The sequence below is a fragment of the Ochotona curzoniae genome, unplaced genomic scaffold (assembly GCF_017591425.1).
Source record: "Ochotona curzoniae isolate NIBS_2020 unplaced genomic scaffold, NIBS_Ocur_1.0 contig_3303, whole genome shotgun sequence".
Lineage (NCBI taxonomy): Eukaryota > Metazoa > Chordata > Mammalia > Lagomorpha > Ochotonidae > Ochotona > Ochotona curzoniae.
The window spans coordinates 72905-134901 of record NW_024465800.1 but is presented as its reverse complement, the minus strand read 5'-3'; the positions used below and the strand labels follow the sequence as shown (position 1 = coordinate 134901).

At 45.8% G+C, this 61997-nt stretch overlaps 6 protein-coding genes and 6 pseudogenes across 6 annotated transcripts; all 12 read left to right on the top strand.

Annotated features, from left to right (window-relative positions):
* Window positions 1–1683: 1683 nt before the first annotated feature.
* Window positions 1684–2653, top strand: LOC121156208 (annotated as a pseudogene).
* Window positions 2654–3410: 757 nt separating this feature from the next.
* On the top strand, window positions 3411–5006 carry LOC121156207 (parafibromin-like). Its single transcript, XM_040979784.1, has one exon. The coding sequence runs from the start codon at window positions 3411–3413 to the stop codon at window positions 5004–5006; it is 1596 nt and encodes a 531-aa protein (XP_040835718.1).
* A 2015-nt stretch (window positions 5007–7021) lies between these two features.
* LOC121156206 lies at window positions 7022–7991 on the top strand (annotated as a pseudogene).
* A 757-nt stretch (window positions 7992–8748) lies between these two features.
* Window positions 8749–10344, top strand: LOC121156205 (parafibromin-like). The gene has a single exon (XM_040979782.1). The coding sequence runs from the start codon at window positions 8749–8751 to the stop codon at window positions 10342–10344; it is 1596 nt and encodes a 531-aa protein (XP_040835716.1).
* A 2014-nt stretch (window positions 10345–12358) lies between these two features.
* On the top strand, window positions 12359–13328 carry LOC121156204 (annotated as a pseudogene).
* A 756-nt stretch (window positions 13329–14084) lies between these two features.
* Window positions 14085–15680, top strand: LOC121156202 (parafibromin-like). The gene has a single exon (XM_040979781.1). The coding sequence runs from the start codon at window positions 14085–14087 to the stop codon at window positions 15678–15680; it is 1596 nt and encodes a 531-aa protein (XP_040835715.1).
* Window positions 15681–17690: 2010 nt separating this feature from the next.
* On the top strand, window positions 17691–18660 carry LOC121156201 (annotated as a pseudogene).
* Window positions 18661–19417: 757 nt separating this feature from the next.
* Window positions 19418–21013, top strand: LOC121156200 (parafibromin-like). The gene has a single exon (XM_040979780.1). It carries the CDS (start codon window positions 19418–19420, stop codon window positions 21011–21013), a length of 1596 nt encoding a protein of 531 aa, XP_040835714.1.
* Window positions 21014–23045: 2032 nt separating this feature from the next.
* Window positions 23046–24015, top strand: LOC121156199 (annotated as a pseudogene).
* Window positions 24016–24772: 757 nt separating this feature from the next.
* Window positions 24773–26368, top strand: LOC121156198 (parafibromin-like). The gene has a single exon (XM_040979779.1). The coding sequence runs from the start codon at window positions 24773–24775 to the stop codon at window positions 26366–26368; it is 1596 nt and encodes a 531-aa protein (XP_040835713.1).
* A 1986-nt stretch (window positions 26369–28354) lies between these two features.
* On the top strand, window positions 28355–29324 carry LOC121156197 (annotated as a pseudogene).
* A 757-nt stretch (window positions 29325–30081) lies between these two features.
* LOC121156196 (parafibromin-like) lies at window positions 30082–31677 on the top strand. The gene has a single exon (XM_040979778.1). The coding sequence runs from the start codon at window positions 30082–30084 to the stop codon at window positions 31675–31677; it is 1596 nt and encodes a 531-aa protein (XP_040835712.1).
* The last annotated feature ends 30320 nt before the right edge of the window (window positions 31678–61997 follow it).

Here is a 61997-nt window from a genome sequence, read left to right as displayed (position 1 = left end):
CTTTCAAAACCATCTTGCTTCTGATGTCTTTTATTCTTCTTCTTCAAAGAGTAGCTATCTCAGTGGAGACAAGTCTCCAATGTGTTCCTCCATTTTTGTTATTTTTTTTTTTTATTGCAAAGGGAGATATGCAGAGAGGTGAAGAGACAGAGAGGAAAATCTTCTGTCCATTGATTCACTCCCCAAGCGGCCCCAATGGCCGGAGCTAAGCTGACCCGAAACCAGGAGACTGGAGCCTCTTCCAGGTCTCCCATGTGGATGCAAGGTCCCAAAGCTTTGAGCCATCCTTGACTGCTTTCCTAGGCCACAGGCAGGGAGCTGGCTGGGAAGCGGCGCTGCTGGGACATGATCCGCTTCCCCCTGGTGGTTCTAGCACATGCAAGGTGAGGTCATTAGCCACTTTTGATTTCTTGTTTTTCTATTAATTTTTTTAAAGATTGATTTATTTATTTACTTTTTATTGGAAAGCCAGATATACAGAGAGGAGAGACAGAGAGGAAGATCTTCTGTCCGATGATTCACTCCCCAAGTGAGCGCAACAGCTGATGCTATCCTGATCCGAAGCCAGGGGAATCTTCCAGTTCTCCAGCACGGGTGCCGGGACCCAAAGTTTTGGGCCATCCTCAACTGCTTTCCCAGGCCACAGGCAGGGAACTGGATGGGAAGCTGGGCCGCCGAGATGACAACCGGCACCCTTATGGGATCCCGGGCATGCAAGGCCAGGACCTTAAACACTGACATCGTGCCGGGCCACTTCCTTCCTTCCTTCCTTCCTTCCTTTCTTTCTTTCTTTCTTTCTTTCTTTCTTTCTTTCTTTCTTTCTTTCTTTCTTTCTTTCTTTCTTTCTTTCTTTCTTTCTTTCTTTCTTTTTCTGAAAATCTTTACATAGTTTCTTAGGGCACAAAGGTCCAAGGGCTACTGGAAAGCGAGTAAGACAGTTATTTCCACTCCATGTGATATTTTCCTGTATCTGGGGAACAGGGGGAGATAAAGTGAGAGGCCCCACCCGGTCTTCCACACATCCCAGGTCCTGCATGCTCCGAGGGTCCTGCATGCTCCGAGGGTCCACACATCCCAGGCCCAGCATGCTCCGTGGGTCCTGCTCAAGTGGTTTTGATAGTTCAAGAGTTAGGAATTGCTGCCAATCTCACCATTCCAAGCAGGATGAGGTCACTGAAGACCCCTCTGATTGATCTAGTCCATCTCAGAGTCTCCGTTTGCCCTGTTTTTCAGGGATCACCTGAAAATTCTCTCCCACCCTCCCTTTCTGTAAGCCTTTATAAGCCTAGAACTTGTGATGAATGGACGGGACATTCCTCACAAACTTGTCTCTGGTGGTTCACGATCCGTGACCATGGAGCCTGTTGGCAGACTTAAACCCCAAGAGGCAGCAACTGTGGAAATCAGCATCCAGCGTTTGACAACTGAACATTGATCTACCACATGACCTGGCTGCCCCACTCCTGGGATTATCTTCCAATGAGGTCAAATTTGCATGCCACAAAGCAACTGATATCCCTGTATTTGTAGTCCAGGGTCTGCTGCTGTTGTTGGCGAAGGGGTAGCCAGAGCGGCTGCTGTTGCTGCGTGGCGGGCACAGCGGCAGGGGAGCCATCACTGTGGTCAGCAGGAACTCTACAGCTGCCGCTGAGACTAGGCCGGCTTGCTGTCACTACCGCCGCCATGCCTCAGTACAAGGGCGCTGCAAGCGAGGCAGGCTGTGCCATGCACCTGATGAAGACACTAGAGATGCAGCACAAGCAAATGGAACAGATGGAGCAGCAGATAGCAGCAGAGAACATCATAAAATGCAATGTTGACAAGAAGATCTTTACACACAACGACGCCGTGGAGGCAGAGCTCAAGTCCATCACCGTGGGTCTCGTGTCCCTGAAGGACATGAAGGCCAAGCAGGAGGCCCTAGTGAAGGAGCGAGAGAAGCAGCTGGCCAAGGAGGAGCAATCCAAGCAGCTCCAGCTCAAGCTGGACGAGCTGCGGGAGAAGGAGCACAAGGAGGCCAAGCGTAAGATCTCTGGTCTGTCCTTCGCTCTGGAGCAAGAGCAGCGAGCCATAGATGGGAAGGAACTGGAAATGGAACGGGTCACCACAAAGAGGAGGGAGTTAGGGAAGAATCCAGATGTGGATACGAGCTTCTTGCCTGAGCGAGAGCATGAGAAGCAGGAGAACCGGCTCCGGGAAGAGTTGTGACAGGAGTGGGAATCCAAGCAGGAAAAGATCAAGAGTGAGGAGGTTGGAATCACTTTTGGTTCCTGGGATGGCTGTGTGCATCGGCACACAGTCAAGGTGAAGAAATTCCTGCAGAAGGTACTCGGGGAAGGACTTCCGTGAGTTCAGGTGTGCTGGCGTGGAGCAAGCAGCCCGTGTTCATCAAGGAGGATCTGATCCTTCCCCATCATCACAGCTTCTATCAGTTCGTTGTCACCAAGGCCTGAGGAGAGAGTGGACAGCTCTTGAGCTTCGACCTGCATGATGATGTGTGGCTGCTCAGTGACGCCACCTTGGAGAAGGATGAGTCGCATGCTGGCAAGGTGGTGCTGAGGAGCTGGTGTGAGAAGAACAAGCACATTTTCCTGCCAACCGCTGGGTGCCCTGTGACGCAGAGAAGAAGTGGGATAAGTACACGATCCGCTGAGTGAGAAGCTGTGTGGATTCAGCTGCCCCCAGGCCACTGCGGACCACTCCTGCACCTTCAGAACTCCAGACATCCCCCCTGCCCTAATTCCGTTCCTTTTCCTGTTTCAATAAGCAAGGTTTCAATAATCAAGGAAAGAAAAACAGGGAGAAAAAGAATGAGAACGAACGTGTCAAAACAGTCCCATTTAACATAAGGGAGAAGCACCTTAAATACAGTGGAATAAAACCTAAACAAGGATGTGGAAGACCCAATAATGATTCAATGTTTAAAGAGGCACTAAAAGATGGAGAAATGTACCATGTTCCAGGATCAGCAGACTCAACACGCACATGTCCCTGTTACCAGAAGTCATATAGAGATTGAATGTGATCCCACTCATCATCCACTAACTCACCCTTGGCGTGGATGTGGGAAGAAAAGGATTCTAGCCTCTACACTCCTGAGAGTGGAGTTAGTGTCAGCGCAGCTGTGGGAGATCGCCCCAGCTCTCTTGCCTGCCACCTAGCGGTGTGACCCAGAGCTTATCTGCCCTGAGGCATACCTTCCATTGCTGTAGAGGGCCTGTGACCTCTGACACGATTGGAAGGTCAACGGGAGTAAGCGTGCCTTTTAGCCAATCAAAGTGTCCTTATTGGGTGAAGGGACTACCTGGAAACGCCCTCCTCCCCTGCCTTTCTGCAAGCGTTTATAAACCTTGAACTTGTGCTGAAGAGATAGGACATTCCTGACCAACGGTGAGGGCGAGCTGGGCAAGATGCCGGACGTCCTCAGCATCCTGAGACAGTACACCATCGAAAAGAAGGAGATCGTGGTCAAGGGGGACGAAGTCATCTTTGGGCCACTCTCCTGGCCAAAGAACGTCCAAACCAACTTTGTGATGTGGGCGGCTGAGAAGAAAGGCCAGCCGAGAGAGTACTACACGCTGGAATGCATCCTGTTCCTGCTGAATAACGTGCACCTTTCTCATCCCGTTTATGTCCGCCGTGCAGCTGCTGAAAATGTTCCTGTGGTCAGAAGACCGGACCGCAAAGATCTGCTTGGCTATCTCTACGGGGAGACATCAACGTGTGCAAGTATTGATAGAAGCCTCCCCCTGGAGATAGGTCTTCAGCGATGTCCTCAAGTCAAAAGAGCTGCAGATGCAGTTGTAGCAGAAGCCAAGAAACCGCGCCTTGACAATGAAGAATGCATACGTCTTGATAGAGAGAGACTGGCTGCTCGTTTGGAGGGCCATAAGGAAGGGGTCGTACAGACTGAGCGGATTAGGTCTTTGTCCGAAGACATGACGGTGGAAAAAATTGCTGCAATCAAAGCCAAAATTATGGCTAAGAAACGATCTACGATCAAGACCGACCTGGATGAAGGTACCACTGACCTTAAGCGGAGGAGCTTTGTAGATGCTGAGGCAGATGTGACCCGAGAGATCGTCAGCAGGGAGAGAGTGTGGAGGACACGCAACACGATCTTACAGAGCACAGGAAAGACTTTTGCAAAGGATATCTTTGCAATTCTTCAGGCTGTGGAGGACCGAGAAGAAGGGCGGGCACCTGAACGGCGACCAGCTCCAAATGCAGCCCCAGTGGATCCCACAGTGCGTTTGAAACAGCCTATCCCGGCCGCCTACGACAGATATGATCAGGAGAAGTTCAAAGGAAAAGAAACGGAACGCTTCAAAATCGACACTAGGGGCACCTACCGCGGTATGCCACTGAAACTGTTAGCGGAGAGTGCATCTGCCCGCAGAACACAGACACCTGCAGCACAGCCAGTACCAAGACCGCTTTCACAAGCAAGACCTCCCACGAAGCACAAGAAAACTTCTCGAACTCCCATCATCATCATTCCTGCAGCTACCACGTCTTTGATAACCATGCTGAATGTCACAGACCTTCTACAGGATTTCCAATTTGTCTCATCAGATGAAAAGAAGAAGCAGGGTTGTCGGCGAGAAGATGAAATTCTAATACAGAGAAGAAAAGAGCAAATGCAACCAGGTGGCACTGCTTACAGCAGTGTCACAGTCCCTTATAAGGTACTGGATCAGCCGCTTAAACTTAGGCCTCAAGATTGGGACCGGGTTGTGGCAGTGTTTGTGCAAGGTCCCGCTTGGCAGTTCAAAGGCTGGCCGTGGCTTTTGCCTGATGGATCACCGGTCGACATATTTGCCAAAATCAAAGCCTTCCATCTCAAGTATGAAGAAACTCGTCTGGATCCAAATGTTCAGAAATGGGACGTGACCGTGCTAGAACTCAGCCACCATAAACGTCATTTGGATAGACTCGTTTTCTTGAGGTTCTGGGACACACTGGATCGATACATGGGGAGCCATAAATCTCACTTGAGATTCTGAATGACTTGGTTCCCTCTTTTCTGGAAATCTGGATTAAGAAACCCGGATATACGTTGACACAAAGACTGAGACTCAAGCTTGATGAATTTATCAGGAATCTGGCAAATGAAGAAGCTCACACATCGATATTTCTATAGAAGCAAACTTTTAGCTTCCAGCTCTTTTGTAAATATTAGCTTTCTAGTCCGTAGTGGAAATTGCATATTTTGATAGAAGTTTTCTGTTTTGGTTTGTTTGTTTGTTTGTTGTGTATTCCTCATTGGTTATATTAGCTTTACTTAAGAGTTGTTTCTTTAGAAAGTAGATGCCGGAATATAAAAGGTTGTATATTTATAGATTATAATAAAGCTTTCAAAACCATCTTGCTTCTGATGTCTTTTATTCTTCTTCTTCAAAGAGTAGCTATCTCAGTGGAGACAAGTCTCCAATGTGTTCCTCCATTTTTGTTATTTTTTTTTTTTATTGCAAAGGGAGATATGCAGAGAGGTGAAGAGACAGAGAGGAAAATCTTCTGTCCATTGATTCACTCCCCAAGCGGCCCCAATGGCCGGAGCTAAGCTGACCCGAAACCAGGAGACTGGAGCCTCTTCCAGGTCTCCCATGTGGATGCAAGGTCCCAAAGCTTTGAGCCATCCTTGACTGCTTTCCTAGGCCACAGGCAGGGAGCTGGCTGGGAAGCGGCGCTGCTGGGACATGATCCGGTTCCCCCTGGTGGTTCTAGCACATGCAAGGTGAGGTCATTAGCCACTTTTGATTTCTTGTTTTTCTATTAATTTTTTTAAAGATTGATTTATTTATTTACTTTTTATTGGAAAGTCAGATATACAGAGAGGAGAGACAGAGAGGAAGATCTTCTGTCCGATGATTCACTCCCCAAGTGAGCGCAACAGCTGATGCTATCCTGATCCGAAGCCAGGGGAATCTTCCAGTTCTCCAGCACGGGTGCAGGGACCCAAAGTTTTGGGCCATCCTCAACTGCTTTCCCAGGCCACAGGCAGGGAACTGGATGGGAAGCTGGGCCGCCGAGATGACAACCGGCACCCTTATGGGATCCCGGGCATGCAAGGCCAGGACCTTAAACACTGACATCGTGCCGGGCCACTTCCTTCCTTCCTTCCTTCCTTCCTTTCTTTCTTTCTTTCTTTCTTTCTTTCTTTCTTTCTTTCTTTCTTTCTTTCTTTCTTTCTTTCTTTCTTTCTTTTTCTGAAAATCTTTACATAGTTTCTTAGGGCACAAAGGTCCAAGGGCTACTGGAAAGCGAGTAAGACAGTTATTTCCACTCCATGTGATATTTTCCTGTATCTGGGGAACAGGGGGAGATAAAGTGAGAGGCCCCACCCGGTCTTCCACACATCCCAGGTCCTGCATGCTCCGAGGGTCCTGCATGCTCCGAGGGTCCACACATCCCAGGCCCAGCATGCTCCGTGGGTCCTGCTCAAGTGGTTTTGATAGTTCAAGAGTTAGGAATTGCTGCCAATCTCACCATTCCAAGCAGGATGAGGTCACTGAAGACCCCTCTGATTGATCTAGTCCATCTCAGAGTCTCCGTTTGCCCTGTTTTTCAGGGATCACCTGAAAATTCTCTCCCACCCTCCCTTTCTGTAAGCCTTTATAAGCCTAGAACTTGTGATGAATGGACGGGACATTCCTCACAAACTTGTCTCTGGTGGTTCACGATCCGTGACCATGGAGCCTGTTGGCAGACTTAAACCCCAAGAGGCAGCAACTGTGGAAATCAGCATCCAGCGTTTGACAACTGAACATTGATCTACCACATGACCTGGCTGCCCCACTCCTGGGATTATCTTCCAATGAGGTCAAATTTGCATGCCACAAAGCAACTGATATCCCTGTATTTGTAGTCCAGGGTCTGCTGCTGTTGTTGGCGAAGGGGTAGCCAGAGCGGCTGCTGTTGCTGCGTGGCGGGCACAGCGGCAGGGGAGCCATCACTGTGGTCAGCAGGAACTCTACAGCTGCCGCTGAGACTAGGCCGGCTTGCTGTCACTACCGCCGCCATGCCTCAGTACAAGGGCGCTGCAAGCGAGGCAGGCTGTGCCATGCACCTGATGAAGACACTAGAGATGCAGCACAAGCAAATGGAACAGATGGAGCAGCAGATAGCAGCAGAGAACATCATAAAATGCAATGTTGACAAGAAGATCTTTACACACAACGACGCCGTGGAGGCAGAGCTCAAGTCCATCACCGTGGGTCTCGTGTCCCTGAAGGACATGAAGGCCAAGCAGGAGGCCCTAGTGAAGGAGCGAGAGAAGCAGCTGGCCAAGGAGGAGCAATCCAAGCAGCTCCAGCTCAAGCTGGACGAGCTGCGGGAGAAGGAGCACAAGGAGGCCAAGCGTAAGATCTCTGGTCTGTCCTTCGCTCTGGAGCAAGAGCAGCGAGCCATAGATGGGAAGGAACTGGAAATGGAACGGGTCACCACAAAGAGGAGGGAGTTAGGGAAGAATCCAGATGTGGATACGAGCTTCTTGCCTGAGCGAGAGCATGAGAAGCAGGAGAACCGGCTCCGGGAAGAGTTGTGACAGGAGTGGGAATCCAAGCAGGAAAAGATCAAGAGTGAGGAGGTTGGAATCACTTTTGGTTCCTGGGATGGCTGTGGGCATCGGCACACAGTCAAGGTGAAGAAATTCCTGCAGAAGGTACTCGGGGAAGGACTTCCGTGAGTTCAGGTGTGCTGGCGTGGAGCAAGCAGCCCGTGTTCATCAAGGAGGATCTGATCCTTCCCCATCATCACAGCTTCTATCAGTTCGTTGTCACCAAGGCCTGAGGAGAGAGTGGACAGCTCTTGAGCTTCGACCTGCATGATGATGTGTGGCTGCTCAGTGACGCCACCTTGGAGAAGGATGAGTCGCATGCTGGCAAGGTGGTGCTGAGGAGCTGGTGTGAGAAGAACAAGCACATTTTCCTGCCAACCGCTGGGTGCCCTGTGACGCAGAGAAGAAGTGGGATAAGTACACGATCCGCTGAGTGAGAAGCTGTGTGGATTCAGCTGCCCCCAGGCCACTGCGGACCACTCCTGCACCTTCAGAACTCCAGACATCCCCCCTGCCCTAATTCCGTTCCTTTTCCTGTTTCAATAAGCAAGGTTTCAATAATCAAGGAAAGAAAAACAGGGAGAAAAAGAATGAGAACGAACGTGTCAAAACAGTCCCATTTAACATAAGGGAGAAGCACCTTAAATACAGTGGAATAAAACCTAAACAAGGATGTGGAAGACCCAATAATGATTCAATGTTTAAAGAGGCACTAAAAGATGGAGAAATGTACCATGTTCCAGGATCAGCAGACTCAACACGCACATGTCCCTGTTACCAGAAGTCATATAGAGATTGAATGTGATCCCACTCATCATCCACTAACTCACCCTTGGCGTGGATGTGGGAAGAAAAGGATTCTAGCCTCTACACTCCTGAGAGTGGAGTTAGTGTCAGCGCAGCTGTGGGAGATCGCCCCAGCTCTCTTGCCTGCCACCTAGCGGTGTGACCCAGAGCTTATCTGCCCTGAGGCATACCTTCCATTGCTGTAGAGGGCCTGTGACCTCTGACACGATTGGAAGGTCAACGGGAGTAAGCGTGCCTTTTAGCCAATCAAAGTGTCCTTATTGGGTGAAGGGACTACCTGGAAACGCCCTCCTCCCCTGCCTTTCTGCAAGCGTTTATAAACCTTGAACTTGTGCTGAAGAGATAGGACATTCCTGACCAACGGTGAGGGCGAGCTGGGCAAGATGCCGGACGTCCTCAGCATCCTGAGACAGTACACCATCGAAAAGAAGGAGATCGTGGTCAAGGGGGACGAAGTCATCTTTGGGCCACTCTCCTGGCCAAAGAACGTCCAAACCAACTTTGTGATGTGGGCGGCTGAGAAGAAAGGCCAGCCGAGAGAGTACTACACGCTGGAATGCATCCTGTTCCTGCTGAATAACGTGCACCTTTCTCATCCCGTTTATGTCCGCCGTGCAGCTGCTGAAAATGTTCCTGTGGTCAGAAGACCGGACCGCAAAGATCTGCTTGGCTATCTCTACGGGGAGACATCAACGTGTGCAAGTATTGATAGAAGCCTCCCCCTGGAGATAGGTCTTCAGCGATGTCCTCAAGTCAAAAGAGCTGCAGATGCAGTTGTAGCAGAAGCCAAGAAACCGCGCCTTGACAATGAAGAATGCATACGTCTTGATAGAGAGAGACTGGCTGCTCGTTTGGAGGGCCATAAGGAAGGGGTCGTACAGACTGAGCGGATTAGGTCTTTGTCCGAAGACATGACGGTGGAAAAAATTGCTGCAATCAAAGCCAAAATTATGGCTAAGAAACGATCTACGATCAAGACCGACCTGGATGAAGGTACCACTGACCTTAAGCGGAGGAGCTTTGTAGATGCTGAGGCAGATGTGACCCGAGAGATCGTCAGCAGGGAGAGAGTGTGGAGGACACGCAACACGATCTTACAGAGCACAGGAAAGACTTTTGCAAAGGATATCTTTGCAATTCTTCAGGCTGTGGAGGACCGAGAAGAAGGGCGGGCACCTGAACGGCGACCAGCTCCAAATGCAGCCCCAGTGGATCCCACAGTGCGTTTGAAACAGCCTATCCCGGCCGCCTACGACAGATATGATCAGGAGAAGTTCAAAGGAAAAGAAACGGAACGCTTCAAAATCGACACTAGGGGCACCTACCGCGGTATGCCACTGAAACTGTTAGCGGAGAGTGCATCTGCCCGCAGAACACAGACACCTGCAGCACAGCCAGTACCAAGACCGCTTTCACAAGCAAGACCTCCCACGAAGCACAAGAAAACTTCTCGAACTCCCATCATCATCATTCCTGCAGCTACCACGTCTTTGATAACCATGCTGAATGTCACAGACCTTCTACAGGATTTCCAATTTGTCTCATCAGATGAAAAGAAGAAGCAGGGTTGTCGGCGAGAAGATGAAATTCTAATACAGAGAAGAAAAGAGCAAATGCAACCAGGTGGCACTGCTTACAGCAGTGTCACAGTCCCTTATAAGGTACTGGATCAGCCGCTTAAACTTAGGCCTCAAGATTGGGACCGGGTTGTGGCAGTGTTTGTGCAAGGTCCCGCTTGGCAGTTCAAAGGCTGGCCGTGGCTTTTGCCTGATGGATCACCGGTCGACATATTTGCCAAAATCAAAGCCTTCCATCTCAAGTATGAAGAAACTCGTCTGGATCCAAATGTTCAGAAATGGGACGTGACCGTGCTAGAACTCAGCCACCATAAACGTCATTTGGATAGACTCGTTTTCTTGAGGTTCTGGGACACACTGGATCGATACATGGGGAGCCATAAATCTCACTTGAGATTCTGAATGACTTGGTTCCCTCTTTTCTGGAAATCTGGATTAAGAAACCCGGATATACGTTGACACAAAGACTGAGACTCAAGCTTGATGAATTTATCAGGAATCTGGCAAATGAAGAAGCTCACACATCGATATTTCTATAGAAGCAAACTTTTAGCTTCCAGCTCTTTTGTAAATATTAGCTTTCTAGTCCGTAGTGGAAATTGCATATTTTGATAGAAGTTTTCTGTTTTGGTTTGTTTGTTTGTTTGTTGTGTATTCCTCATTGGTTATATTAGCTTTACTTAAGAGTTGTTTCTTTAGAAAGTAGATGCCGGAATATAAAAGGTTGTATATTTATAGATTATAATAAAGCTTTCAAAACCATCTTGCTTCTGATGTCTTTTATTCTTCTTCTTCAAAGAGTAGCTATCTCAGTGGAGACAAGTCTCCAATGTGTTCCTCCATTTTTGTTATTTTTTTTTTTTATTGCAAAGGGAGATATGCAGAGAGGTGAAGAGACAGAGAGGAAAATCTTCTGTCCATTGATTCACTCCCCAAGCGGCCCCAATGGCCGGAGCTAAGCTGACCCGAAACCAGGAGACTGGAGCCTCTTCCAGGTCTCCCATGTGGATGCAAGGTCCCAAAGCTTTGAGCCATCCTTGACTGCTTTCCTAGGCCACAGGCAGGGAGCTGGCTGGGAAGCGGCGCTGCTGGGACATGATCCGCTTCCCCCTGGTGGTTCTAGCACATGCAAGGTGAGGTCATTAGCCACTTTTGATTTCTTGTTTTTCTATTAATTTTTTTAAAGATTGATTTATTTATTTACTTTTTATTGGAAAGTCAGATATACAGAGAGGAGAGACAGAGAGGAAGATCTTCTGTCCGATGATTCACTCCCCAAGTGAGCGCAACAGCTGATGCTATCCCGATCCGAAGCCAGGAGAATCTTCCAGTTCTCCAGCACGGGTGCCGGGACCCAAAGTTTTGGGCCATCCTCAACTGCTTTCCCAGGCCACAGGCAGGGAACTGGATGGGAAGCTGGGCCGCCGAGATGACAACCGGCACCCTTATGGGATCCCGGGCATGCAAGGCCAGGACCTTAAACACTGACATCGTGCCGGGCCACTTCCTTCCTACCTTTCTTTCTTTCTTTCTTCCTTCCTTTCTTTCTTCCTTCCTTCCTTCCTTCCTTCCTTCTTTCTTTCTTTCTTTCTTTCTTTCTTTTTCTGAAAATCTTTACATAGTTTCTTAGGGCACAAAGGTCCAAGGGCTCCTGGAAAGCGAGTAAGACAGTTATTTCCACTCCATGTGATATTTTCCTGTATCTGGGGAACAGGGGGAGATAAAGTGAGAGGCCCCACCCGGTCTTCCACACATCCCAGGTCCTGCATGCTCCGAGGGTCCTGCATGCTCCGAGGGTCCACACATCCCAGGCCCAGCATGCTCCGTGGGTCCTGCTCAAGTGGTTTTGATAGTTCAAGAGTTAGGAATTGCTGCCAATCTCACCATTCCAAGCAGGATGAGGTCACTGAAGACCCCTCTGATTGATCTAGTCCATCTCAGAGTCTCCGTTTGCCCTGTTTTTCAGGGATCACCTGAAAATTCTCTCCCACCCTCCCTTTCTGTAAGCCTTTATAAGCCTAGAACTTGTGATGAATGGACGGGACATTCCTCACAAACTTGTCTCTGGTGGTTCACGATCCGTGACCATGGAGCCTGTTGGCAGACTTAAACCCCAAGAGGCAGCAACTGTGGAAATCAGCATCCAGCGTTTGACAACTGAACATTGATCTACCACATGACCTGGCTGCCCCACTCCTGGGATTATCTTCCAATGAGGTCAAATTTGCATGCCACAAAGCAACTGATATCCCTGTATTTGTAGTCCAGGGTCTGCTGCTGTTGTTGGCGAAGGGGTAGCCAGAGCGGCTGCTGTTGCTGCGTGGCGGGCACAGCGGCAGGGGAGCCATCACTGTGGTCAGCAGGAACTCTACAGCTGCCGCTGAGACTAGGCCGGCTTGCTGTCACTACCGCCGCCATGCCTCAGTACAAGGGCGCTGCAAGCGAGGCAGGCTGTGCCATGCACCTGATGAAGACACTAGAGATGCAGCACAAGCAAATGGAACAGATGGAGCAGCAGATAGCAGCAGAGAACATCATAAAATGCAATGTTGACAAGAAGATCTTTACACACAACGACGCCGTGGAGGCAGAGCTCAAGTCCATCACCGTGGGTCTCGTGTCCCTGAAGGACATGAAGGCCAAGCAGGAGGCCCTAGTGAAGGAGCGAGAGAAGCAGCTGGCCAAGGAGGAGCAATCCAAGCAGCTCCAGCTCAAGCTGGACGAGCTGCGGGAGAAGGAGCACAAGGAGGCCAAGCGTAAGATCTCTGGTCTGTCCTTCGCTCTGGAGCAAGAGCAGCGAGCCATAGATGGGAAGGAACTGGAAATGGAACGGGTCACCACAAAGAGGAGGGAGTTAGGGAAGAATCCAGATGTGGATACGAGCTTCTTGCCTGAGCGAGAGCATGAGAAGCAGGAGAACCGGCTCCGGGAAGAGTTGTGACAGGAGTGGGAATCCAAGCAGGAAAAGATCAAGAGTGAGGAGGTTGGAATCACTTTTGGTTCCTGGGATGGCTGTGTGCATCGGCACACAGTCAAGGTGAAGAAATTCCTGCAGAAGGTACTCGGGGAAGGACTTCCGTGAGTTCAGGTGTGCTGGCGTGGAGCAAGCAGCCCGTGTTCATCAAGGAGGATCTGATCCTTCCCCATCATCACAGCTTCTATCAGTTCGTTGTCACCAAGGCCTGAGGAGAGAGTGGACAGCTCTTGAGCTTCGACCTGCATGATGATGTGTGGCTGCTCAGTGACGCCACCTTGGAGAAGGATGAGTCGCATGCTGGCAAGGTGGTGCTGAGGAGCTGGTGTGAGAAGAACAAGCACATTTTCCTGCCAACCGCTGGGTGCCCTGTGACGCAGAGAAGAAGTGGGATAAGTACACGATCCGCTGAGTGAGAAGCTGTGTGGATTCAGCTGCCCCCAGGCCACTGCGGACCACTCCTGCACCTTCAGAACTCCAGACATCCCCCTGCCCTAATTCCGTTCCTTTTCCTGTTTCAATAAGCAAGGTTTCAATAATCAAGGAAAGAAAAACAGGGAGAAAAAGAATGAGAACGAACGTGTCAAAACAGTCCCATTTAACATAAGGGAGAAGCACCTTAAATACAGTGGAATAAAACCTAAACAAGGATGTGGAAGACCCAATAATGATTCAATGTTTAAAGAGGCACTAAAAGATGGAGAAATGTACCATGTTCCAGGATCAGCAGACTCAACACGCACATGTCCCTGTTACCAGAAGTCATATAGAGATTGAATGTGATCCCACTCATCATCCACTAACTCACCCTTGGCGTGGATGTGGGAAGAAAAGGATTCTAGCCTCTACACTCCTGAGAGTGGAGTTAGTGTCAGCGCAGCTGTGGGAGATCGCCCCAGCTCTCTTGCCTGCCACCTAGCGGTGTGACCCAGAGCTTATCTGCCCTGAGGCATACCTTCCATTGCTGTAGAGGGCCTGTGACCTCTGACACGATTGGAAGGTCAACGGGAGTAAGCGTGCCTTTTAGCCAATCAAAGTGTCCTTATTGGGTGAAGGGACTACCTGGAAACGCCCTCCTCCCCTGCCTTTCTGCAAGCGTTTATAAACCTTGAACTTGTGCTGAAGAGATAGGACATTCCTGACCAACGGTGAGGGCGAGCTGGGCAAGATGCCGGACGTCCTCAGCATCCTGAGACAGTACACCATCGAAAAGAAGGAGATCGTGGTCAAGGGGGACGAAGTCATCTTTGGGCCACTCTCCTGGCCAAAGAACGTCCAAACCAACTTTGTGATGTGGGCGGCTGAGAAGAAAGGCCAGCCGAGAGAGTACTACACGCTGGAATGCATCCTGTTCCTGCTGAATAACGTGCACCTTTCTCATCCCGTTTATGTCCGCCGTGCAGCTGCTGAAAATGTTCCTGTGGTCAGAAGACCGGACCGCAAAGATCTGCTTGGCTATCTCTACGGGGAGACATCAACGTGTGCAAGTATTGATAGAAGCCTCCCCCTGGAGATAGGTCTTCAGCGATGTCCTCAAGTCAAAAGAGCTGCAGATGCAGTTGTAGCAGAAGCCAAGAAACCGCGCCTTGACAATGAAGAATGCATACGTCTTGATAGAGAGAGACTGGCTGCTCGTTTGGAGGGCCATAAGGAAGGGGTCGTACAGACTGAGCGGATTAGGTCTTTGTCCGAAGACATGACGGTGGAAAAAATTGCTGCAATCAAAGCCAAAATTATGGCTAAGAAACGATCTACGATCAAGACCGACCTGGATGAAGGTACCACTGACCTTAAGCGGAGGAGCTTTGTAGATGCTGAGGCAGATGTGACCCGAGAGATCGTCAGCAGGGAGAGAGTGTGGAGGACACGCAACACGATCTTACAGAGCACAGGAAAGACTTTTGCAAAGGATATCTTTGCAATTCTTCAGGCTGTGGAGGACCGAGAAGAAGGGCGGGCACCTGAACGGCGACCAGCTCCAAATGCAGCCCCAGTGGATCCCACAGTGCGTTTGAAACAGCCTATCCCGGCCGCCTACGACAGATATGATCAGGAGAAGTTCAAAGGAAAAGAAACGGAACGCTTCAAAATCGACACTAGGGGCACCTACCGCGGTATGCCACTGAAACTGTTAGCGGAGAGTGCATCTGCCCGCAGAACACAGACACCTGCAGCACAGCCAGTACCAAGACCGCTTTCACAAGCAAGACCTCCCACGAAGCACAAGAAAACTTCTCGAACTCCCATCATCATCATTCCTGCAGCTACCACGTCTTTGATAACCATGCTGAATGTCACAGACCTTCTACAGGATTTCCAATTTGTCTCATCAGATGAAAAGAAGAAGCAGGGTTGTCGGCGAGAAGATGAAATTCTAATACAGAGAAGAAAAGAGCAAATGCAACCAGGTGGCACTGCTTACAGCAGTGTCACAGTCCCTTATAAGGTACTGGATCAGCCGCTTAAACTTAGGCCTCAAGATTGGGACCGGGTTGTGGCAGTGTTTGTGCAAGGTCCCGCTTGGCAGTTCAAAGGCTGGCCGTGGCTTTTGCCTGATGGATCACCGGTCGACATATTTGCCAAAATCAAAGCCTTCCATCTCAAGTATGAAGAAACTCGTCTGGATCCAAATGTTCAGAAATGGGACGTGACCGTGCTAGAACTCAGCCACCATAAACGTCATTTGGATAGACTCGTTTTCTTGAGGTTCTGGGACACACTGGATCGATACATGGGGAGCCATAAATCTCACTTGAGATTCTGAATGACTTGGTTCCCTCTTTTCTGGAAATCTGGATTAAGAAACACGGATATACGTTGACACAAAGACTGAGACTCAAGCTTGATGAATTTATCAGGAATCTGGCAAATGAAGAAGCTCACACATCGATATTTCTATAGAAGCAAACTTTTAGCTTCCAGCTCTTTTGTAAATATTAGCTTTCTAGTCCGTAGTGGAAATTGCATATTTTGATAGAAGTTTTCTGTTTTGGCTTGTTTGTTTGTTTGTTGTGTATTCCTCATTGGTTATATTAGCTTTACTTAAGAGTTGTTTCTTTAGAAAGTAGATGCCGGAATATAAAAGGTTGTATATTTATAGATTATAATAAAGCTTTCAAAACCATCTTGCTTCTGATGTCTTTTATTCTTCTTCTTCAAAGAGTAGCTATCTCAGTGGAGACAAGTCTCCAATGTGTTCCTCCATTTTTGTTATTTTTTTCTTTTATTGCAAAGGGAGATATGCAGAGAGGTGAAGAGACAGAGAGGAAAATCTTCTGTCCATTGATTCACTCCCCAAGCGGCCCCAATGGCCAGAGCTAAGCTGATCCGAAACCAGGAGACTGGAGCCTCTTCCAGGTCTCCCATGTGGATGCAAGGTCCCAAAGCTTTGAGCCATCCTTGACTGCTTTCCTAGGCCACAGGCAGGGAGCTGGCTGGGAAGCGGCGCTGCTGGGACATGATCCGCTTCCCCCTGGTGGTTCTAGCACATGCAAGGTGAGGTCATTAGCCACTTTTGATTTCTTGTTTTTCTATTAATTTTTTTAAAGATTGATTTATTTATTTACTTTTTATTGGAAAGCCAGATATACAGAGAGGAGAGACAGAGAGGAAGATCTTCTGTCCGATGATTCACTCCCCAAGTGAGCGCAACAGCTGATGCTATCCTGATCTGAAGCCAGGAGAATCTTCCAGTTCTCCAGCACGGGTGCAGGGACCCAAAGTTTTGGGCCATCCTCGACTGCTTTCCCAGGCCACAGGCAGGGAACTGGATGGGAAGCTGGGCCGCCGAGATGACAACCGGCACCCTTATGGGATCCCGGGCATGCAAGGCCAGGACCTTAAACACTGACATCGTGCCGGGCCACTTCCTTCCTTCCTTCCTTTCTTTCTTTCTTTTCTTTCTTTCTTTCTTTCTTTCTTTCTTTCTTTCTTTCTTTCTTTCTTTCTTCTTTCTTTCTTTTTCTGAAAATCTTTACATAGTTTCTTAGGGCACAAAGGTCCAAGGGCTACTGGAAAGCGAGTAAGACAGTTATTTCCACTCCATGTGATATTTTCCTGTATCTGGGGAACAGGGGGAGATAAAGTGAGAGGCCCCACCCGGTCTTCCACACATCCCAGGTCCTGCATGCTCCGAGGGTCCTGCATGCTCCGAGGGTCCACACATCCCAGGCCCAGCATGCTCCGTGGGTCCTGCTCAAGTGGTTTTGATAGTTCAAGAGTTAGGAATTGCTGCCAATCTCACCATTCCAAGCAGGATGAGGTCACTGAAGACCCCTCTGATTGATCTAGTCCATCTCAGAGTCTCCGTTTGCCCTGTTTTTCAGGGATCACCTGAAAATTCTCTCCCACCCTCCCTTTCTGTAAGCCTTTATAAGCCTAGAACTTGTGATGAATGGACGGGACATTCCTCACAAACTTGTCTCTGGTGGTTCACGATCCGTGACCATGGAGCCTGTTGGCAGACTTAAACCCCAAGAGGCAGCAACTGTGGAAATCAGCATCCAGCGTTTGACAACTGAACATTGATCTACCACATGACCTGGCTGCCCCACTCCTGGGATTATCTTCCAATGAGGTCAAATTTGCATGCCACAAAGCAACTGATATCCCTGTATTTGTAGTCCAGGGTCTGCTGCTGTTGTTGGCGAAGGGGTAGCCAGAGCGGCTGCTGTTGCTGCGTGGCGGGCACAGCGGCAGGGGAGCCATCACTGTGGTCAGCAGGAACTCTACAGCTGCCGCTGAGACTAGGCCGGCTTGCTGTCACTACCGCCGCATGCCTCAGTACAAGGGCGCTGCAAGCGAGGCAGGCTGTGCCATGCACCTGATGAAGACACTAGAGATGCAGCACAAGCAAATGGAACAGATGGAGCAGCAGATAGCAGCAGAGAACATCATAAAATGCAATGTTGACAAGAAGATCTTTACACACAACGACGCCGTGGAGGCAGAGCTCAAGTCCATCACCGTGGGTCTCGTGTCCCTGAAGGACATGAAGGCCAAGCAGGAGGCCCTAGTGAAGGAGCGAGAGAAGCAGCTGGCCAAGGAGGAGCAATCCAAGCAGCTCCAGCTCAAGCTGGACGAGCTGCGGGAGAAGGAGCACAAGGAGGCCAAGCGTAAGATCTCTGGTCTGTCCTTCGCTCTGGAGCAAGAGCAGCGAGCCATAGATGGGAAGGAACTGGAAATGGAACGGGTCACCACAAAGAGGAGGGAGTTAGGGAAGAATCCAGATGTGGATACGAGCTTCTTGCCTGAGCGAGAGCATGAGAAGCAGGAGAACCGGCTCCGGGAAGAGTTGTGACAGGAGTGGGAATCCAAGCAGGAAAAGATCAAGAGTGAGGAGGTTGGAATCACTTTTGGTTCCTGGGATGGCTGTGTGCATCGGCACACAGTCAAGGTGAAGAAATTCCTGCAGAAGGTACTCGGGGAAGGACTTCCGTGAGTTCAGGTGTGCTGGCGTGGAGCAAGCAGCCCGTGTTCATCAAGGAGGATCTGATCCTTCCCCATCATCACAGCTTCTATCAGTTCGTTGTCACCAAGGCCTGAGGAGAGAGTGGACAGCTCTTGAGCTTCGACCTGCATGATGATGTGTGGCTGCTCAGTGACGCCACCTTGGAGAAGGATGAGTCGCATGCTGGCAAGGTGGTGCTGAGGAGCTGGTGTGAGAAGAACAAGCACATTTTCCTGCCAACCGCTGGGTGCCCTGTGACGCAGAGAAGAAGTGGGATAAGTACACGATCCGCTGAGTGAGAAGCTGTGTGGATTCAGCTGCCCCCAGGCCACTGCGGACCACTCCTGCACCTTCAGAACTCCAGACATCCCCCCTGCCCTAATTCCGTTCCTTTTCCTGTTTCAATAAGCAAGGTTTCAATAATCAAGGAAAGAAAAACAGGGAGAAAAAGAATGAGAACGAACGTGTCAAAACAGTCCCATTTAACATAAGGGAGAAGCACCTTAAATACAGTGGAATAAAACCTAAACAAGGATGTGGAAGACCCAATAATGATTCAATGTTTAAAGAGGCACTAAAAGATGGAGAAATGTACCATGTTCCAGGATCAGCAGACTCAACACGCACATGTCCCTGTTACCAGAAGTCATATAGAGATTGAATGTGATCCCACTCATCATCCACTAACTCACCCTTGGCGTGGATGTGGGAAGAAAAGGATTCTAGCCTCTACACTCCTGAGAGTGGAGTTAGTGTCAGCGCAGCTGTGGGAGATCGCCCCAGCTCTCTTGCCTGCCACCTAGCGGTGTGACCCAGAGCTTATCTGCCCTGAGGCATACCTTCCATTGCTGTAGAGGGCCTGTGACCTCTGACACGATTGGAAGGTCAACGGGAGTAAGCGTGCCTTTTAGCCAATCAAAGTGTCCTTATTGGGTGAAGGGACTACCTGGAAACGCCCTCCTCCCCTGCCTTTCTGCAAGCGTTTATAAACCTTGAACTTGTGCTGAAGAGATAGGACATTCCTGACCAACGGTGAGGGCGAGCTGGGCAAGATGCCGGACGTCCTCAGCATCCTGAGACAGTACACCATCGAAAAGAAGGAGATCGTGGTCAAGGGGGACGAAGTCATCTTTGGGCCACTCTCCTGGCCAAAGAACGTCCAAACCAACTTTGTGATGTGGGCGGCTGAGAAGAAAGGCCAGCCGAGAGAGTACTACACGCTGGAATGCATCCTGTTCCTGCTGAATAACGTGCACCTTTCTCATCCCGTTTATGTCCGCCGTGCAGCTGCTGAAAATGTTCCTGTGGTCAGAAGACCGGACCGCAAAGATCTGCTTGGCTATCTCTACGGGGAGACATCAACGTGTGCAAGTATTGATAGAAGCCTCCCCCTGGAGATAGGTCTTCAGCGATGTCCTCAAGTCAAAAGAGCTGCAGATGCAGTTGTAGCAGAAGCCAAGAAACCGCGCCTTGACAATGAAGAATGCATACGTCTTGATAGAGAGAGACTGGCTGCTCGTTTGGAGGGCCATAAGGAAGGGGTCGTACAGACTGAGCGGATTAGGTCTTTGTCCGAAGACATGACGGTGGAAAAAATTGCTGCAATCAAAGCCAAAATTATGGCTAAGAAACGATCTACGATCAAGACCGACCTGGATGAAGGTACCACTGACCTTAAGCGGAGGAGCTTTGTAGATGCTGAGGCAGATGTGACCCGAGAGATCGTCAGCAGGGAGAGAGTGTGGAGGACACGCAACACGATCTTACAGAGCACAGGAAAGACTTTTGCAAAGGATATCTTTGCAATTCTTCAGGCTGTGGAGGACCGAGAAGAAGGGCGGGCACCTGAACGGCGACCAGCTCCAAATGCAGCCCCAGTGGATCCCACAGTGCGTTTGAAACAGCCTATCCCGGCCGCCTACGACAGATATGATCAGGAGAAGTTCAAAGGAAAAGAAACGGAACGCTTCAAAATCGACACTAGGGGCACCTACCGCGGTATGCCACTGAAACTGTTAGCGGAGAGTGCATCTGCCCGCAGAACACAGACACCTGCAGCACAGCCAGTACCAAGACCGCTTTCACAAGCAAGACCTCCCACGAAGCACAAGAAAACTTCTCGAACTCCCATCATCATCATTCCTGCAGCTACCACGTCTTTGATAACCATGCTGAATGTCACAGACCTTCTACAGGATTTCCAATTTGTCTCATCAGATGAAAAGAAGAAGCAGGGTTGTCGGCGAGAAGATGAAATTCTAATACAGAGAAGAAAAGAGCAAATGCAACCAGGTGGCACTGCTTACAGCAGTGTCACAGTCCCTTATAAGGTACTGGATCAGCCGCTTAAACTTAGGCCTCAAGATTGGGACCGGGTTGTGGCAGTGTTTGTGCAAGGTCCCGCTTGGCAGTTCAAAGGCTGGCCGTGGCTTTTGCCTGATGGATCACCGGTCGACATATTTGCCAAAATCAAAGCCTTCCATCTCAAGTATGAAGAAACTCGTCTGGATCCAAATGTTCAGAAATGGGACGTGACCGTGCTAGAACTCAGCCACCATAAACGTCATTTGGATAGACTCGTTTTCTTGAGGTTCTGGGACACACTGGATCGATACATGGGGAGCCATAAATCTCACTTGAGATTCTGAATGACTTGGTTCCCTCTTTTCTGGAAATCTGGATTAAGAAACCCGGATATACGTTGACACAAAGACTGAGACTCAAGCTTGATGAATTTATCAGGAATCTGGCAAATGAAGAAGCTCACACATCGATATTTCTATAGAAGCAAACTTTTAGCTTCCAGCTCTTTTGTAAATATTAGCTTTCTAGTCCGTAGTGGAAATTGCATATTTTGATAGAAGTTTCCTGTTTTGGCTTGTTTGTTTGTTTGTTGTGTATTCCTCATTGGTTATATTAGCTTTACTTAAGAGTTGTTTCTTTAGAAAGTAGATGCCGGAATATAAAAGGTTGTATATTTATAGATTATAATAAAGCTTTCAAAACCATCTTGCTTCTGATGTCTTTTATTCTTCTTCTTCAAAGAGTAGCTATCTCAGTGGAGACAAGTCTCCAATGTGTTCCTCCATTTTTGTTATTTTTTTTTTTATTGCAAAGGGAGATATGCAGAGAGGTGAAGAGACAGAGAGGAAAATCTTCTGTCCATTGATTCACTCCCCAAGCGGCCCCAATGGCCGGAGCTAAGCTGACCCGAAACCAGGAGACTGGAGCCTCTTCCAGGTCTCCCATGTGGATGCAAGGTCCCAAAGCTTTGAGCCATCCTTGACTGCTTTCCTAGGCCACAGGCAGGGAGCTGGCTGGGAAGCGGCGCTGCTGGGACATGATCCGGCTTCCCCCTGGTGGTTCTAGCACATGCAAGGTGAGGTCATTAGCCACTTTTGATTTCTTGTTTTTCTATTAATTTTTTTAAAGATTGATTTATTTATTTACTTTTTATTGGAAAGTCAGATATACAGAGAGGAGAGACAGAGAGGAAGATCTTCTGTCCGATGATTCACTCCCCAAGTGAGCGCAACAGCTGATGCTATCCTGATCCGAAGCCAGGGGAATCTTCCAGTTCTCCAGCACGGGTGCCGGGACCCAAAGTTTTGGGCCATCCTCAACTGCTTTCCCAGGCCACAGGCAGGGAACTGGATGGGAAGCTGGGCCGCCGAGATGACAACCGGCACCCTTATGGGATCCCGGGCATGCAAGGCCAGGACCTTAAACACTGACATCGTGCCGGGCCACTTCCTTCCTTCCTTCCTTCCTACCTTTCTTTCTTTCTACCTATCTTTCTTTCTTTCTTTCTTTCTTTCTTTCTTTCTTTCTTTCTTTCTTTCTTTCTTTCTTTCTTTCTTTCTTTCTTCTAAAAATCTTTACATAGTTTCTTAGGGCACAAAGGTCCAAGGGCTACTGGAAAGCGAGTAAGACAGTTATTTCCACTCCATGTGATATTTTCCTGTATCTGGGGAACAGGGGGAGATAAAGTGAGAGGCCCCACCCGGTCTTCCACACATCCCAGGTCCTGCATGCTCCGAGGGTCCTGCATGCTCCGAGGGTCCACACATCCCAGGCCCAGCATGCTCCGTGGGTCCTGCTCAAGTGGTTTTGATAGTTCAAGAGTTAGGAATTGCTGCCAATCTCACCATTCCAAGCAGGATGAGGTCACTGAAGACCCCTCTGATTGATCTAGTCCATCTCAGAGTCTCCGTTTGCCCTGTTTTTCAGGGATCACCTGAAAATTCTCTCCCACCCTCCCTTTCTGTAAGCCTTTATAAGCCTAGAACTTGTGATGAATGGACGGGACATTCCTCACAAACTTGTCTCTGGTGGTTCACGATCCGTGACCATGGAGCCTGTTGGCAGACTTAAACCCCAAGAGGCAGCAACTGTGGAAATCAGCATCCAGCGTTTGACAACTGAACATTGATCTACCACATGACCTGGCTGCCCCACTCCTGGGATTATCTTCCAATGAGGTCAAATTTGCATGCCACAAAGCAACTGATATCCCTGTATTTGTAGTCCAGGGTCTGCTGCTGTTGTTGGCGAAGGGGTAGCCAGAGCGGCTGCTGTTGCTGCGTGGCGGGCACAGCGGCAGGGGAGCCATCACTGTGGTCAGCAGGAACTCTACAGCTGCCGCTGAGACTAGGCCGGCTTGCTGTCACTACCGCCGCCATGCCTCAGTACAAGGGCGCTGCAAGCGAGGCAGGCTGTGCCATGCACCTGATGAAGACACTAGAGATGCAGCACAAGCAAATGGAACAGATGGAGCAGCAGATAGCAGCAGAGAACATCATAAAATGCAATGTTGACAAGAAGATCTTTACACACAACGACGCCGTGGAGGCAGAGCTCAAGTCCATCACCGTGGGTCTCGTGTCCCTGAAGGACATGAAGGCCAAGCAGGAGGCCCTAGTGAAGGAGCGAGAGAAGCAGCTGGCCAAGGAGGAGCAATCCAAGCAGCTCCAGCTCAAGCTGGACGAGCTGCGGGAGAAGGAGCACAAGGAGGCCAAGCGTAAGATCTCTGGTCTGTCCTTCGCTCTGGAGCAAGAGCAGCGAGCCATAGATGGGAAGGAACTGGAAATGGAACGGGTCACCACAAAGAGGAGGGAGTTAGGGAAGAATCCAGATGTGGATACGAGCTTCTTGCCTGAGCGAGAGCATGAGAAGCAGGAGAACCGGCTCCGGGAAGAGTTGTGACAGGAGTGGGAATCCAAGCAGGAAAAGATCAAGAGTGAGGAGGTTGGAATCACTTTTGGTTCCTGGGATGGCTGTGGGCATCGGCACACAGTCAAGGTGAAGAAATTCCTGCAGAAGGTACTCGGGGAAGGACTTCCGTGAGTTCAGGTGTGCTGGCGTGGAGCAAGCAGCCCGTGTTCATCAAGGAGGATCTGATCCTTCCCCATCATCACAGCTTCTATCAGTTCGTTGTCACCAAGGCCTGAGGAGAGAGTGGACAGCTCTTGAGCTTCGACCTGCATGATGATGTGTGGCTGCTCAGTGACGCCACCTTGGAGAAGGATGAGTCGCATGCTGGCAAGGTGGTGCTGAGGAGCTGGTGTGAGAAGAACAAGCACATTTTCCTGCCAACCGCTGGGTGCCCTGTGACGCAGAGAAGAAGTGGGATAAGTACACGATCCGCTGAGTGAGAAGCTGTGTGGATTCAGCTGCCCCCAGGCCACTGCGGACCACTCCTGCACCTTCAGAACTCCAGACATCCCCCCTGCCCTAATTCCGTTCCTTTTCCTGTTTCAATAAGCAAGGTTTCAATAATCAAGGAAAGAAAAACAGGGAGAAAAAGAATGAGAACGAACGTGTCAAAACAGTCCCATTTAACATAAGGGAGAAGCACCTTAAATACAGTGGAATAAAACCTAAACAAGGATGTGGAAGACCCAATAATGATTCAATGTTTAAAGAGGCACTAAAAGATGGAGAAATGTACCATGTTCCAGGATCAGCAGACTCAACACGCACATGTCCCTGTTACCAGAAGTCATATAGAGATTGAATGTGATCCCACTCATCATCCACTAACTCACCCTTGGCGTGGATGTGGGAAGAAAAGGATTCTAGCCTCTACACTCCTGAGAGTGGAGTTAGTGTCAGCGCAGCTGTGGGAGATCGCCCCAGCTCTCTTGCCTGCCACCTAGCGGTGTGACCCAGAGCTTATCTGCCCTGAGGCATACCTTCCATTGCTGTAGAGGGCCTGTGACCTCTGACACGATTGGAAGGTCAACGGGAGTAAGCGTGCCTTTTAGCCAATCAAAGTGTCCTTATTGGGTGAAGGGACTACCTGGAAACGCCCTCCTCCCCTGCCTTTCTGCAAGCGTTTATAAACCTTGAACTTGTGCTGAAGAGATAGGACATTCCTGACCAACGGTGAGGGCGAGCTGGGCAAGATGCCGGACGTTCTCAGCATCCTGAGACAGTACACCATCGAAAAGAAGGAGATCGTGGTCAAGGGGGACGAAGTCATCTTTGGGCCACTCTCCTGGCCAAAGAACGTCCAAACCAACTTTGTGATGTGGGCGGCTGAGAAGAAAGGCCAGCCGAGAGAGTACTACACGCTGGAATGCATCCTGTTCCTGCTGAATAACGTGCACCTTTCTCATCCCGTTTATGTCCGCCGTGCAGCTGCTGAAAATGTTCCTGTGGTCAGAAGACCGGACCGCAAAGATCTGCTTGGCTATCTCTACGGGGAGACATCAACGTGTGCAAGTATTGATAGAAGCCTCCCCCTGGAGATAGGTCTTCAGCGATGTCCTCAAGTCAAAAGAGCTGCAGATGCAGTTGTAGCAGAAGCCAAGAAACCGCGCCTTGACAATGAAGAATGCATACGTCTTGATAGAGAGAGACTGGCTGCTCGTTTGGAGGGCCATAAGGAAGGGGTCGTACAGACTGAGCGGATTAGGTCTTTGTCCGAAGACATGACGGTGGAAAAAATTGCTGCAATCAAAGCCAAAATTATGGCTAAGAAACGATCTACGATCAAGACCGACCTGGATGAAGGTACCACTGACCTTAAGCGGAGGAGCTTTGTAGATGCTGAGGCAGATGTGACCCGAGAGATCGTCAGCAGGGAGAGAGTGTGGAGGACACGCAACACGATCTTACAGAGCACAGGAAAGACTTTTGCAAAGGATATCTTTGCAATTCTTCAGGCTGTGGAGGACCGAGAAGAAGGGCGGGCACCTGAACGGCGACCAGCTCCAAATGCAGCCCCAGTGGATCCCACAGTGCGTTTGAAACAGCCTATCCCGGCCGCCTACGACAGATATGATCAGGAGAAGTTCAAAGGAAAAGAAACGGAACGCTTCAAAATCGACACTAGGGGCACCTACCGCGGTATGCCACTGAAACTGTTAGCGGAGAGTGCATCTGCCCGCAGAACACAGACACCTGCAGCACAGCCAGTACCAAGACCGCTTTCACAAGCAAGACCTCCCACGAAGCACAAGAAAACTTCTCGAACTCCCATCATCATCATTCCTGCAGCTACCACATCTTTGATAACCATGCTGAATGTCACAGACCTTCTACAGGATTTCCAATTTGTCTCATCAGATGAAAAGAAGAAGCAGGGTTGTCGGCGAGAAGATGAAATTCTAATACAGAGAAGAAAAGAGCAAATGCAACCAGGTGGCACTGCTTACAGCAGTGTCACAGTCCCTTATAAGGTACTGGATCAGCCGCTTAAACTTAGGCCTCAAGATTGGGACCGGGTTGTGGCAGTGTTTGTGCAAGGTCCCGCTTGGCAGTTCAAAGGCTGGCCGTGGCTTTTGCCTGATGGATCACCGGTCGACATATTTGCCAAAATCAAAGCCTTCCATCTCAAGTATGAAGAAACTCGTCTGGATCCAAATGTTCAGAAATGGGACGTGACCGTGCTAGAACTCAGCCACCATAAACGTCATTTGGATAGACTCGTTTTCTTGAGGTTCTGGGACACACTGGATCGATACATGGGGAGCCATAAATCTCACTTGAGATTCTGAATGACTTGGTTCCCTCTTTTCTGGAAATCTGGATTAAGAAACCCGGATATACGTTGACACAAAGACTGAGACTCAAGCTTGATGAATTTATCAGAAATCTGGCAAATGAAGAAGCTCACACATCGATATTTCTATAGAAGCAAACTTTTAGCTTCCAGCTCTTTTGTAAATATTAGCTTTCTAGTCCGTAGTGGAAATTGCATATTTTGATAGAAGTTTTCTGTTTTGGTTTGTTTGTTTGTTTGTTGTGTATTCCTCATTGGTTATATTAGCTTTACTTAAGAGTTGTTTCTTTAGAAAGTAGATGCCGGAATATAAAAGGTTGTATATTTATAGATTATAATAAAGCCTTCAAAGCCATCTTGCTTTTGATGTCTTTTATTCTTCTTCTTCAAAGAGTAGCTATCTCAGTGGAGACAAGTCTCCAATGTGTTCCTCCATTTTTGTTATTATTGTTTTTTATTGCAAAGGGAGATATGCAGAGAGGTGAAGAGACAGAGAGGAAAATCTTCTGTCCATTGATTCACTCCCCAAGAGGCCCCAATGGCCGGAGCTAAGCTGACCCGAAACCAGGAGACTGGAGCCTCTTCCAGGTCTCCCATGTGGATGCAAGGTCCCAAAGCTTTGAGCCATCCTTGACTGCTTTCCTAGGCCACAGGCAGGGAGCTGGCTGGGAAGCGGCGCTGCTGGGACATGATCCGGTTCCCCCTGGTGGTTCTAGCACATGCAAGGTGAGGTCATTAGCCACTTTTGATTTCTTGTTTTTCTATTAATTTTTTTTAAAGATTGATTTATTTATTTACTTTTTATTGGAAAGTCAGATATACAGAGAGGAGAGACAGAGAGGAAGATCTTCTGTCCGATGATTCACTCCCCAAGTGAGCGCAACAGCTGATGCTATCCTGATCCGAAGCCAGGAGAATCTTCCAGTTCTCCAGCACGGGTGCAGGGACCCAAAGCTTTTGGCCATCCTCGACTTCTTTCCCAGGCCACAGGCAGGGAACTGGATGGGAAGCTGGGCCGCCGAGATGACAACCGGCACCCTTATGGGATCCCGGACGTGCAAGGCCAGGACCTTAAACACTGACATCATGCCGGGCCACTTCCTTCCTTCCTTCCTTTCTTTCTTTCTTTTCTTTCTTTCTTTCTTTCTTTCTTTCTTTCTTTCTTTCTTTCTTTCTTTCTTTCTTTCTTTCTTTCTTTCTTTCTTCTTTCTTTCTTTTTCTGAAAATCTTTACATAGTTTCTTAGGGCACAAAGGTCCAAGGGCTACTGGAAAGCGAGTAAGACAGTTATTTCCACTCCATGTGATATTTTCCTGTATCTGGGGAACAGGGGGAGATAAAGTGAGAGGCCCCACCCGGTCTTCCACACATCCCAGGTCCTGCATGCTCCGAGGGTCCTGCTCAAGTGGTTTTGATAGTTCAAGAGTTAGGAATTGCTGCCAATCTCACCATTCCAAGCAGGATGAGGTCACTGAAGACCCCTCTGATTGATCTAGTCCATCTCAGAGACTCCGTTTGCCCTGTTTTTCAGGGATCACCTGAAAATTCTCTCCCACCCTCCCTTTCTGTAAGCCTATATAAGCCTAGAACTTGTGATGAATGGATGGGACATTCCTCACAAACTTGTCTCTGGTGGTTCACGATCCGTGACCATGGAGCCTGTTGGCAGACTTAAACCCCAAGAGGCAGCAACTGTGGAAATCAGCATCCAGCGTTTGACAACTGAACATTGATCTACCACATGACCTGGCTGCCCTACTCCTGGGATTATCTTCCAATGAGGTCAAATTTGCATGCCACAAAGCAACTGATATCCCTGTATTTGTAGTCCAGGGTCTGCTGCTGTTGTTGGCGAAGGGGGTAGCCAGAGTGGCTGCTGTTGCTGCGTGGCGGGCACAGCGGCAGGGGAGCCATCACTGTGGTCAGCAGGAACTCTACAGCTGCCGCTGAGACTAGGCCGGCTTGCTGTCACTACCGCTGCCATGCCTCAGTACAAGGGCGCTGCATGCGAGGCAAGGCTGTGCCATGCACCTGATGAAGACACTAGAGATGCAGCACAAGCAAATGGAACAGATGGAGCAGCAGATAGCAGCAGAGAACATCATAAAATGCAATGTTGACAAGAAGATCTTTACACACAACGACGCCGTGGAGGCAGAGCTCAAGTCCATCACCGTGGGTCTCGTGTCCCTGAAGGACATGAAGGCCAAGCAGGAAGCCCTAGTGAAGGAGCGAGAGAAGCAGCTGGCCAAGGAGGAGCAATCCAAGCAGCTCCGGCTCAAGCTGGACGAGCTGCGGGAGAAGGAGCACAGGAGGCCAAGCGTAAGATCTCTGGTCTGTCCTTCACTCTGGAGCAAGAGCAGCGAGCCATAGATGGGAAGGAACTGGAAATGGAATGGGTCACCACAAAGAGGAGGGAGTTAGGGAAGAATCCAGATGTGGATACGAACTTCTTGCCTGAGCGAGAGCATGAGAAGCAGGAGAACTGGCTCCGGGAAGAGTTGTGACAGGAGTGGGAATCCAAGCAGGAAAAGATCAAGAGTGAGGAGGTTGGAATCACTTTTGGTTCCTGGGATGGCTGTGGGCATCGGCACACAGTCAAGGTGAAGAAATTCCTGCAGAAGGTACTCGGGGAAGGACTTCCGTGAGTTCAGGTGTGCTGGCGTGGAGCAAGCAGCCCGTGTTCATCAAGGAGGATCTGATCCTTCCCCATCATCACAGCTTCTATCAGTTCGTTGTCACCAAGGCCTGAGGAGAGAGTGGACAGCTCTTTAACTTCGACCTGCATGATGATGTGTGGCTGCTCAGTGACGCCACCTTGGAGAAGGATGAGTCGCATGCTGGCAAGGTGGTGCTGAGGAGCTGGTGTGAGAAGAACAAGCACATTTTCCTGCCAACCGCTGGGTGCCCTGTGACGCAGAGAAGAAGTGGGATAAGTACACGATCCGCTGAGTGAGAAGCTGTGTGGATTCAGCTGCCCCCAGGCCACTGCGGACCACTCCTGCACCTTCAGAACTCCAGATATCCCCCCTGCCCTAATTCCGTTCCTTTTCCCGTTTCAATAAGCAAGGTTTCAATAATCAAGGAAAGAAAAACAGGGAGAAAAAGAATGAGAACGAACGTGTCAAAACAGTCCCATTTAACATAAGGGAGAAGCACCTTAAATACAGTGGAATAAAACCTAAACAAGGATGTGGAAGACCCAATAATGATTCAATGTTTAAAGAGGCACTAAAAGATGGAGAAATGTACCATGTTCCAGGATCAGCAGACTCAACACGCACATGTCCCTGTTACCAGAAGTCATATAGAGATTGAATGTGATCCCACTCATCATCCACTAACTCACCCTTGGCGTGGATGTGGGAAGAAAAGGATTCTAGCCTCTACACTCCTGAGAGTGGAGTTAGTGTCAGAGCAGCTGTGGGAGATCGCCCCAGCTCTCTTGCCTGCCACCTAGCGGTGTGACCCAGAGCTTATCTGCCCTGAGGCATACCTTCCATTGCTGTAGAGGGCCTGTGACCTCTGACACGATTGGAAGGTCAACGGGAGTAGGCGTGCCTTTTAGCCAATCAAAGTGTCCTTATTGGGTGAAGGGACTACCTGGAAACGCCCTCCTCCCCTGCCTTTCTGCAAGCGTTTATAAACCTTGAACTTGTGCTGAAGAGATAGGACATTCCTGACCAACGGTGAGGGCGAGCTGGGCAAGATGCCGGACGTCCTCAGCATCCTGAGACAGTACACCATCGAAAAGAAGGAGATCGTGGTCAAGGGGGATGAAGTCATCTTTGGGCCACTCTCCTGGCCAAAGAACGTCCAAACCAACTTTGTGATGTGGGCGGCTGAGAAGAAAGGCCAGCCGAGAGAGTACTACACGCTGGAATGCATCCTGTTCCTGCTGAATAACGTGCACCTTTCTCATCCCGTTTATGTCCGCCGTGCAGCTGCTGAAAATGTTCCTGTGGTCAGAAGACCGGACCGCAAAGATCTGCTTGGCTATCTCTACGGGGAGACATCAACGTGTGCAAGTATTGATAGAAGCCTCCCCCTGGAGATAGGTCTTCAGCGATGTCCTCAAGTCAAAAGAGCTGCAGATGCAGTTGTAGCAGAAGCCAAGAAACCGCGCCTTGACAATGAAGAATGCATACGTCTTGATAGAGAGAGACTGGCTGCTCGTTTGGAGGGCCATAAGGAAGGGGTCGTACAGACTGAGCGGATTGGGTCTTTGTCCGAAGACATGACGGTGGAAAAAATTGCTGCAATCAAAGCCAAAATTATGGCTAAGAAACGATCTACGATCAAGACCGACCTGGATGAAGGTACCACTGACCTTAAGCGGAGGAGCTTTGTAGATGCTGAGGCAGATGTGACCCGAGAGATCGTCAGCAGGGAGAGAGTGTGGAGGACACGCAACACGATCTTACAGAGCACAGGAAAGACTTTTGCAAAGGATATCTTTGCAATTCTTCAGGCTGTGGAGGACCGAGAAGAAGGGCGGGCACCTGAACGGCGACCAGCTCCAAATGCAGCCCCAGTGGATCCCACAGTGCGTTTGAAACAGCCTATCCCGGCCGCCTACGACAGATATGATCAGGAGAAGTTCAAAGGAAAAGAAACGGAACGCTTCAAAATCGACACTAGGGGCACCTACCGCGGTATGCCATTGAAACTGTTAGCGGAGAGTGCATCTGCCCGCAGAACACAGACACCTGCAGCACAGCCAGTACCAAGACCGCTTTCACAAGCAAGACCTCCCACGAAGCACAAGAAAGCTTCTCGAACCCCCATCATCATCATTCCTGCAGCTACCACGTCTTTGATAACCATGCTGAATGTCACAGACCTTCTACAGGATTTCCAATTTGTCTCATCAGATGAAAAGAAGAAGCAGGGTTGTCGGCGAGAAGATGAAATTCTAATACAGAGAAGAAAAGAGCAAATGCAACCAGGTGGCACTGCTTACAGCAGTGTCACAGTCCCTTATAAGGTACTGGATCAGCCGCTTAAACTTAGGCCTCAAGATTGGGACCGGGTTGTGGCAGTGTTTGTGCAAGGTCCCGCTTGGCAGTTCAAAGGCTGGCCGTGGCTTTTGCCTGATGGATCACCGGTCGACATATTTGCCAAAATCAAAGCCTTCCATCTCAAGTATGAAGAAACTCGTCTGGATCCAAATGTTCAGAAATGGGACGTGACCGTGCTAGAACTCAGCCACCATAAACGTCATTTGGATAGACTCGTTTTCTTGAGGTTCTGGGACACACTGGATCGATACATGGGGAGCCATAAATCTCACTTGAGATTCTGAATGACTTGGTTCCCTCTTTTCTGGAAATCTGGATTAAGAAACACGGATATACGTTGACACAAAGACTGAGACTCAAGCTTGATGAATTTATCAGGAATCTGACAAATGAAGAAGCTCACACATCGATATTTCTATAGAAGCAAACTTTTAGCTTCCAGCTCTTTTGTAAATATTAGCTTTCTAGTCCGTAGTGGAAATTGCATATTTTGATAGAAGTTTTCTGTTTTGGTTTGTTTGTTTGTTGTGTATTCCTCATTGGTTATATTAGCTTTACTTAAGAGTTGTTTCTTTAGAAAGTAGATGCCAGAATATAAAAGGTTGTATATTTATAGATTATAATAAAGCCTTCAAAGCCATCTTCTGTGTGTGTGTGTATGTGTGTGTGTATGATTCTTGAAAGAATTTCGTTCTGCTTTCTGAATAAAAAATGACTCTTGATTCTCAGTAATTTACCAAGTTCAGACCCTCAAGAAAATTTATCAAAGTTTTCACATAATATCTGTATGTATATCCAAATCAAAAGAAGACAGCTTGTGAACTGCACCAAATAGAATTATGAAGCTTTAGTAAGCCATGTCCTTAAAGCTGAATACATTACTCAGTGGAGGTTCATTTTAAATTCTATTGGAATGCAATGTAATTCATTAAAGGCTCTTTTAAGAGCAGGTGCTGGAAATGTGGCATAGCCATTAAGCAAATCATTTAATATTTTGGTTCCCTTCCTAGATGCTCCAACCCAGCTTCCTATTAATGTGCTTAGGAAATCGCATATCTTCCTCATTAAAAAACAAACTAACAAACAAAAACAACACACACCCACTTTATAAAATGAAAAGAAAATGCAAAGCATAAGCACAAATTATCTGCATTAACATAATGCAGTCTTCCATGAAGAAGCAAATAATATAGAATGGTCATAGAGTACTCAAACTTAAACTGACTCAAGAAGAAACAATCTGAACACTGCACAAGATGTGAAATATTTCATTACAAATAACATGAAAATTCCAGAAACAGGAGATTTCACTTGCGAATTCTACCAAAAATATGATGAGCAAGTTATACTGTTTTCTCCTGAAAATGTTCTTAAAATAATAGAATAGGGAAATGTCATTCCTTGGGGTTATTGTTACATGGATATCGGAACAAACAAAAGCTTCACAAGATAGAATGGTTCACTAACATATGATTATGAACATCTTCAGCAGAGTACCGAAACCTGCATCCAGAATGAGCAAAAGTACTGCACAATAACAATGCAATAACACCGTTTCAGTTTCCCTTATAGTCACAGGCCTAACACATCATTATAATGTTCAACTAGTTAAAAGGTGAAAGGTTGTGTTCTTTTTCAAAGAGTCACTTAAAGATCTTTCATCCTCTGGTTCACTCCCCAAGTGGCCACAATTGCCCAAGCTGAGCAATCTGAAACCAGGAGCTTCTTCTGTGTCTCCCACTTGTGTGCAGGGTCCCAGGGTTTGGGGCTGTCCTCTACTATTTTCTCAGGCCACAAGTAGGGAGCTAGAAGGGATGTAGAGCAGTTGGGATATGAACAAGTGCCCATAAGAGATCCTGGCGATGAAAAACAAAGATTTACCCACTGTGCCATGCCAATTGGTACATTTTCTCAAGTGTACTGATTTTCTCAAATGTGCTGATTTTTTCAAATATAACTGATTCCTAGTTTCCTTACATCTTCAGAGGAAAAAAATGCATATGGGTTAAATCAGGTCAAACATTTTGAAGTTTATTTAACGGACCTGTAGGTGTTTGTCCTGTAGCTTGTGCTATGAGAACTTGGAACAAATATATGCTTTACAGTTTCATTACTGAGTGTTCTACAGGTGTTGAGGAATGTTTACTTTGCAGTGTTTTCCATGTCCTCTTACTGATCATTTTAATTTTACTTATTTATGTATATTTGCTTTGCTTTCCTTCTAGCCTAGTTTCCTTTAAAAAAAAAAGAAAAGAACAAAATGCTAGTGGCACTGAAGGGTAGAATTTTAAAATTTTTTTCTTTTATTACTTTATCATGCAGTTCCATAGGCACTGAGATTTCCCCCTTTGCCTTCTGCTATTTTCTCTTCCCAACAGATATTCCCTATGTTGCTACATTAGCATAGCCCCTCATAAACAGTAACAATTCCATCATTCTGCTATTCAAGAGTATCCTGATGTTGTACATATGGACAGTTGCACAGTTCAGCATTTTACTGTCAAAATAGATTCCGTAGTTTTATTAAGAGTTATGTTTCCTTTGGAAGTAGAGATGCATACTCCATGGTATCTTCACATCTGGATATGATTACAGAGTTACTATATATTCCCTTATTGAAAAGCCATAAAACAATCAATAACTGAATAAAAATAGAAGATTTACAACAACATGAAGTGAGATAACATGGTACTGAAATACCAATGCGTTACTGAAGAAATGAAAAAGAAAATTAAAAACCTGTTGCAGTAAACATTGCTACTGTAGAACCTGCATGCCACTGACGAAATTAAAAACCTTTTTGGAAGGAACATAAAGATAAACCAAAATATTCAACCCCTGGATTTTGTTTCAGTGCTGTTATTACCTGTGTAAAATATCACTTAGATTCCTTGAACTCCTGCATAGGCTTCTTGTTGTTAAGAACCTTTATAACAAGTTTTTTAAATTATTTACCCCCATTTACTTAATGTCTTTCTCAGTTAAGTTTGAAGCTTATAATGCCTTTTTGCTTCCTTTGCAGGAAAGGCATCAGTAATATTCATGTTGTCCCTCTGTCTTCTTTTGCTCTTGGTCTTTGCTATTCTGGTTAGTGGAGTACTTTCTTAGGGTCAGTTTCTAAGCTCTTTTGCCCACTGCTCTACTGGTAGATTTTATTGATTGGCTTTGGAACTAAATTCATTTTCAGTCACTTGTGTCACTCTCTTCAGTGCATTTTATATCTGGGCTCTTGTGTTGGGTTTTCACCAGTTTCCATTGTCCTCGCTGTTGGTTCACTACTTTCCGCCCCTTGTGATCCAATTCTGTGGCTGCACCATTGCCTGCATTGCTTTTCTCCCACTTCAAGTTTGAGCAGTGCCCAGGCTAAAGGAAACAGTAACTGTCCTAAATCATTGGGTTGTCAGCGATGATGGTGTTCATGGAACTCACTGGCTGTTATGTCTGAAAGTCAGCCAGACCTATCTTGGGTGAAAACAGTGAAATGCCAATTCAGTAAAATATTTCCTGTGAAGATAGTGCAATGTGTGGAGCTGGAACTGAGTTCTCTCCTGGCACAGGTCTTACACAGCTTACTGTAGTTCCATCACCCTCCACAGCTTTTCCCCAGTACACAAAACCACGCCCAATGTTATATGGAAGAGGTCTAGGCCTGTTGGCCATTAGGTCTGGAGGCCCCCAACATCTATTTTCAGTGGAACCCGTAGGATATCAAGTTGGTATTTTTTCCCCCCTCTGGTACAGTGCAGTGCTTTGAGCCAGACATGGGTTATCTCCCAGTTTAGTGTATATGGAGTTCACTTTTGTTCTTCCAGCCACATACCACCTTCCCAGCCTTTTCCTCAGTGTAGAAAATGGTACCTGATGAGGCACCGGTGGAAGTCTGGGCCTGCTGATGGTTAGGTATCAAGATTACCTCGTCCTGTCTTGGGTGGAACAGCTAGGATGACACAAGTTGGTACTGTTTTTTGTGTGGGACCACTGAAATGTGTCAAGCCAGAAATTTGATTGCTCCAATCTCAGCATACACATGCCTTGCTGTTGTCCCTCCAGCCCCATAACTTTTTCCTCATTACTGAAGCTGGCACCTAACATGATACCAATGGGGATCTAACATGAAATCCACCTTGTTCCTGCACCTCCTGCTTGGGTTCTGCAATTGTGCCACTCTGCTCTTGGTCAAATCAAGCAAATCAACAGGACAGACAGTTCTATGCCCTGGGAACATCAATTTTCTCCAAACAAAATGAAGAACTCAGATAAATATGAGAGTTAAGACGTGTATTTTCTTTTTCCCTGAGTATATTTTAAAAAAAAATTCATATTAAAGCACATGATTACAAAATATGTTGAGATATTTAAGTACTTTGCCCACTCAGAAATGGCTGGAGCTAAGAAAATCCAAAATTAGAAGCCAGAGGTTTGTTCTAGGTCTCCCTCATGGGTGCAGGGTCCCAAGGTTCCAGACCATCCCCTACTGCTTCTCCAGGACACAAGCAGGAGCCAGATGGGAAATGCATAAGCTGGGACTAAGACCAGCACGTGAATGGGATCCCACCACTTGCAAGGTGAAGATTTAGCCATTGAATCATTGCAGCAGGCCCAAATTTCTCAGTTTTTATTGTAATATTTGCATTTTGTTGTGTTTAGTATTTTGTGTCATTCTATAGGTCTTCTCTAATAAAATATCATCACAGCTCTCTTCAATTCTGCATTTCAGTTTGATTTCTTTTATACTTCCCTGTCTTCATGAAATACAATGTTTGTAGACACTTTAAAGTAGTGACTTATCATTGCATCATTATCTCAGTCTACCAATGATATCTTAGGAAGAATTTCTTAATTTTGAGTTTCTAATATTGTTTCTTCTCATTTGTTTTAACCATAGATATTTTTTCTGTTACACTTTTACTAAATGTCAAACACTGTGTTTTGGCCTTTGGTTAATTAGAGAAAAACAGAAAATTTCTCAAATTATATTTTAAGTTAATCAAAATATAGGGGCTTGTCATTAGGGGATAATCAAGATGGCGGAATAGGGTAAGGACACGTTCAAATGGACGGAGAAGCATTTAATCAGGATGAAGCAGAGAGGACATATTTCAGGAAATAGGAAAGGACAGAACAACAGCAGAGGGGTACCTGGAGACTGACAGACACAGGAAAGCAGCTGGCACAGCAGTGTGGTGTTGTAGTGAATGATATTCCAGCATGGGGATCTAAACTCCACCAGCAGCTGAAACTCCACCAGCAACCAGGTGGGAAGGGACTTTCACTGGGAGCTTGGGAGGTGAACCCAGATGGGGAACTGTCTGTCATGATGGTCCATTTGATTTGACCAGGAGCAGGGACAGAGCAGTAGATCCCAGGTGGGCAGTGCAAGAACAGCAAGGATTTCATAGCCCAGTCAGCCCCCTAGAGCTGAATTGTTCACCATTTTGCCTAAGGAGGAAAGGGCAAGGGGGACTGAGCATGCTCTGAGTGGGGAGTGAGCTCACTTCTGACTCAGTGAACTGCAACGATGTGGCATTCTACGGGTTCCATCCAGGGCAGGTCTGGGTAACCCTTGGATCTGACAGCCAGCAGATCAAGAACTGTTGTGGTAGCACATCCGGCGCCATTTTGCGCACCGTGGCAATAGCTTTGGGATTGCAGGGGACAACTGTGAACTGCGCATGTGCTGAGCTCATGAGAATTCGCTGAGATTGCGCAGGAAAATAATACTGACTGTGGCATCGTACTGGTCAAAACAGGTCCGTGTGGTACCCAGACTTAACATCCAACAAGTTCTGACAAGATCAGCACCACCAACAAACTAACTAGATAGTACACCTGGTGTCTCTTTAATCCTGTATCCCACTCCAACCAGAAGAGGGAGAAAGGTTGTAGAGACAACAGTACAGCCTCAGCATGGTATCACAGGAGGTGGAGAGTGGTGAGCCAAGACCTGGGGCTGTGGAGACCACGGTGGATATCTGACATAAGAAGCCAAACCTGGAACTCACTGGAGGTTGTGGCACAAGTGGCTGCAAGTAAAAAGTTGTGTGCCAACTGCAGTAAGTAAAATCGCATTGTAGACCTGTGGGGCACACAGCTTAGAAACCTGCCCCAAGAAGACTCTGCTAACTAGAAGTACAATGATCAAGAGCAAAAGAAGAGACAAAGGCACAATGAATATTACTGAAAACTCCCCTGCAAAGGAGCAAATTCCTATTCCAACCTCAGAGTTAAGTGAGGAAAACATTGCGAAAATGGGGGACACAGAATCCTTAAGACTCATTTTAAAGATTCTGGTCAAAAATGAGAAGTTAATGCAAGAGTTCAAAGAATTTAAGGAAGCGGTAAAGCAAATCAAGACTGGAATATCAGAAATTAAGAACACAGTAGAGCAAATTACAAGTACAGTGGAGAGTCTCCAAAATAGAATGACGCAAGCAGAATAAAAAATATCAGAATTGGCAGATATCTCCTGTTACCAGGGGGAAGCAAACAAAAAGCTGGAAGCAGAGTTGGATCAGGCCAAAAAGAGTATTCAAGTATTGAAAGACACTATTAAGAGGCCAAATATAAGAGTTATGAGAGTCCCGGAAGGAGCAGAAAGAGAAGCTGAGTTTGCAAATGTATTTAATGAAATAATCAAGGAAAATTTCCCTAATCTGGAGAAAGAATTGGGAAACAAGATCCAGGAGGGACACAGAACTTCCAACAGGCTTGATCAAAAGCGATCTTCACCAAGACATATGATTATCAACCTCTCTTCAATTGAACATAAGGAAAAGATCCTTAAATGTGCACGTGGGGCCCGGCGAGGTGGCGCAAGTGGTTAAAGGTCCTCGCCTTGCACGCCTGGGATCCCATATGGGCACCGGTTCTAATCCCGGCAGCCCAGCTTCCCTTCCAGCTCCCTGCCCGTGGCCCGGGAAGGCAGTCGAGGATGGCCCAAAGCTTTGGGACCCTGCACCCGCGTGGGAGACCCGGAAGAGGCTCCTGGCTTTGGATCGGCATAGTATCAGCCCGTTGCGGCTCACTTGGGGAGTGAATCATCGGACGGAAGATCTTCCTCTCTCTCTCCTCTGTGTATATCCGCCTTTCCAATGAAAAAATAATAAAAATAAATCGTTAAAAAATGTGCACGTGAAAAACATCAATTGACATATAAAGGAATGCCAATTAAGCTCACAGGAGATCTCTCACAGGAATCTCTACAGGCAAGAAGAGAATGGAGTGACATATTCCAGATTCTAAAAGAAAAAAATTGTCGACGTAGGATAACATACCCTGCAAAGCTTTCTTTCATCTTTGAAAATGAAATAAAATTCTTCCAGAGTAAAGAAAAGCTAAAAGAATTTGTCTCTTCCAAACCTACTCTACAAATGATAGTTGAAGATGTTCTCTTGACAAAGATGAATAGCACCTACCAAAACCAAAGGCAAGTGGGAAGAACATTCCAGTAAAATGACAACAGAAGACTAAATCAATGAACAACCCATTCCTAAAATTACAGGACCAAAGTACCACCTATGAATATTTAACCCTAAATGTAAATGGCTTAAGCTCAATCAAACGTCATAGATTAGTAGACTGGATTAAAAAACAAAACCCATCTGTTTATTGTTGGGAGGAGACACACTCCAACAAAGATCAGCAGAAACTATATCATTGGGTTTTGTTGTTGTCTATTGGTTTCATCTCTTCAAAACACTTTCTTCTGATTAAATCATTCAATGACTCGTAGATCATACAGTGGCATCATTTTCTTCAAGAAGGATCTTGATTTTCACTTCTTCAGCTACACGTTATACATTTAATAGCATGTTATTTAACTTCTTGGTGTTGTTAATTTCTTTTTTCTCCCAGAAGTTGATTTTGTTTTGTGGCTCTTCATTTAAGGGAAGGTATAGTAGTTGTGTAACGGACACTGTCATATCTAGTAACATGTCATTTAACTTCATGGCATTGTAAATTTCTATTTTTCTTTCTATTGTTGATTTTGTATCATGACTTTTCATTTAAGGGAATGTACAGTAGTTACGTAAGGGAGACTAACAACCAGATGTGAGGATGCAGTGTGGTCGGCATCTCTGTTTCCAGACAAAGATGGACTTACAGTGAAACTGTTTATATTGTATTTTGACAATAGGATTCTGGACCCTCTGCCATTGTCCATGCCCGCAATAATGAAAATATGACTGAATATGAAGAACTATATGTTAGTAATGATATAAAGGAACTGGGGGGAGGGAGAGCTGGGGAGGGGATAAGGGAATATGGAACTGTATCGTAAAATGATAGCAATAATAAAATGTGAAAAATAACAAAAAAAATATGGGCTTGTCATTAATTGGATTTAGTCCTTGTAAAGAGAAATTAGGATGGTGAATTTCGGTCAGTTTCTAAGGATGAGCCCTGTGGCCAGCATCATGACGTAATAGGTACAGCTACTATTGTCATAGGTTCCAGCATCCCATATGGGTGGTAGGTTGAGTCTCAAATGCTCCAGTTTTTATGCAACACCCTGCCAATGTGCCTGCAAAGCAGCCAAGTATTGCCCAAGTGCTTGGGGCCTTGCACTGAAGTGGAAAACCTAAAAGAAGCTCCTGGCTTCAGACTGACCTAACTTCAAGTATTGTGTCCATTTAGGGAAATAATAAGCAGGTGGAATTTCTCTCTCTCTCTCTCTCTCTCTCTCTCTCTCTCTCTCTCTCTGTTTTTAACCATCCTTTTGTAATTCTGACCTGCTTTTAAAAGCTGTATGCACCTTTGTGAATACCTTGCTTGGAAATTCTGTTTGTAGTTTGTAACATTTTCCTTTTTAACTAGTAGGAACAATTACTATTCCTTCTGCTGAGGTTATTCTATCCATTCATGTGGTACTCACCCCAGCCTCAGTTTGACACCCATAGATGTCTGATTAGAATTTGGCAGAGTAGTGACACCTTCACCACTTTAGAGACAATTGAGAAAGAAATCTACACAGATCAATCCAATCTGGTATATTTTGCAGACTGCTTGAACCATCCTGGTCTTGCTCAGATCCTGTATCCTCAGCTGTGACCTGGGTCTAGGCTGTGTGTTTCAGGTACTTTCATTCAGGAATGCGTTATTCATTCCCATCACTGAACCAGGGAAATTGTGGGATCTCCCACTTTTTTCCTGCCTGTCAGACATTGTTTCCCCATAGTAAAAAACATGGAAAGCTAGTGATTTATCTGTTGGGCCTGTATCAGTTAATTCTTACAGGGGTGTAAATTCACCTCGTATTTCTCCATTGTGGCTGAAAACAGAAGTGCTTGAATTCCTCAATGATTGTCTTCCCCAGTACTTCACACACTTTCGCATCACTGCTCCTCTGGGGTCTGACTGGTATAAATTTTGGGCCAATTTCCAGCATCTACTAAAGGATTGCTCCTTCTGGACCATCAACCTTTTTGACTCAGAGGCTCGCATGATACCTCTGATTTGCTTGCTATAATTCTCAATTGAATGGATATTGGATGGTTATCATAATACTATTCATTATCCTATATTGTGTGTTTATTTTACTTCAGTTGTCTTTGTATGCTTATGCTGCTCCAAGGAGTTCAATGAGCCAATTATATCCTCAGTAGTGAAGAAACACCTGCTCTACTTAGGTGAAAAGCCAATGAAAAAGTAACAATTTGAGTGAGATTTCAGGAGTATGGCCATGATATTTGCAACATTTTATATTTCTCTAAGAGCAAAAGAACACCAGGCAATTAAATTGGCTTTATGATGTGAGGTTTAGGTCTCTTCCATCAAATGAAACAATGGGATTAGATGTTCATGGGATGTCGATTAAAGAAACAGAAGGCGGAGGGATTTTGTGTGGAGTTAGAAACAGCATGATCACCTAACATTGTTTACATAACATTTGTTTAATGCCTTGTCTTTACATGTGGGATTTTTGCCTCAACCATAGGATAATAATATAGAGCAAGAAACACAGTCATCTTTGACGCCTTAAAAAGATGAACGTTGGGCTCAGCACTGCATGTGCCTGATCCCACATAGGTGTCGGCAACTGACCCAGCAACTCCACTTCATATCCAGCTCCTTGTATGGGGGCTGAGAAAGCAGTAGAGAATGGCTGGAAAACTCAAGCTCCTACTCATGTGTGAGAGACAGAGAAGCTCCTAGCTATGACTTAGAATTGGCTGAGCTACAGCTGTTATACCCGCTTTGGGAGTGAACCAGTAGACAGACAACCAATCTGTCTTTCTGTATCTCCTTCTTTCTTTGTATGTCTGTTTTTCCAAGAAAAATAAGTACTTCTTTTTTAAAAAGAGAGAAATAAAGAAAAGAAAGAGAAAGAGAAAGAGAGAAAGAAAGAAAGAAAGAAAGAAAGAAAGAAAGAAAGAAAGAAAGAAAGAAAAACTTTACTTCATTTTCTCATGGCTTTGTTCCCTTGCTTTAGGTTAAATAGGATTCATGGAAATGCCAAAACAAGCAGCAGAGCTAAACTTTATTACTGAATCTCCAGTGGAGCAGCAGAAGTACACATTTTTCAAAAGCTGTCCTTGAAATTTCCCATGGGGAAAGAAGTAGGAGTGACAGCTAGAAGGTGTCTCTTTTTACAAGATTTTTTTTTTTATTTTTATTAGAAAGTCAGATATACAGAGAGGAGCAGAGACAGAGAGGAAGATCTTCTGTCCATTAATTCACTCCCCAAGTGGCCACAACTGCCAGTGCTGCGCAGATCCGAAGCCAGGAGCCAGGAGCCTCTTCCAGGTCTCCCAAAGGGGTTCAGGGTCCCATGACTTTGGGCCGTCCTTGACTGCTTTCTAGGACCACACACAGGGAGCTGGACAGGAAGTAGGGCCTCAGGAATTGAAACCAGTGCCCATATGGGATCTTATCATGTGCAAGGTTCAGCTGCTAGACTTCCATACCAGGCCCCAGAAGGTGTCTTAGGCAGCTGAAGCTACACGAGGCAGTAGCAAGTCTCCAAGTCATGAGAACTCAGTAGTTTTTTCTTATGCATGAATCTTATTTTCCTGGCTATGTTAGAGAGAAGTGTCATTATATACAGACATGTACTAAATCTGAAATTATTTGATAGTATTTGAAAGATCGGGTTCTCATTCTGAAGATTTTAAGGCCAAAACTCCTGGGAAGAGGTGATTTTTGATATCACTATGTATTGCAAAGAAGCAGAATTATTTTCTATCTAAAGTGAACACTTATTTTTAAAATTAGAAATGATGATTTGATAGAGAGGGATGAAAACATAATACTTCTTACTGAGTATTTAGCAGAGGAAGCTTTCCCTTTGAGTAGACTTGCTGGTATGTCGGATTTGTGTGTGTGTGTGTATGTGTGTGTGTGTGTGTGTTGTGAAGGTGATGAGGTTTATTTTCTTTGTGCATTGACTAAAAATACATGGACAATTGGTTTGAGTTCATCAGTAGAATTATTTGCTCCAGCAGCACAACTTGTCAGTATAACCAGAACAAATGCTTGATTATTTACCTAGGAGCAAGAATCTTGCGATGCTCTTTTTGTAATAAAACCAAAGTAAATTTTTTTTCTTTAGATAACGAAATTTTTCTATGTTAATGAGGGTTTTACGTGTAAGGATGCTTCTCAAATATGTCTTCCCAACTTTTAACAGATTGTGAAATAGGTAAATATGTACGTACATGTGTTCTGACAGATGAACTGTTACATGGAGATTAGTGTGCTGAGAGGTGAAGACTTCCTGCAGTATACACCTCTCCCCTAGATGAAAGCAGGACTGCCAGGAAAACAGGCAAGTGCATTTTGACAACAGAATATTAGATTCTTCTACCATTTACTATGACTAAAATGCAGTGATACACTTAAACAGAAACAGAAGAAGTTAAGACTGCTAGTGCATGATTGGAGATCTAAAACAATATTAGAGGGTCTGGCGCGGTGGCGCAAGTGGTTAAGGTCCTCGCCTTGCACGCCTGGGATCCCATATGGGCGCCGGTTCTATCCTGACAGCCCCGCTTCCCTTCCAGCTCCCTGCCTGTGGCACAAGAAAGCAGTCGAGGATGTCCCAAAGCTTTGGGATCCTGCACCTGCGCTGGAGAACTGGAGGAGGCGCCTGGCTTCGGATCAGCATAGTATCCGCCGTTGCGCTCACTTGGGGAGTGAATCATCGGATGAAAGATCTTCCTCTCTGTCTCTCCTCTCTGTATATCCACCTTTCCAATTAAAAAAAATAATAAAAATAAATCTTTAAAAAAATAATAATAATATTGTGAAAATTATTGGGGTGGATTAGGGAAGTGGAAGAGGCAATCCCTGTTCCTATGAAGGATATGATAGATACATTAGTTACTTAATTAGTGCATATATTTATAAAATACAATATATAAAAAATTATTTTTAAAATGTTAACTTTGTTTTTTTTTAATTAATTTATTTTTTAAATTATTTTTTTTTATTGGAAAGGCAGATATACAGAGAGGAAAGACAGAGAGGAAGATCTTTCATCCGATGATTCACTCCCCAAGTGAGCGCAACGGCCGATGCCATGCCGATCCGAAGCCAGGAGCCTCTTCCGGGTCTCCCACGCAGGTACAGGGTCCCAAAGCTTTGGGCAGTCCTTGACTGCTCTCCCGGGCCACAGGCAGGGAGCTGGAAGGGAAGCTGGAAGGGAAGCGGGGCAGCTGGCATAGAACCGGTGCCCATATGGGATCCTGGGCATGCAAGGTGAGGACCTTATCCACTTGCACCACCGCGCCGGGCCCAACTGAGTCATTTTTAATGGAAAGAAACTCATAAATGCAATGACCAGTAGATCTAGAGGCAATGAAATCCAAGATCTGTGGGCCAACATCTGCTAAGGACATCCTTGCTGTGTCATCCACGGTAGAAGGCTAATGACAGTGAGAGGGCAGAAGCAACAGCCAGAGGAACGTAGGAGACTCTTGCTGCATCAACAGCATCCTCCCATTCACAAGACCAGGTCTTCATGGCCAAAATGCCTCTCCACATTTCTATGCTCAGAACTGCCACAATGGAGGTCACATTGCTAAAGGTTTCAGAGGGTTCAATCATTCAAAACAAGCAGTCATCTAAAACTCAGACACTTCTGAAATGAAATATATGAATGTCCCTAATGTGACATTAGGACCCAGCCCCTTTTCCATTGCCCTTATCTCAAGATAATGTTGTCCATCTTTTAAGATGAATCACTTATTTTAAAGGGATCCACAGAGTTGAAGGAATGGTACAGACAGCTGTACAAGGTTCCAATCGTCAAACTCTGGAAGTCACCTACTTTTTCACTAGAGAAAACCGTAACAGGTCAGAATCATCTAGGAAATTTGAGAGAATTTCAGATCTGGGACAGAAGGTAATTAAATTACCATTTGTATTTAAGCCACTAGAATTGCTCAAGACTATTTCCCCACCATACAAATTTTCTAAAGAGTGCAGCATTGTTAACCACTGCCCAACCAGGAAATTAGAAAGAAGCTGAACATGAATCTCTCTCCACCAGCTTGAGCTCATAAGAAATTTGTTCCTAATATGACTAGTAGAGCAGGAAATTATAATTATTTATTTGTAAAGTGTACACTTCAAAAACACCTGTTCTCTTATACAGCTGAGATCTCAATGATGAGTGACGTAGTTTTGGTGGGGCAGAAACGACCAGGATCTATAGCAACTTTTCTGGTTCTACACGTCTCTCCTTAAGTGGAGAAAAATCACATGATCATAAATTATTTGTCATGGAAACATTGCATCTGATTTATTAAAAAAATACTTATAGGAGAGGACATTATATTGGGGTAAGGTCTTTTACTTTAGCTCAATGCATTAAACATAGGAATATTTCAAGTTTCAAAGACAATTTTTAATCATCTGTAGTCTGGAATTGGATACATTGGAATTAATCTCAGAATTTTTCCTTTAACAATGCAGTGTAACAAATGCAGTTAGGATGGACCTTTGAAAATTATAGCACACATCCAGGAGCAAAGCAGGAATGTATAAGCACGGTTTAAATAACAGAGCAAGTGCAATCTCATAAATGTATAAAAGCTGGAAGGTCCTGCATTTCTTTCTTTTTTACAGGAAGAGAATCAGCCTTGACTTTAAAGAAACAACTCAGGTTCTCGGCAAAAAAAAAAAAAAAAAAAAAAAAAAAAAAAAAGATAGAAGATCAGTAAATTGCAATTCAAAGTTAACTTAGGGAAAACGAAAACTAGAGATTTTTTTTTTTAAATATGACTTGGTATTTTGGCTCATTTTTTTTTCAATTTGACAATTATAGCAACATTTCATCTAATGTAGTGTGTGATGTCCGTACCTTGACAATGAGATAGGCTTGAGAAAAACAAAACAGTGGCTGATGAAGTATTAGGAGCAAAGTGTTTATTAAACTTTCAAGAGTATCTGAAACTCATGCTCATGATTGACACCAGTCACTTTTGTTGTTCCCGCACCTGTATCCAAATACGCTATCCCAATTGCTTCTACAAAGAGTGCACACATCTGTCTCCTCTATCCTTCACTCTGTACCCATAAGCCTCTCTGTCTTCTTTGTGTCAGTACCTTTGCTGCATCACACATTTCCATATGAAAATACAGTCCTTTGATATTTCCTGCTGGCTAAGAGGTCCTGCTGTAGAATGTCCTGGCTTATCATCTTCATGAAGATGTTAACATCAAGTCAGAGCAGGAGGCCAGGATGGGCAGAGGGGTGAGGGTGGGACACAGATCACAGCTGCATTCCAAAATGCCTTAGGTTCTTCACATTGAAATCAGTTTTATGTGGTCATTGAAGTAAGAATAACATGATGTCCCTGACAAGGAAAGAAAATTCAATGTCTTGTGCTTCTGTCTCCTTTTTGGGGATTGTCAATGTCTTAGATACATTTAAATACAAAAATATTAGGAGAACAGAGCAGCACACACAGGAAAGTTGCTTAAGTTTTGATCTATTCCTCTGAGCTATTACTTTCCCAAATACTTAACCAAAAAGAGGGAGATTTTGTAGCAATTTTCTGAAGTGTGTCACCAACTAAGGAAATTATTTGCTGCTTCCACTTTGCTTTATTTATAAACTTTAAGAGTGCTTGTTGTTAGAGGTGACTGCTATGAGCACATTACCTTTTTTCACTGAGTGATGTTAAAAACATATACTAAAATTAAATCATAATATAAATGCTTGCTAAAAACTCAAATAAGGGCTTTTCACAGGTAAATTTGCAGAAATACAAATGAGGAATACTTTCTCCCTGACTCTAATTTTGTTGAGGTCTAGGCAGCTAGTTCAGGATCTAGAGTTTGGAAGCCACTCCCCACCCCAGCCCCCACCTGAGTGGGTGCCTTCTATCCACCTGTGATGCTCACCTATCATCATCTGGAACTTGAGAGGAGGAAATATTGCATTGTGTAACTACTCCCCTCGCAAGCTCCCATAAAGTCCCATGATAGGGTGGGGCTCACTCTCTTGGACTTGTGTTTCCATTGCTATGGTACTCCAACTCTTGGGCTCCCAAGTACAGGCTTGCTCTCTGGCATCCCACAGACAGACTCTCAGGACAGGTATCTCCTGGGCATCGTGCCTGTATATCTGCATTCCTCACCCTATGTTCATCGCTTGGGATGCACAGTAAAGATGTTAATGCAAAGATGCTTTGTATTTCTAATTTATGTAATTTCAGGAGTTCCACCAGAGATGAGGTCCGGCAATAATGGAATGTGGGTAGAGAAGAAAGGGGAAAGTGAATGCCTACATTTCTGTAAGTATGTCCAAGTTATTTGCAGTATGTCTCAGGATAAATTACATTGCTGGGGAAGCTGGGACATAGGTCTTTGGTCTAGTGGATGGACTTCAGGGTAATGACCATTTGTTTGTCTCAAGGTTTCAGTTCAGACTGGATTGCCATTTGGGCTTGTTGTTTGACAATGTCCAGTGGACCTTGTTATCAGCAACCATGGTTAATAAAGATTCCTTAATAAACCCTAGACTTGCCTGGCATGACCTCACTTGTACCCCAGGACAATTTAAGAATCAGAATTAAATTATGCTCATTGTTAAAAATGTAGTGAGTTATGCATTCATATATCATACTCTGAATAATCACTCAATAATGCACTCAAGTTGTCTCTTTGAATCCTGAGTGAAATTGACTTTCAGCTAAAAATGGAATTTCATTAGTTTAGGCTCTACAGGGACAAGATTTTGGGTATAAGTAATAGCCTGGGGAGGTGATTCCAAGGGCACTTGACAGATGGCATGACAAGGAACTTCTGATTATAGAGATTGACCACTGTTTTCTGCTGCCTTACCAGTGCAAAACTCCTAAGTGATGACACATCTTTAGCTCTGAACCGCTCCTGCATGTCCTGATAGAAATTGCTGCCTGGGATGAAGTAAGAGGTCAAACTTCATAAAACTTCAGTCACTATAAGATTTGAGGTAGTAGTGATACATCTAAGGGTATCTCAAAATGTGATGGTAGCAATTACTATCATTCTTTGGCATCAATTACTACATTCCAGTCTCTGGAGGAATCCAACACTATGGCTTTTTTTAATATAACAAGACGGAAATATTTAAGATTAAGTGAGAAATAGAATAATTCTGCATATCAGCTAGGACCAAGGACACATTGTTTAGAAAGTTTGGAGACTGAGTGGGCTCCTCGTTTTGGCTCCTGAAGTTTGAAGGATGAACCTACTAGTTGAACTTCCTGGCAAGTTGGTCATCTATCTTTGACATTACACTTAAGGAAGTAGTAGTTAAGAAAGTAGTTGTCCAGAAGTCCATGGAGATGGATAGATTTGCCTTGCTGAACCAAATGTAGCAGCATGTCAAAGTTTTGTTCATAGTATGTAGAGGATACATTTTTCTGCAAAAAGAATTCACCACAAGAGCCAATTCTAAGTGTCTGAAGACTGGCAGGTATCCTCTGGACAATAAGTACTGACACAGGCCTTAAAGGTCAAGTGTTGGCCTATTCATCACCTTGTTTTCATGTCTCAAATTCCTTAGAACTTCCAACTACAATCTGCATGGTTCTTTTTTTTTTTTTAATATATTTTGACAATCTTTACACAGTTAATTTGGGTAAAAAGAGTCAAGGGCTACAGGAAAGTGGGTAAGACTATTATTTTTTTCCAAATTGTTTCCTTCATGTTTAAAGGGGGGTATTAAGGGAGAAGGCGACATATGGGGCAAACAGAGACTCTATGATGGACTATGTCAATCAGTGGAATCCTCAAGGACCTCATCGTGCTTGGAGTGGCAAGATTGGCAGCAATTCATAACTGTTGAAATATCAAAACCACTTGAGCAAGAACCTCAGAGCATACCCTACATCCGAGACCTGGGGAGGGTGGAAAATTGGGCGGGCCTTCTTCCTTAATACAATCTGCATGGTTCTTGATTCCCAAGAGTGGGCTCCCAGGCTAGGTATGTTTACATTGTACTTAGCATAGGCTACATGTCATAAGTATTCAGATTTCTAGAAAGCTGACAGAGAAAGTCAAGTAAGCATGCACCCCTAAAAAAAATTGGTGCCCTTCTTCCTTCAGAGCCATTGACCCAGGGACTGGGCAAGATGAGAGTTCTCCAGTAGAATTGGGTCATATCAAACAAATGCCAAGTCAGGCTTGCACACACAAGACCTACTGGTTTTCGTTTTGAAGTCACACATTTAGTTATCTTAAAAGCATTGGGTTAAGTTAAAGGCCTGATTTTTTTTTTTTAATTCCCATTTAAAATTTTTGAGTTTTACATAATTCTGTAGAGTTTGGGATTTGCTCCCTCCCAACTTCCCTCCCACCCCCCTGCAACTGATTTATTTTAAGATGGAGCTGGCTGGAAATTGAAAGATTGAAGCATAAACTTCAGAGCAATTGCAGAATTTACTAGGGGAAAGTAGAGCACAGCAGGGATTCCTGAAGTGAATCTAAATACTTGGGTGTCTAACAAAAAGCAAACTGAGGAGTTTGAGGGAAGATTGGCTTTATTGTTAGCAACATATTCATCTTTCAGTGGTGCAGTAGCCTGAATATTTACCATTGCCTCGGGATGCTAAAGCTTGTAGGGAAAGTAATGAAACCTGGCCAAGTTGAGAGAGTGGTCATGGGACTGCATTCAATGTTCCAATAACAAATGGTGACTTTTAAATGCCTGAAAGGAGGCTGGAGAAACACTCTGCAAAGTTGAAGAGGATGTTAGCTGGAATGCTTGCTTGGCAGTGAAGGTTTAGATGTTTTGGTGTGGTTAGTCATGGAGTGAAAGCTGCTGAAGAGAAGTTCCATTTTGAACAGCAGTACAGTTGCCTTATCCTTGTTGTTGCTTCACAGTTGGAACTTTCACACTGTTTTACTTGACTTCTGCAGCCCTAGCTATGTGAAAAATGGATCTTCTGTGGGTGCATGAGGTTAAATCCAAGTTTGGGGTGTAGATCCTGATAGGTAGAGTCAGCCAGGGTTGAAGAAATATTTTAAGCATTCCCGGTCACTAACTGTACTAATCCAGAGGTACTCAATTCTGAGTAAAAATCAGCAGGATTCACAGCAAACATGTCTTGATTTGCACCTTTCATTCCCAGTGAACTCCCCTTCCCACCTTTGTGCTGGTGGAACTCCTACTGCTGTTGGGGTGTCAGTTTTCTGCAGTATATTCCACCATCTACTTCTATTTGCCAGGTGTCATTCCCACTGGCCTACCCACTCTAATACCCAGGATTATGCCCGCCCAGCTTCTGTAAACCGTCTCCATCCATTTTAATGTGTCTTCACCTTTTACCACCTTACTTAAGGCAGTAACATTTTCTAAAACAAAACTTGTATTAAATTATTCCACTATTGAACTAAAAAATGACTGTTGGTATGTTACAGATGAACATAGTAATGATAAAATATAACAAATTGAGTGGACTCAAGCTGATAAGAATTCAGTGATTTAAGTAATTCCAATGACATGCTAACAAAGCATTACTTAAGTAAGTACTAAACTGCTTTTCATCAGCATTTTCAACATGAAAACCAATTTTCAGTTGACTAAAATTAGGAATGTTGGGTAGCCAATTATCAGAAATCTTTCACTTAAAGGTACCGAAGAAAGATGAGGTAATGTAATGGAAAAAAACTTCAAGGAGTTAAAGGCTGTGATGTAGGAAATTGGAAAAGGAAATAATTTATCCTGTGACTTTTCTACTAAAGCTTTGAGTATAAAGAGATACTCTCAAAAATACTTAAAATTTGCTTGCGAAAATGATGGCTTTGTAGGAAACAAAGAGGTGTTAAGAGGGCACCACTATTTTCCAACTCTATGGCCTTCCCCCTTGGATTTATTCCCAGTTCCTGTGTAACCAAAAAGTATTACTTAATGGAGGGTTAAGCTTGTGATGACCAAGAATTGCAAGTATCATAAAATCAAATGAGAGGCAGGGTTCAAGTATCATTACCTTAAAATTAGATAAAATATTTGATCTGTTTCCTTGTTAGAAATGAGGCAAATGTAAAAGACAAATGAAAGAATAATAGAATTTACATGAAGAGAGCAATGTTCCATTCAGAGGTGAATATGGGCAGCCTACCCTAAATTCCCTAATACCAGAAAAAGATAATGGTACTTTCATAGTGCCGTGACCCAGTTCTTCATCCCTAGAGGTCTTAATGTTCAGGGACTCTGAATGGTAGATTGGGTAATTTACCTTGGGAAAGTATCACTTTTGATTAATCAGTTAGTTGATCAAATCAACAGACCTTCTCTATGGTAGGCATTAAAAAGCTCATTGGACCATAAGTAACCTCACAAAAGAGCTTTGCTCCTTAAAATCATGCAAAAATCCAGAACAGAAATCACATATGACCATATCTTTCTGTGACATACCAATGCTTCTGTATGTAACATTTTGGCAAAGCAATTTCATGTTGTCTGAGATGTGAGGTAATCAAGCCAGGGTGTTAAGTGCTAGTTAAAATCCTATCTGATATTATCCTCTTGCTTTCCAAGGACTACGTCTTCTTATTTGAAGCAGAGCTGAGGCCTGAATGAATTGGGAAATATAGGTTTTGTTACACGATAATCGTTAGGGTGAGTAGACGTATGAGAGCCTTCAAGGTCAGATCAGGGTGACAAGAGGCTGGCAAGTCAAAACCTCAGCACCTGCAGCCTAAGCTTCCTCTACTTCAGCACTACCCTGGAGGTCTTTCTGACACTTGCTGTCAGCTTTAGCAACTGCCTACTCACCGGGAAGAAAGCCCAGTCTATAAAACAGGTTAATCCTTTATTACAACTCTATTGAAATAGTCATCTTTTGAATCTAATGGGTGAATTGAACTTTAAACTTGAATCTAGTTGGACTAGGATTCAAATTTCAGTTTTCTTCCCTTGTTAGTTGTGGCTCTGTTCCTAACAGAACATGCTTGCTCAGATGCTTCTTCTGAAGTCTAATGGGGAAATTTTGGATTGGATGAAAAACTGCCCAGGACTTGCTGAAATGTTACAGCTCTTAGGGGACATAGTGTTTCAAAAGACAAGCAAATGCTATGTGAACAAATTTTATAGTTTCTAGTCCCTGGAAAAAGTATTACTGCTATATTGGCATAGAGGTAGGTAAGTAGACTTTGACAGCTGGCTACACCATCTCTAGAGATGGTGACACGGGGGTGATCAAGTGGAGCAGCAGCCAACATCACAGTGAGGCTCATTTGTAGGCATCCAGTATCTGATGACTCCTGATCCAAATAGCAGTGACATGAGTTCAAAAGTGGGCTTTTTTGGGCCCGGCGCGGTGGCGCAAGTGGTTAATTCCTCGCCTTGCACGCCCGGGATCCCATATGGGTGTCGGTTCTATCCTGACAGCCCCGCTTCCCTTCCAGCTCCCCGCCTGTGGCCCGGGAAAGCAGTCGAGGATGGCCCAAAGCTTTGGGACCCTGCACCCGCGCTGGAGAACTGGAAGAGGCTCCTGGCTTCGGATCAGCATAGCATCAGCTGTTGCGCTCACTTGGGGAGTGAATCATCGGACTGAAGATCTTCCTCTCTGTCTCTCCTCTCTGTATATCTGACTTTCCAATAAAAAAATAATAAAAATAAATCTTTAAAAATAAAAAAGTGGGCTTTTTCAGTGGAAAAAATAATTATCCTTGAAATTTCCTAGAATATAACTTTGATTAAGTTTTATCTTAAAGAACTTCAATTTTCCTTGGAAAGCAAAAGCTGCTTATAAAGGGCACTTGCACCTAGTTTTGGATTTATCATCTTTATCTGCAACTCAGATGACTTTAGAGCATGGATTTCTATTCCACGGCAACATCTTTAGCTTGCCTATTCAGGGATTTCACATAGCTCTTCAACTCCCACCCATGATAGCTACTACTTGTTTACTGTGTAGCAGATGCTAATACAAGTGGTTGAATGACAGCCATAATTTGGGGGCAGGACAGTTCTCATAGAACAGGGAGATCATTGGACTCTAATGGGAACTCAAAGGCAGTGCACTGCTCAGAATGTCAGGGCTGGGGATTCGTGGGGTCTGTGTTGCTCCTTGAAGCTATGCTGTTCTCAGTTCTCTTTGACTTTGATCTGTGAGATCATGGGTGGTTAGCACAAGCTGGTTCAAGCTTGGTGGTTCAACAGCACAGGGGCTGTTGACTTAGTCCTTCCTGCCACTTTGTTCAGATATAGACTATTAAGAATTGGGGAAGGTTGGTAGATACTGCCGCTTGCCTAACCATTGTTGCTTCTAGGTTTACAGTCTTTGGCAGATGTGTGGATTTTAAGTCCTCTCCTTAATTCAGACTTGTGTTTTCACAATTCTGTGTATACAACATACCTGTTGGTGGAATGCGTCTGTCTTCTGTTCTATTGGTGTGAAATGTCCTAAATGACCAGTGGAATCTGTTTCTATGGAATACGTGTCTTTTGGAAGATAAAGCCTCTGGACTCAGAATGTGTAACCCAGTAGGTACTAAAGATGTGAGACAAAAAGCACCCTACTGCTATGGTCATAGAATACAATGCTGAAAGGGTCCCTGATAAATGTATCCTTAGGCAATTTGAAACTGTATTTTGGACTTGAATGACAAAATACAGAATAATGCCTGCTGCTCAACTTAGAGTACATTTAATGACTACAATCCTGTGCAATTGTGTTGCCAGCCATATCTGTATGTACTGGCTACATGCCGTACCCAAAATGGCTCCGGCCAGAGAAGCCACATCTTGGTGTTTGGTGCAGAGTCACGTAGCCTTCGCAGTACTGCGCAGGCGCCTAGCGCATGCGCAGTGAGCTGCGGCGCGGCAGGCACGTAAACACTGGGACTGACGAATCCAGTCGCCCAGAACCCTGCGTAATCATGACGCCGACCTATCATCGGCGGAGGCGGGGCCAGACAGCACATAAGAGCAGACAGACTGCCGGGATCTGGGCCTCTTTCCGCTTCATGTTGGTGCGCACAATAAATTTTACCACAGGAGGCTTCACTCGCATCTGCGTCTTATTGCGGGACAATAAGACACGTGGGCGCGACAAATGGTGCCGGGAACCCGGGACTTGGAGGGGGCCTCCCGTTTTGAACGGGACGGAGTCAGAACTGCGGCCAAAAGACAGGTAAGGAGCTCTGAGAGGGAGAACTTTCGGGTGACTAGGAGCATAAATCGGAGGTATATGAACCGCCGCTTCTGGTTATAGACATGGGCGCACAGGTCTCTCTGGTGAAATTTTTGCAGATGGTTTATGCCCCCCGTAAGGGAGCGGTCAGAGAGAGTGACAAAGCCCTTCAGTCTGCCCAGGATAGTCTCTCAGAAACAGAGCGGGAGAGGAGAACCGGTTTGAAGCAAAAAATAAAGGTGAAATTGAAAGCAGTATCTTCCTCATCAAGTTCGGAGACTTCCGACGCTGAGGAAGGGTACAAGTGGGATAGGCGCTTTGAACGTAAACCTGCAGGAATCAGACAAGGATTAGAAAAGGAGAAGAAAGATAATGGCGGTGCTACTGCGCCGGCCACGCTCGGCCCATGGCCTCAGGACTCTGGAGCCATTTCATCAATGGCTCCTCCTCCTGTGACGCCATCTGCCCCGCCCATGAGTTATGGTGCCGGCTCTTCCTTCATCGATGCAGCCGCGCGCCGGGAACTTCAAAATATGTTCCCCGTCTTAGAAGAAGAAAGGGAAAGAGTTTACAGACAGGTAGATGCAGCATTAGTGCGAGAATTGGCCATGTCTGTAAAGCAATATGGTCTTCATGCCAATTATACTTTGTCCCTGTTAGAACGTATGGGGGGAATGAATATGACTCCCTCTGATTGGCAATTTGTGGTGAAGGTTGTTCTCCCTAATATCGGATCATATCTAAATTGGAAGAGCCTATGACAAGAGCTTTTGGCTGAGACCGCCCGGGCAAACCAACAGCGCGGCGGTGATGCTTTGACCTGGACTTATAATATGCTTTCCGGACAAGGCCAATACTCTGATAATCAAAATAGATATCCATGGCCAGTGTATACCCAGATCTCTTCTGCAGCTATAAAGGCTTGGAAGGCCCTTTCACTTAAAGGGCAAGAGAAACTGGGCATTACACAGGTTAAGCAGGAGCCAGATGAGCCCTTTGCTGATTTTGTGGCACGCATAATGCAGGCCGTGGAAAGGACCTTTGGAGAGGGAGATCAGAACACTAAAATGGAAGAGCAGATAATTTGGGAGCAGTGTAATGCAGAATGTAGAGCCCTACTCAAGGATCGTAAGTCCAAGGGAATTTCAGATTGGCTAAAGGTTTGTAGGGATACAGGAGGCCCCTTAACAGCTCATGGACTAGCAGCCGCCATTTTGAGGTCTAATCATAGGGAGAGAACATCACCTGTGTGCTTTCAGTGTGGTAAACCAGGACATATGAAAAGGGAATGCTGTGCAGGGCCTAGCAATAAGCCTCCTGGGATGTGCCCACGGTGCCACAAAGGTAGACATTGGGTCAATGAGTGCAAGTCAGTGAGTGACATAGAAGGACGCCCTCTCTCGAGCCAGGAGTCAAAAAACGGGAGATGGGGACCGAAGGCCCAGGTCCCCTCGACCGATCGGGCACTCTTCCGTCAGGCACGAGGGAACCCCGCCAGGAGCGACACCCTGCAAGCCTGGACCTCTGTGCCGCCACCGGAGTCCTCTTAAAACCAGAGGACGGCATTACGCCGGTACCGGTCATCTTAACAGACACGGTACCACCCGGTGCGGTCGGGCTTGTGATAGGCCGAGCAGCCTTGAGCTCTCAAGGTTTTATTGTAACACCTGGAATTTTACATCCGGAAGCTAGCTCCTTTTCAGTGCTGTGCTCAGTTGCACGAGGTGCTTTTGCTGTTGCGCCAGGTGATCCTATAGCCCAACTCATATTTTTACCAGTTTTAATTAGTGCAGACAAGACTGTCCAGACCTGAGTAGAGGTTCCTTATATAAATTTAATGATGGATATGGTTGATAGACCCATGCTTGAGTTGCAAATAGAGAATAGACCGTTTATGGGACTTTTAGACACAGGAGCTGATAAGAGCATCATAACCTCCAAGTATTGGCCGCGTGATTGGCCTTTGATTCAAACTTCTCACAGCCTACGCGGTCTGGGGTTTGAACAAGCTCCATCCCAAAGTGCCAGATCCCTACAGTGGAAGGATAAGGAAGGCAATTGCGGGACAGTCACACCCTATGTCCTGAACCTACCGGTTTGCCTTTGGGGAAGAGATATTCTTAAACAGATGGGGATACGACTAGTCTCCAATGCCTCCAGTTATTCTGAAGTCTCTCAAAAGTTGATGGATAAAATGGGCTATATTCAAGGAAAGGGTTTAGGTAAACAGAGTCAAGGTATTGTCCAGCCAATTGAACCCCGGGGAAATCCAGGCCGTAAAGGTCTGGGTTTTTAGTAGCGGCCATTGGCACGCAGCTGCCCATACCCTGGAAAACAGCAGAGCCAGTTTGGGTTCCCCAATGGCCGCTTTCTCTTGAAAAATGCCAAGCTGCTCAACAATTAGTTCAGGAACAGCTACATTTGGGACATCTGGAGCCCTCTGTTTCTCCTTGGAATACTCCTATCTTTGTTATCAGAAAGAAATCAGGAAAGTGGCATCTCCTACATGATTTAAGAGCTGTAAATGCACAGATGCAGTGCTTTGGTCCCGTTCAACGTGGCCTTCCAGTTTTGTCATCCCTCCCTAAGCAATGGCTGTTATTAGTGATTGATTTGAAGGATTGCTTTTTTTCTATACCATTAGCATCGAAGGATAGGGAGAGGTTTGCTTTTACTATTCCCTCCATTAATCATGAAGAGCCAGATAAGTGATATCAATGGAAAGTTTTGCCCCAGGGGATGGCTAACAGTCCTACTATGTGTCAACTCTATGTTGCCCAAGTGTTACAACCATTGCGAGATCGTTTTCCAGCGGCCCGCGTCGTCCATTATATGGACGATATTTTAATTTGTGCTCAAGAGCAAGATCAGTTGTTACAGATTTAAGTTGATCTGAAGCGGGCTCTACAGGATTATGGCCTTATAATTTCATCCGAGAAGGTTCAAATGCAGCAGGTGAAAGCCTTCTTAGGGTCTTTAATTACAGAAACATATATTAAGCCTCAAAAGATAAGCCTCAAGATTTCTCATTTGCGAACTTTGAATGATTTTCAGAAATTAGTGGGGGATATTAATTGGTTGCGACCCTTCCTTAAGATCTCTTCTCAAGAGTTACGGCCTTTGTTTGCTCTGCTTGAAGGCGATTCTGATCTCGCTTCCAGGCGAACCCTCACCCCTGAGGCACAACAGGTCATAATAAAAGTCCAGGAAGCTATTGAGAAGGCTCAATTAGTACGCCTAGATCAAAATCAGCCTTTTGAGCTATGTGTATTGCCTACAGAAGTTTTCCCCACTGCTGTATTATGGCAACAGGGCCCGTTACTTTGGATTCATTCTCAGGTTTCTCAGATTAAGTCTATTCAATGGTATCCATCTGCGATCGCGTCAATAGTGTTTAAAGGATTAAAATTAGCCTTAATTCATTTTGGGCGTCATCCGGACCGCATAATAGTCCCCTATATTGTTCAGCAATTACAAGTGCTGAGTGGGTGTAGCAATGAGTGGTCCATCTTAATGTTTATCTATCAGGGAATTTTTGATAATCATTTTCCAAGGCATCCATTACTACAATTTTTACAGCGACATCCTGTGGTTTTTCCGATGAGAACCAGTGCCTGTCCTCTCCCTGGCACCCTTACAATTTTTACTGACGGTTCCTCGACAGGAGCCGGAGCCTTAGTTGCCGGAGATACTGTAATAAAAAAGACCTTTGCGACGGTTTCTCCTCAGAGGGTAGAATGCCATATGGTGCTTTTTGCCTTACAAACCTTTCTAGAACCTTTGAATATTGTTTCTGATTCTCAATATGTAGTTAATGCAGTGAATGTTTTGGAGGCCGCTGGCTCTATTTCAGGGTCCGGCCCGGTGGCGGATCTCTTTAAACAAATTCAACAGGCCATCTGGCATAGAAGCCACCCCTTTTATATAACCCATATCCGAGCTCATTCAGGTTTACCAGGGCCATTAGCTCGAGGGAATGCTCTTGCCGATGCCGCCACCAGAACCCAAATCATGATTATGATGGTGTCTCCACCATCCTCAGGGGAGAAAGCCCGCCAGTTTTATTCACAATTTCATGTTTCAGCCCAGACCCTCAGACTCCGATTTGGGATCACTAGAAAGGAAGCGCGCCAGATAGTTCTTGATTGCCCTGCCTGCTGCGAATTTAGACCTGCTTCACATGAGGGGGTCAATCCTAGGGGATTGAGACCCAATCAATTGTGGCAGATGGATGTGACGCACGTCCCATCCTTTGGGAGAAACCAATTTGTTCATGTATCCGTGGACTCCTTTTCTGGTGTGCTCTTTGCATCAGTTCTAACTGGGGAGAAGGCCATCCATGTAATCCAACATTGCTTAGAAGCATGGGCCGCATGGGGTAAACCTGAGTGTATTAAGACTGATAATGGCCCCGCCTATACTTCAGCCAAATTTCGTGATTTTTGCATGAAGATGGGCGTTAAATTAGTGACTGGCATCCCTTATAATCCACAAGGTCAGGGGATAATCGAACGTGCTCATCGCTCTATTAAGGAATTGTTGCAAAAGCAAAAAACCACCTGGGAATCACTTGGCCTCGCCAGTCAGAGCCCTCGGGCCACTCTAGCCCTGGCTCTCTTCACCATCAATTTTTTACAGCTGGATGAGAAAGGCCTCAGTGCTGCAGATCGTCATTCCCTTCACACGGCGCAAGAGCAATCTTGGGTCAAGTGGAAGGATGTTCTGGAGTCCAAATGGAAGGGCCCAGACCCAGTTATTAGGCAGGCTCGAGGAGCCATTTGTGTGTTTCCACAGGATGCCCCAGTTCCAGTTTGGGTTCCAGCTCGATTGACTCGTTCCTGTCCATCACTGCCTTCTGATGTTTCTGCAACCGCTGGAGCGCTTGCACGAGGATCTGACTTGGGGAAGATTCATGCAACCCCGCAATCAGAAACTCCTCCTACAATCCCACAGGACAATGGTGCCCCGCCCAGTGCAAACACGGCTGATGGTGCAACTAATGGTCTGTATGGAGCTTGTGAGGACCGTGATTGCTGAGCCACGATGAGGAGTTTTGAGTGTTTTTCCATGACCCTTACTGGTCGCCCACTCAGCCCGAGTGTTTCCTTGATTTTTTCTTCTTTGGATTTGCCTTTTCTCCCTTATGATGATATTAAGGAGAATGTGAGTAATTTTTTATTCTCCCTACAGGACACGCTTTGTTTTCAAGCATTTCCTGAGAATTTTAGTGTCAAGGTTTATGTGTTACTTCTATTCCTTTTCAAAATGTTTCAATGGCTGCTAATCTTTCTCGCCAGCTTTCTTCCTATCTTTTAGGAAATTGGACAAGAGAATTTGATATTTTACAGTCGGAGTTGAGAATTGCCATTGTCCAGATTAATTCTACACGGGTGGATCCTGTAGTTGCTGAAACCCTGGCCACTTGGATTTGGAACATCACTTCCCATATTAAGGAATGGGTGGGAGTGGTTGTGCTGATTCTGCTCTTATGTGCAGGCTGTGCCTTATGCCTTTTTTGCCTGTGTCGTCTGAGACACCGCGCTCAGCGAGATTGTGTGGCAATACATCAAGCCCTACTAGCCTTGCAGTATGGTGACTCCCCCATGGTATGGTTGAGCATGCTTCAACAGGCTTAGTTAAGAGCATGGACATCATGGCTCCTGCACCTCAGGTCATTATGGCATTGCACTGAGTTCGAGCATGATGCATAATGCACCTGACTAGCCCTTGCACCTCGCAGGACTTATCCATTGCACGCGAGAGGGTAGTCAATCTTATAACTAACTTGTCGAGACATTGCTCTTTACAACCACCGCGGTTGTAGCCCATGACGGGTAAGATAGACCCAGACAATTATCGGTCTAAGACAGGGACTACATCAAGCCACGCAGCCTCCCTATGACGGATCGTGCGCCTTGAGTCTACAACCTAAGACAGGCCCATACCAGCTTATTTTTCTATTGTATAAGAAAGAGGGAGATGTTGCCAGCCATATCTGTATGTACTGGCTACATGCCGTACCCAAAATGGCTCCGGCCAGAGAAGCCACATCTTGGTGTTTGGTGCAGAGTCACGTAGCCTTCGCAGTACTGCGCAGTGAGCTGCGGCGCGGCAGGCACGTAAACACTGGGACTGACGAATCCAGTCGCCCAGAACCCTGCGTAATCATGACGCCGACCTATCATCGGCGGAGGCGGGGCCAGACAGCACATAAGAGCAGACAGACTGCCGGGATCTGGGCCTCTTTCCGCTTCATGTTGGTGTGCACAATAAATTTTACCGCAGGAGTCTTCACTCGCGTCTGCGTCTTATTGCTGGGCGGTAAGACACGTGGGCGCGACACAATTGAAGATATAAACAAGCAGGTAGACACATCCTTAATTTAAAGCACAAGTCCACTTGACTCCTGGTTAGAAGTTCAAAGATCAGAACATTGGTACTGAAGACTACTGAGTCCCAGGCATCATAAATGCTTGAAGGTAGGCTGCTCATAAAATAACTTCCAGCTAGTCATGGGCTTGAAGTATTCATACCATCTAAAGATGCTAATACACTTGTTTGAGGGCTTTCACATCATCTAGAGTGATTCTCAAACTAATCACAGCGATGAGACTTTGCACTGTTGCCATGGTTGTATATGTTGATCAAACAGTATCTAGATAAGAATTTTGTGGAAAGTATACTGCATGTGACCCTGTTCTGGGAAGAAGAAGCAAATTCTTCGAAGAACAATTGGAGCCTTCACAACCTTTTCCTTCCAGTCTCTGGGAACATCTGCCCTCTAGGACTATATGCTACTCATTAGCATCTGAGCTCAGAAGTTGGCAAGATTGGAACTGGTAAGATGACTGACAGCATCTTCTACTTGTATGGAGATGCAAAGGGAACATGGGGACTTTGTAGTCAGAGGTACTATCTTTCGAGTCAGAATGACTACGAATGTGAAGAGGCTGGGTACTATGTGGGACTGTCATGTGAGAACTTGAATAATGAGGGCATGCAACCAAGTGTAAAGGTTGATAAAGGTGAGTGCGGATCTGATACCAGCAGTTATACTGATGGCAAAAGCAGTGCATTATGGCTGTATAACCTGGAGCCAGCATATATGACTTCAGTGTTTTGGTGGCAAGCTGGCAACAATACTCTCCTTATCCCATGGTTTCCTAAAGTCTTATACCAAAAGTTATTTGGATTTCCTTCAAAATAAGTGATACCTGTTGGCAATGAAATCATAACAGGGTTTGTGTTGCGTTTGAATGAGGTGAGGGCCTCAAAATTTGGAGCAATGAGTCTTAGGGTTACAGAGTAGGGAACTCACTGTTCCTTCTACACCAGCCTGTTCCTCCCACACCCTGTTAAATCAGGCAGTGGATGCTTACAAGTGAGATTTCCTTCTATGTGTAATGACTTTCAAGTCAGATCAACTTATGATAGTTTGGGCTTCCAAGGAGCATACCATGAAGAATTGGTGTGGAAAATTAAACAGTCTTAAGAAAATCAGGAAGTAGGGAAGCAGGAAGTTAAGCTGACAGAAAGTGATGGTGCCAGCCTTGTGGGGGAAGAAAGGTTTTATTTGTATGGCTGACCAAAATGAAGATGGGTAAAACTCAAGTCTTCTGTATTTGGTGTCAGGGGAAGCCTTATGGTGTCAGGAAAGAAACTGGGTATTCAATAGTGCAACTATTGGATCAGTAGGGACATGGCAATGCCAGATCTAGGATAATAGGATCAAGAGTTCAACCAGCTGATAATACCAACTGCTGGGCTTGCTGCCTAATGCTATTTGACTCTTTTGTTCTCATCCTACTTCTGGTTCTGCAGGGAGCACAAGTTTTGTTTTGGGTGATAGTGATAAGCCTCCATCCATGTGTGTATTCCAACTATTCGGCCTATGTAGTTGAAAGCCTAGTTGAGGTCATGCTGATTAATTCTGCCAAAAAATCCCAGAGTAACTGACTGGGGAGGGGCTCTGAGGTCAGTTTTCCTGCAATGGAGATAGTTTCCTTCATGGCTTCAACTTATTCAAACAC

Bases quoted from the DNA above. Each gene is read 5' to 3' on its own strand.
- LOC121156198 (XM_040979779.1), top strand. From the start codon at position 24,773: ATGCCGGACGTTCTCAGCATCCTGAGACAGTACACCATCGAAAAGAAG.
- LOC121156202 (XM_040979781.1), top strand. From the start codon at position 14,085: ATGCCGGACGTCCTCAGCATCCTGAGACAGTACACCATCGAAAAGAAG.
- LOC121156200 (XM_040979780.1), top strand. From the start codon at position 19,418: ATGCCGGACGTCCTCAGCATCCTGAGACAGTACACCATCGAAAAGAAG.
- LOC121156207 (XM_040979784.1), top strand. From the start codon at position 3,411: ATGCCGGACGTCCTCAGCATCCTGAGACAGTACACCATCGAAAAGAAG.
- LOC121156205 (XM_040979782.1), top strand. From the start codon at position 8,749: ATGCCGGACGTCCTCAGCATCCTGAGACAGTACACCATCGAAAAGAAG.
- LOC121156196 (XM_040979778.1), top strand. From the start codon at position 30,082: ATGCCGGACGTCCTCAGCATCCTGAGACAGTACACCATCGAAAAGAAG.